The following is a 60,720-nucleotide window of genomic DNA, read 5'->3' on the forward strand; positions in this document are numbered from 1 at the left end:
GATCGCACAGATGAATGCTTGGGAGAAGGAGAGGTTGAAGGCCACCTGGAACCCCATGTTACTGCCACCCTGTAACTTGGTCATCTGGAAATAGACACAAAAGGGGTTAATAGACACAAAAGTAATGCGTTCATTTAGGCGTTATTTTAAAGTTGAAGAGCAGAAAAAAATGAGGAACTAGGTATTTTTTCTTTTCCTTCTACGACTTCTGGGGATAAGATAAGAAAAAGAAAGCCGTTCCGAGAACGAACCCTTCACCTAGCGCTTAGGTGCGCTACATTCTAATCTAGTTTCAAAGCTTATTTATTTCATGTTTCAACACATTGGGTTGTTAAAAAAAAAAAAAAACCTGAGGTACTTAACTAGATTCAGATAAAAATAATTAATATTTTTTTTATCTGAATTTAATTTTTAATTTTTAAATATTCACGATTATTAAAAAAAAAAATTAAGGTAACTAGGTTAGCTAAAAGCGAAGGCCAGCCATTCACTATCAGGTAGACCTGACAGGTACGGCTGAAAAGGTCCGTCTGTCAGGTCTACTTGATACCTGATGAGCACACACACTATCAAGTATATCTGATCACTAAGGCCAGACTCTGAAAATGATGGACGCTCTATCATTTGTAATTTGTAATTTTTATTTGACATTTTAAGTATACATATTTTTCATATAGGTTAAATAAATTTCAAATTGAGTTTCATTTTCAAAGGTTTGATTATTCAGGTGACTACGCGCTACTAAAAGTCGCACGACTACACTTCCAATATGCGACATGACCTCATAATTTATGATTTACCTTTTCACCAGATCGTTAATATAGATGGCATAGTCCTCAGGGTTTGATTTCTTCACGAGAATTTTCTCTAGTTGAACGTCCGAATCTTCTATGAGGAATGGTGTAGTCATGTCGTGGCCAACTGAGAATGAAATAATATCACAGCATTTTTTTTTTTCAAGTTTGATAAAGGAACTGTATCAGTGAAGATCCCGAAATGGAAGAGAGAAGGATAAAGTTCGCCAGCCGTTCGGAAAAACTGTTTAGGATAAACATATATTTATATAAAAAATAGAGGAACATTGGGTACATGTAAATAAACATAAATAAAATAAAAGATAAGACATGTGAACAATAATCGCTCACAAGGTAGGGAGCTATAAAGGACTATCTAGACTCTAGATTTTAGAGGTATCCTAGGATCGAAAAAGTCGGATTCTATCCAGCTTCTATATGTATAGGCCATATGTTAAAACTCCCCTTTTTGGACTTGGGAGATCGGGAAGTTTGGTATAAACTTACAATCATTTGTCTTGTACATATCGTAGAATGCCAGAGTAGATGATGTATTCTCAGAGCCTTTGTTGACCCAGTTAGCACGCAAGCTTACATCCAGGGGCTTGATTTTGACAGGATTTCTAAGTCTGACGTCTTAAACTTAAATCCAGTCCGAATGAGATAGTGATGGAACATGAGTTTGGTAGAGAGATAACTGATGACATATCCCAGTTAGCACGCAAGCTTACATCCAGGGGCTTGATTTTGACAGGATTTCTAAGTCTGACGTCTTAAACTTAAATCCAGTCCGAATCCAACCTCAGAGATCCAACCTGTTCTTTAAAATGAATTATCAACCGCACATCCAACTGGAACCGTTATACCTGGAAAGGGACAATACAATGTTTATTTGTATTGTCCTGTTTCCTCTTTGTCCGACACAGAGCTTTAATTTTTTTTAAATGCTCCATGGACAAAGAGTAAACCATAACATGTATTTTATTTAATGATGTTGAATTATTGTATTTTATTTGGTGTATATCAATAGCAAAACTGTTATACACAGGTCAATTACAATTAAAAAAGGATCCCCGGTGGATCAAAGGATCAGGGAATAAATTATGCCTGATTATTTTATTTTAGAAGTTTGAGATCCATCATAGGATGTAAGGATTTCCCTTTATGTCTTCTGTGTCCCCAACAAGCAGAAATGAAAGCTGACCATCTCTTAGTGTGCTCAGATCTTCTAAATACATATACAAGATATCTACGGAAAATATTGGGATGCAAGAGACATATACAATACAAATACATATACAAGATATCACCGGAAAATATTGGGATGCAAGAAGAAAAATGACCTAACAGGCTAATAGTCAATTTCTAGCATTTGAAGCCGTTGTACCTGGAAAGGGAATAAATTATGACTAATTATTTTATTTTAGAAGTTTGAGATCCATCATAGGATGTGAGGATTTCCCTTTATGTCTTCTGTGTCCCCAACAAGCAGAAATGAAAGCTGACCATCTCAGTGTGCTCAGATCTTCTAAATACATATACAAGATATCACCGGAAAATATTGGGATGCAAGAAGAAAAATGACCTAATAGGCTAATAGTCAATTTCTAGCATTTGAAACCAACTAACCAACCAGCCAACCAACCAACCAACCTGTTTTAGAAGTTTGATAGAGGGAACTATAACCACGGAGGTCTTATCGTCCCGAAAGCGAAGAGAGGATGGGGAGTGATGTCAGCGCATGCGCAGAGCAAAACACGTCACCGGCTTTTTTTCTCTAAGTCAGCCATATTGCGATTAATATTTAATTTTAAAAAAATTCCAAACGTTTTAAGTTTTAAAGAAATTAAGAAATTTCGTGTTTTAATTTTAGGTATTAAAAACTAAAGACAGTTTATTTAAATTATAATATAGTGACATTTTATACTCTTTTTTCATTCTATTTTTATTAGTAAGAACTTCCCTAGAGTTCATTGTCAATGGCCTCTTACATGTACTTATGATGAATGAAAGTTGAAGTTTCAAACACCACAAATATTTTTCATTATTATTGTATTCATGATGAGGATTGAGGAATGATTGGGTAAGTGTTTTATTATGTTTTAATACCTAGGTAAGGTACCTATTGCCTGGGCATATTTTGTAGGTGTAGCCATAGTAAGTACTTCCACAGAGAGAGAGAAACCTCAGTACCTATGAAAGATAGGTACCTATTTGGATAAAATTTCTATCATGGAAACTGAATAGATAAAGGAAGATGATTGCTTTAGAAGTGTTCTAAAAAATGTAGTGACCCTAAAAAGGATATTTCCACATTTTCCAGATTTTGAAAGTTTAGACCGATTCCAATAGATAGGTACTTTCTCATTACAGTGTATAGCTAAACTATGCATAATGCATACAATGGAAAATTAAAGAAGAAATTGTAATTACAATCTTCATTAAGTAATACGTTATTCAAAGAAAAAAGTTTCGTGTTTTAAGTTAGAATGGGATGAGGTAGTAATATAATTAATAATTAAATAAACCACATACTCAGTTGTCCAAACTCCTTGAAGCCCGGTTCATTAAATGACAGCAGGGTAAGTATGACAGTCACAATGATGAACAAATACACACAGAAGTCCCACACCAGAGCTGCGATCCAATAGACGGATGGTTTTGCCCCGGATACAAACTGGAGTGCATAATGTATACAATAGAAAATTAAAGAAGAAATTGTAATTACAATCTTCATTAAGTAATACGTTCTTCAAAGAAAAAAGTTTCGTGTTTTAAGTTAGAATGGGATGAGGTAGTAATATAATTAATACTAATTAAATAAACCACATACTCAGCTGTCCAAACTCCTTGAAGCCCGGTTCATTAAATGACAGCAGGGTAAGTATGACGGTCACAATGATGAACAAATACACACAGAAGTCCCACACCAGAGCTGCGATCCAATAGACGGATGGTTTTGCCCCGGATACAAACTGGAGGTGCTTGAATCCGGACTCTCGCTCTTTGACCGCAAATAGAATCATGATCGCACAGATGAATGCTTGGGAGAAGGAGAGGTTGAAGGCCACCTGGAACCCCATGTTACTGCCACCCTGTAACTTAGTCATCTGGAAATAGAAACAAAAGGGGTTAATAGATCTAATGCGTTCATTTAGGCGATATTTTAAAGTTGAAGAGCAGAAAAAATGAGGAACTAGTTATTTTTTCTTTTCCTTCTACGACTTCTAGATCCCGAGATAAAATCTATTAAAAAAAAATACTGGTAAATCTTATTTACTGACGTCACGGCATACGCTCCCGTACGTGATGACGTCACATCAACTGTCCCGAGCAAAGTTCCCTTGCACGCAACACGGAGTTTCTGTGCATTTCCGATATTATAATCTGACGTCACCACTCTTCGAACTTTTTTTTATTAGAATGGCTCTAATGCGTTCATTTAGGCGTTATTTTAAAGTTGAAGAGCAGAAAAAAATGAGGAACTAGGTATTTTTTCTTTTCCTTCTTCGACTTCTAGATCCCGAGATAAATCTATTAAAAAAAAAAATACTGGTAAATCTTATTTACTGATGTCACTGAATACGCTCCCGTACGTCCCTTGCACGCAACACGGAGTTTCTGTGCATTTCCGATATTATAATCTGACGTCACCACTCTTCGAACTTTTTTTTATTAGAATGGCAAATAAAAATTGATTTTTCGACCTTTTAAGGAACTTTTTTCGGAGTTTTGACCTTATATTTGTATTTTCACAACTTTTTACGTAGGAGTCGACCTTTTATTCATAATTTTTACCCAAATAGGTATGTACTAACTTATCCTCTATTACCTTGACTTCTGCTCCATAGGGCAGGGGATAATTGACCACTGTAATCCTAGCTCCAGGGCCGGTCAGTGTATTGAACATGATGTTGTGAATCATATTGAGTACCAGGGGCGGAACGTGGTAAGGCTGGTTGTTGAAGTTCGGAGTTTTGACCTCATATTTGTATTTTCACAACTTTTTACGTAGGAGTCGACCTTTTATTCATAATTTTTACCCAAATATGTACCTACTTATCCTCTATTACCTTGACTTCTGCTCCATAGGGCAGGGGATAATTGACCACTGTAATCCTGGCTCCAGGGCCGGTCAGTGTATTGAACATGATGTTGTGAATCATATTGAGTACCAGGGGCGGAACGTGGTAAGGCTGGTTGTTGAAGTGAGCTGTAATGACCCGCTCAGAGAATGATATACCGGCCATGTATCTCTGAGTTACTTGAGTGATGGATTCGATACTCTGTAATGATTACCATAGAGAATATTCAAGCTGTGAATGGTTTTGCTGGAAACTGACATTAGAAAATAAATCTCGATCAGTTTTCATCGAGAACTCAAAGGGATTAAAAAAGAAGTATGACAGAGGGAACTGTATCAACGGAAGTTTCATCATCCCGAAATCGAAGTGAAAGAAGAATCAAGGTGAGAGAAGGACAGGACAGGAGAAAGCTAGCCGTTCCGAGAACTATCCTTAAATATATCTGTTTGGGATAAAGGGCATTGCCAGTATGTTTTTCATCCAATTATTTAGACGATTCTTTGTTTCTCCATAACTCTCGAAAGGTTTGTCCAATTTTGATGAAATCTGTCAAAAAGGTTGAATAAAATGGTTGAGCAAAAAGAAAAATTTCGTAGGGGATAATAAATAAAAACTTTACCTTATTCAAAATGTAGTCTTGTATGTAAGGACCAGAGAATCCCAGGTCTGCCACTTCATGCGAGGTTAAATTCTTGAACATGTTGTAGAATGCCACAGCAGCATCTGACTGGTCTAGCAGAGATATTGTGGTCACTGGAGACCCGTATGCCTGTAATAGAATAGAAATTAGAATATACTACAATAGAACCTATTATACAATAAAATAGAATAGAATACACCTTTGAATAGAATAGAACAGAATAGAATATACCTTGGAATTTTGAAAAGAAAATACCCTAAAATAGAATTGACCTTGTTTATATTCCCAGCAGCGATAGCACGTATGAATGCATCAGCTCTGATGGATCACTGAAGTTAAGCAACGTTACGTGTGGTTGTACTACAATAGAACCTATAATAAAATAGAATAGAATAGACCTTTGAATAGAATAGAATATACCTTGGAATTTAGAAAAGAAAATGCCCTAAAATAGAATAGACCTTGTTTATATTCCCAGCAGCGATAGCACGTATGAATGCATCAGCTCTGATGGATCACTGAAGTTAAGCAACGTTACGTGTGGTTGGTATGCGGATCGGTGACCATCTGGGCAATCGCTGGCTTTATCCGGCTCCGGGTGTTTGGCTGTTTGGTAAACAGGAGGGCGTGGGTTCTATCCCAGCAGAGGCATTTTTTGTTTTTGTCTCAAAATCTCACAGAGCAAACTAAACGCTAGTTAAACTTTAAAAATGTGACTGCCTACTTTTTCCAACATTCTGTATTAACGTTCTCATGAGAATGTTGGAAAAAGTAGGCAGGACCTTCGACTTACCCCCAGGTCCATGGTGAACGGAGGCAGATCCTTCTGTCCTTGCCAAGTCCTTACTACCAGGATGGAAACACTTTAAACAGGAGGGCGTGGGTTCTATCCCAGCAGAGGCATTTTTTTTTGTCTTAAAATCTCACAGAGCAAACTAAACGCTAGTTAAATTAAACTTTAATACAATAGTCCGTCCCTTATACCTTTTTATTACTATTGTAATAATAAAGGAAGGACGGACTAAAAATGTGACTGCCTACTTTTTCCAACATTCTGTATTAACGTTCTCATTAAAGTAAGGGTACCGAACCCGGGACCTTCGACTTACCCCCAGGTCCATGGTGAACGGAGGCAGATCCTTCTGTCCTTGCCAAGTCCTTACTACCAGGATGGAAACACTTACCTCGGTGGTGTAGTGGTCAAGGCGCTCGCCTGGTAAACAGGAGGGCGTGGGTTCAATCCCAGCCGAGGTATGGAATTTTATCCTCAATATAATTTGAGAATTTGACCACAATAATAATGGTAGCCTACTGCTGGAGTAAAGGGACTTTTCAGACCTATGCTAGCAGTATAAATAAGCACTATTATTATTATTATTAAGTATCTTACAAAAGATTCGTATAAGCCCAACACAACCTTTAGGGCTGTTTGCTGTTTGTCCCTACACCCAAAAGCCGCAGAGTGGCTTTCTGTGTGCGAATCTTACAAACGAAAAGGAGATAGGGCGAGAGAAAGAGAAATGTTCGATAGAGGGAACTGTAACAATGGAGGGCAAAATCGAAGAAGGAAGGAGGATAGGATAGGAGAAAGTCAACTATACCTTTTATTATTGGTAATAATAAAGGAAGGACGGACTAAAAAACCAAACAGTATTAACCTGTAGTATATCCCACAGACCACGCCTAGCTGCCGGGTCCATGCCTGATGTTGGTTCATCCAGTAACACCACTTTGGATTGAGCAATGAGCGCGATCCCTACTGACAACTTCCTCTTTAGTCCGCCAGAGAGCACGGTGGCTTTGGTGTGTGTGTAGGGCTCCAGGGCAAATGTTTGAAGATAATGCTTGACCTCGTTACGTAGGATATCGCCAGTGAAACCTTTGAGCTGAAAACGGAATCACGAGGGTGTTTTTGATCTGAAACCTACTTAAGTTGCCAGTGAAACCTTTGAGCTGAAAACGGAATCACGAGGGTGTTTTTGATCTGAAACCTACTTGAGTATCTTACAAAAGATTCGTATAAGCCCAACCCAACCCTTAGGGCTGTTTGTCCCTACACCCAAAAGCCGCAGAGTGGCTTTTTGTGTGCGAATCTTACAAACGAAAAGGAGATAGAGCGAGAGAAAGAGAAATGTTCGATAGAGGGAAGTGTAACAATGGAGGGCAAAATCGGAGAAGGAAGGAGGATAGGATAGGAGAAAGCCAGTCGTTCCGAGAACAAACCTTATCCGTTTAGGATAAAGTCAAATGCTCCGGGCAGGAAGTCAAACCACGACCTAAATATGTTTTTTTTTTTTTTAAACATGGAGAAGGAAAATTCTAAAAAATTCAGGAAAAGTAAATCACTGCCGATTTCACAAAGGTTCATCTTACCTTAGCAAAGAACTGTAGGTGATCCTCCACTGTGAGAGTTTAATATTTTCTCACGCTTTTAGTTTTCATTTCTATAAAACTCAGGGACGATATTAGATTTCAAGGGCGAAGCCAAGGGAGCGCGAAGCGCGACCTCATGCTCACCCCGCGAAGCTCCCGGGAGCGCGCAGCGCGATCGTTAACAAGGGACCGCAAAGCGCGACCCCATGCACACCCCGCGAAGCCCCCGGAAGTGCGCAGCGCGACCGTAAACAAGGGAGCGCAAAGCGCGACCCCATGCACAACCCCGCGAAGCTCCGGGAGCGCGCAGCGCGACCGTATACGCAACTCCGCGTAGCGAACACGCGAAGCCCCCGGGGGGTCGAGCACGAAGTGCGAGTTTTATCTATACGCGAATTTCGGGTGTTACCCCATTCTCAAGATGATATTTAATATTTAATTAAGGTTGCAATTAAATATCATCTTGAGAATTAATTCGGGGTAACACCCGAAATACGCGTAAAGATAAAATTTGACCTCTTAAAGTTACTTTTCCGGAGTTTTGACCTCAGATGGATTTTCACAACTTTTTACGTAGGAATCGACCTTTTATTCATAATTTTTACCCAAATATGTGCCTACTATTTATCCTCTATTACCTTGACTTCTGCTCCATAGGGCAGGGGATAATTGACCACTGTAATCCTAGCTCCAGGGCCGGTCAGTGTATTGAACATGATGTTGTGAATCATATTGAGTACCAGGGGCGGAACGTGGTAAGGCTGGTTGTTGAAGTGAGCTGTAATGACCCGCTCAGAGAATGATATACCGGCCATGTATCTCTGAGTTACTTGAGTGATGGATTCGATACTCTGTAACGATTACCATAGAGAATATTCAAGCTATGAATGTTTTTGCTGTAAACTGACATTAGAAAATAAATCTCGATCAGTTTTCGTCGAGAACTCAAAGGGATTAAAAAAGAAGTGTGATAGAAGGAACTGTATCAACGGAAGTTTCATCATCCCGAAATCGAAGTGAAAGAAGAATCGAGGTGAGAGAGAAACTGACATTAGAAAATAAATCTCGATCAGTTTTCGTCGAGAACTCAAAGGAATTAAAAAAGAAGTGTGATAGAAGGAACTGTATCAACGGAAGTTTCATCATCCCGAAATCGAAGTGAAAGAAGAATCGAGGTGAGAGAAAGACAGGACAGGAGAAAGCCAGCCGTTCCGAGAACTATCTTTAAATATATCTCGCCGCTAGAAAGTCAAAGGAGCGTAAGTGATTTTATCAAAATTTTCGTAAGCGCACTTAAGTCTATTTGTGCTGCAATTATTTCCGCAAATATCACATACGCCTCAACATAAAAATCAATATCTTGACAATGGTTTAGAAATCACATACGCCTGTTCGTGCTATCAATAGTATCTCTCAAACGTGGTATGTCTGTGTGTTAATGTCATTTTTTGTTTTTTGTCACTTACGCCCTTTTGACTTTCTAGCGGTGATCTGTTTGGGATAAAGGGCATTGCCAGTAGGTTTTTCATCCAATTATTTAGAGTATTTAGACGATTCTTTGTTTCTCCATAACTCTCGAAATATTTCCGATTTTGATGAAATCTATCAAAAAGGTTGGAAAAAGTGGTTGAGCAAAAAGAAAAATTTCGTACTTAGGGGATAATAAACAAAAAGTTTACCTTATTCAAAATGTAGTCTTGTATGTAAGGACCAGAGAATAAAGGTTTACCTTGTTCAAAATGTAGTCTTGTATGTAAGGACCGGCAGACGCACTACCAACTAAGCTAACTAGGCTGGCGTAATTGATAGGATTGATCATTAGATATTGGTCATTATCATTCAACTTTCGGTTTACACCCACCTCATAAACACATCCTCCATGGTGGTCAGTGATAGCCCGTACTCCTTCACATGTAGTTCTCCCTGTTTGCTCTCCAGGTTCTTGAGTAGGTCCGGGAACAGAGAGGAATCCGTCAGTCTATACCGCACCTCATTGTCAGTCACCCATTCTGCCTGACCTTCTGGACAATACTCACGGATAAACGCAGTCACCTGGCTCTCATTGAATCCTTTGTGATCCTTGATGAGTGTGAGACTGTAGCCTTGCCCTGAGAAGAGAATAGGAGAGGGAAAAATTAGCCTTATTATCCAAATGCCTTTGGCGCCGCCAAAGCCAAGGCCCAAACCCCAAATAATAATAAAAAAAAAGCAATCCAAACGTGGCATGTAAAATACGATCAGCTGGCATAGTTTGCTTGGTTGGTAGCGCGTCTGCCTTGTAAATGCTAGGCCGCGGCGATTCCCGCCCAGGGCGAATTTTGCCCTGAACGGATAAGGTTCGTTCTCGAAACGACTAGCTTTTTCCTATCGTATCTTCCTTTTCTTTTCGATTTCGGGACGATAGACCTTATGGCATGTAAAATACGATACGATCAGCTAGCATAGTTTGCTTGGTTGGTAGCGCGTCTGCCTTGTAAATGCTAGGCCGCGGCGATTCCCGCCCAGGGCGAATTTTACCCTGAACGGATAAGGTTCGTTCTCGAAACGACTAGCTTTTTCCTATCGTATCTTCCTTTTCTTTTCGATTTCGGGACGATAGACCTTCGTTGTTACAGTTCCGTCCATCAAAACTCTCTATTTTTCAGTATTTGGTATAGTTTACTCACCGAATTCTTTCTTCAATGAGAACGGTGTCCCGATGGCTTTGAGTTGTCCTCCATTGATAATAGCGATCCGGTCCCCTAGTAGATCTGCCTCGTCCATAAGATGAGTTGTCATCACGATAGTACGCCCTTGCCGTTCTGACTAACCAAAAACCGAAAATTAGTATGAGATAGGACTAACAAAAAACCAACTAGGTTTGGATAAGTCCTTCTATGGGGACAGACAGACCGACAGACTGACAGACACCGAAGCGAATACAATAGTCCGTCCCTTATACCTTTTAACACAAATAAAATTCCTTTTTTTATATACGAAGCTAGTACTATACGTAGCTCAGGCCAGACCTGACAGTCTCCAGAAGGAGAAGAAAAAAATCCATATACTTACCATGATTGAATAAAACAGACACAAGGAAGCATTGTGTGATAGCGGAGAATGAATACAGAACTAGCACTGTGAGGAAGATGAGAGGGTTGGTGGATTTGATGACACAGCCCTGGGACCAGGGGACTGTTAGTAGTCCTACAATGATTATGGAAGGGATAAGCCATAGGAGTTGGGACTTTATAGTCCACGCAGCTAGCAGTGTGAGGAAGATGAGAGGGTTGGTGGATTTGATCACACAGCCCTGGGACCAGGGGACTGTTAGTAGTCCTACAATGATTATGGAAGGGATAAGCCATAGGAGTTGGGACTTTATAGTCCACGTATATACGAAGCTAGTACTATACGTAGCTCAGGCCAGACCTGACAGTCTCCAGAAGGAGAAGTTATTTCTGGTGTCCTTTTTCTGAGTGAGTTTTACAGTTTACTGAACGAAAAGTGTTAGTATTTGGCATCTTACCTAGCCAGTATGTAGCCTGGATGGGGTAGTACCATGGGAGTGGCAGTCCAGTAGACCCAGGCCATACGGCTTCAATGTACAGAGCTGCCACTAGATGTATCACACCCATTATTGCCATCATACTAAGTATATGACCCAGACATAACTCATCATCAGGAGTAACGCTCTTCCATACGTTATTCCATTGAACTCCTTCCCCTGAGAATATAGGTAAAAATTATTATAGGTACGTTTTATTTTATAGGTAACAATTGAGGAGCTGGGTGCAAAAAGGGAAATATGGATTTTTTGTCCTTTTTGCGTAAAACGGTTTTTTGAATAAAAAAAAAAACAATTTTAAGGTAACTAGGTTAGCTAAAAGCGAACTCTAAGGCCAGCCATTTACTATCAGGTAGACCTGAAAGGTACGGCTGAAAAGGTCCGTCTGTCAGGTCTACTTGATACCTGATGAGCACACACACTATTAAATATACCTAATCACTAAGGCCAGACTCTGAAAATGATGGACTCTCTATCATCTTCATAGCTTTGATTATTCAGGTGGCTACGCGCTACTAAAAGTCGCACGACTACACTTCCAATATGCAACATGACCTGATAATTTATTATTTACCTTTTCACCAGATCGTTGATATAGATGGCATAGTCCTCAGGGTTTGATTTCTTCACGAGAATCTTCTCAAGTTGAACGTCCGAATCTTCTATGAGGAATGGTGTTTAGGGCTGTCCCTACACCCAAAAGCCGCAGAGTGGCTTTTTGTGTGCGAATCTTACAAACGAAAAGGAGATAGAGCGAGAGAAGGAGAAATGTTCGATAGAGGGAACTGTAACAATGGAGGGCAAAATCGAAGAAGGAAGGAGGATAGGATAGGAGAAAGCCAGCCGTTCCGAGAACAAACCTTATCCGTTTAGGTTAAAGTCAAATGCTCCGGGCAGGAAGTCAAACCACGACCTAAATATCGTTTTTTTTTAACATAGAGAAGGAAAATTCTAAAAAAATCAGGAAAAGTAAATCACTGCCGATTTCACAAAGGTTCATCTAACCTTAGCAAAGAACTGTAGGTGATCCTCCACTGTGAGCTCTTCAAATAGCAAATCATATTGTGGACACAGGCCGAGACTTTCCCTGACTTTGCCCATCTCATACCAAATATCATGGCCATCTATGTATGCTGTGCCAGAGGTGGGGATGATTAGACCTGGGAAATAGAGGTAAAAGTACGGTTACTCCGGTCGTAGAAGGTCCCGAGATCGATGCTCACCATCGACAAAAAAAAAAAAAAAAAACACCCGCCGGCATTCGGCGATTTTGGAAACACTTAGGAAGCACACAGTCATTACAATTTGCAACAGGTGTAGATAGATTAGGCTGCGGGCATACAGGTACTTCTTGGTGAAGATACCTTTGAATTGGCCCCACCATAGATCGAATCCTTTGTTTACTGGAAGGGAATAAAGTTATACGTGATAATAGTGGGAAAATCTACATACGTATAATTAAAACTACAATAAAAAATCTGGTGTGAACATCACACGACTTTCTATTACATTTGCAGAATACGTAGGTATTTGAAAAGAAATAGAAAATAAAAAAAGTGTTCTCATGTTGATCCAGCACCTAAATGGGAAGTGTTGTCTCTTCTCGCCCATGAGATGAGAGACATACAACATACAAGGGATCCGTGTGATACAAGTGCCACAAGAATTCACTGTATACCTAGTTACCTACCTAAGATGTAAAAAAAAAACTACTGTGTTAAGTATGTCACATGCTTGGCTAAGGGACGTAGTCTAGAACTAGACAATTGGCAGCTTTTCACGGGAGTAGTATTTTTGTTTTTCCAAGTTTTTTATGTACCCTTATTGTGATATTTACCTGTTAGCATGGACATGGTTGTAGACTTGCCAGCGCCATTATGTCCTAGCAGTACTGTAATTTGATTCTGATACATATCTAGTGTGAGATTATCCACTGCTTTCTTGCCGGTCTTGTAGATCTTGGTCAAACCTCGTAACTGAATACCGCTAGCGTTAACAATATCCTTGGATTTTCTCTTGTAACCTGAACACAGAATATATATAATTGGAAAAGAATAGAATAAAATCTCTCTTGCTAAACGAAGGAGTTATACGTAAATTTCAACTTGACTTCTTTTCCTTTAGTTTGGCCAGCCTAGTTCGCTTGGTTGGTAGCGCGTCTGCCTTGTAAGCGCTAGGCCCCACTAGCGTTAACAATATCCTTGGATTTTCTCTTGTAACCTGAACACAGAATATAATTGGAAAAGAATAGGATAAAATATATCTTGCTAAACGAAGGAGTTATACGTAAATTTCAACTTGACCTCTTTTCCTTTAGTTTGGCCAGCCTAGTTCGCTTGGTTGGTAGCGCGTCTGCCTTGTAAGCGCTGGGCCGCGGGTTCGGATCCCGCCCGGGGCGTATTTTGTCTTGAACGGATAATGTTCGTTTCTCCTATCTTGTCTTCCTTCTCTCTTCGATTTCGGGACGATAGGACCTTAGCAGTTGCAATCCCTCTGTCGAAAATCTCTCCTTCTTCTTCTTCTTCTTCTTCTTATTAAAAAAAAAAAATAAAAAAAAAAGACCCGATCACTTCTCGGAGGAGCTCCGGATCATTTTGAAGAAATTCTTTGTTCGCTCCGAGAAAATCAATTAAAGCATAAATTCTGGGACACCCTGTATACAGGCATAATAACTTCGTAGTCAACATCATTGAAGGAAGAAGAGAAGGAAGACAAGGAAGAGGAAGGCCCCGCATGAGCTTCATGGAGCAGATCATGGAGTATGCTGGCACAGACTCCTACAGTGAGCTGAAGAGATTAACCCAAGACAGAGAAGCATGGAGAAGAGTTGCCAACCAATCCTTGGATTAAGATGATAGATAGATTGTGATATTTACCTGTTAGCATGGACATGGTTGTAGACTTGCCAGCGCCATTATGCCCTAGCAGTACTGTAATTTGATTCTGATACATATCTAGTGTGAGATTATCCACTGCTTTCTTGCCGGTCTTGTAGATCTTGGTCAAACAAAACCCAACCTCTCCCTCTTCCCATTAGGGCCCTGGAACCAGATATATTGGACATTACTTCAGGGACATATGCGGACATTCGTAGATTTCGTAGATTCGTAGAAGCTTAACCCATCCTTTAGGGCTGTTCGCCCCTACACCTAAGCCTCGGAGTGGGTTTTTTGTGTTTGGAGTTAAGCTGCTATCCCCGGGCCTTGATGGAACCTAGAAGCACCCTCACTGGTATATTTCAACCTCTTCAGTTTCATTGGAAAAGAATAGAATAAAATATATCTTGCTAAACGAAGGAGTTAAACGTAAATTTCAACTTGACTTCTTTTCCTTTAGTTTGGCCAGCCTAGTTCGCTTGGTTGGTAGCGCGTCTGCCTTGTAAGCGCTAGGCCGCGGGTTCGGATCCCGCCCGGGGCGGATTTTATCTTGAACGGATAATGTTCGTTTCTCCTATCTTGTCTTCCTTCCCTCTTCGATTTCGGGACGATAAGACCTTAGCAGTTGCAATCCCTCTGTCAAACCTCTCCTTCTTCTTCTTCTTTAAAAAAAAAAGACCCGATCACTTCTCGGAGGAGCTCCGGATCATTTTGAAGAAATTCTTTGTTTTACCGATTTAAGGCATCACAAGAAAGCCGAATAGTTCGTCCGACTTTTGGCAAACATTAACAACTAAAGGACATTTCTCATTTTTGGTGTCCTTTTTCTGAGTGAGTTTTACAGTTTACCGAACGAAAAGTGTTAGTATTTGGCATCTTACCTAGCCAGTATGTAGCCTGGATGGGGTAGTACCATGGGAGTGGCAGTCCAGTAGACCCAGGCCATACGGCTTCAATGTACAGAGCTGCCACTAGATGTATCACACCCATTATTGCCATCATACTAAGTATATGACCCAGACATAACTCATCATCAGGAGTAACGCTCTTCCAAACGTTATTCCATTGAACTCCTTCCCCTGAGAATATAGGTAAAAATTATTATAGGTATGTTTTATTTTATAGGTAACAATTGAGGAGCTGGGTGCAAAAAGGGAAATATGGATTTTTTGTCCTTTTTGCGTAAAACGGTTTTTTGAATAGAACGTGGTGCGCTCTATCTTCCAGCGTTTGAACTGCAGTGATAATACAGCGTTTTTTGTAAACATACTTTTCAAGGATTTTGATGAAAAATTGAAAACTTTAAAGTTAAATATCTCAGTTTGATGATTTTCAATTATTATAGGTATGTTTTATTTTATAGGTAAGCTGGGTGCAAAAAGGGAAATATGGATTTTTTGTCCTTTTTGCGTAAAACGGTTTTTTTTTTAATAGAACGTGGTGCGCTCTATCTTCCAGCGTTTGAACTGCAGTGATAACTTTTTTTTCTAAGCTTAATCTATACTTCTAAGATTGACTCGGTCATAACTTCAAAAAGAAATAGGCCCAGTTAGATTGGTTAGTACCGCGTCTGCCTTGTAAGCGCTAGGCCGCGGGTTCGATTCCCGCCCGGGGCGGATTTTATCCTGATGGGATTCTCGGAACGGCTGGGTTTCTCCTATCCTGTCTTCCTTCTCTCTTCGATTTCGGGACGGCAAGACCTTAGCAGTTACAGTTCCCTATGTCAAACCTCTTTAAAAAAATGGAAATGTAGAAAAAAATCTTGGCCACTCACTAAAATGTTTATCCTCATCATAGCTTCGCTAATCGCTATACGTTAGTAATAGAAAGTAAGAACACCTAGGAGGTATACTCGTAAAAACTTTCATAGAACTAGTAAATATTTTTTTCAATAGAAAAAGTGCATATAAAATGGTCCACTGAAAAATATATCTGACATTGACGCATTAAAAAAAAAAATAATAATAATAATAAAAAACTCGCGTTTTAAACTGGTATTTCGTCTCTACGTCCTTTTTGTTCCGTCCAAGTATTACTATTTTCTTACCTATGGAGAAGGAAATGAGAAGATTCTGTTACTATTTTTAAAATTCAGGACCCAATCTCACCTATTCCCTCATACATGAGAAGATTCTGGAAGGCATATCCCATGGCGGAGTTAGAAAAGAGACAGGTGTAGAGTTTCTGCTGAAATGTCATCAGCGAGTATTTGGGCTGCAGAATGATATAGGGAGAATATGTGCCGAACCACACCAGACCCCCTACTGTGGCTGCCGTGCTACCTGAGAACACAACGAGGAAGCAAGAGCTCTATGAGAAATGTGATGCAATATAATGCAATGGAAAGTAAGGAGAAAAAAAAAAAAAATCTGGTGTGAACGTCACACGACTTTCTTTTACTCTAGGGGACTTTTTTTTCTTCGATATCATGTGGGTATGAATGAATATAGAAGGAACCAGAAAGCAAGGTAGACCACGACTGAGATGGAATGATCAAATCAACAAAGATATCATCAAAAGAAATCAAAATCTCAGTCTCATTGAAAACCAACAAAAATTTAATGATAGAACTTGGTGGAGAGGTTTTGTGAATAGTCGACCTGTTCCACCAAACAGAACGACTTAGGATAGCCGGTGCAGCGGTTGAGAATCTTATTTTCAAAAAAAACTTTTGGTAGAAGTTCCTTTTCTTCCAAGATGGCGCGTGTTTGGAGAAAAACTCCTTGGGTTTAGAGATCAAGACGAATACAAAAAAGTGTTACCTACCTGTGTTAATGTTAAGTAACATTTAGAATGGACAATAGTTGCACGGGTGACTTACCTTGACTTGTCGACTGAGATGTTCTCTACCAGCTATATCATCATCAAATACTTTATTATAGGTATGTTTTATTTTATAGGTAACAATTGAGGAGCTGGGTGCAAAAAGGGAAATATGGATTTTTTTGCCCTTTTTGCCCTTTTTGCCCTTTTTGCGTAAAACGGTTTTTTGAATAGAACGTGGTGCGCTCTATCTTCCAGCGTTTGAACTGCAGTGATAACTTTTTTTCGGTGAGTTACAGCGTTTTTTGTAAACATACTTTTCAAGGATTTTGATGAAAAATTGAAAACTTTAAAGTTAAATATCTCAGTTTGATGATTTTCATTTATTGCCCTTTTTGCACCCAGCTCCTCAATTTTTCACAAGGGATTCTTATCCTTATCCTAAGCTTAATCTATACTTCTAAGATTGACTCAGTCATAACTTCAAAAAGAAATAGGCCCAGTTAGATTGGTTAGTACCGCGTCTGCCTTGTAAGCGCTAGGCCGCGGGTTCGATTCCCGCCAACTTTTATTGAAAAAGAGGTTTGACAGAGGGAACTGTAACGGCCAAGGTCTTATCGTTCCGAAACCGAAGAGAGAAGGAACACAGGATAGGAGAAAGCCAGCCGTTCCAAGAACGAAAATTATCTGTAATCCGCCCCACTCCGGGCGAATTTTATCCCAAACAGATGATTCGGAATTTATAACTAGAGGGACAGCATGGATTTCATCTTTTAGGGATGTTGCCCCTACACCCAAGCTTCAGAGTGGGATGACAATAGTTAAGTGGATAACTCACGTTGGTATCCTATGACAAATGAAGCGCGGGACATAACGTTGAACAATTCTGGATGATAAGGAGACCAGGCTATGGTCCAGTTCCTGAAATACAATCCATAATATAGGTACCTTACACAATCATTAGTAATGTCATTATTTCCAAGTAATGATGATGAAAAAATCAGAAAATCCGGAATCAGAAAGATAGGAAAAAACCTCGAGTCAAACCCGGGACTTTTAGTTTGTAAAACTAGTGTGATAATGGGGCAGGGAGGTTGGTTTATTAACTCTTACAAAAGATTCGTATAAGCCCAACCCAACCCTTAGGGCTGTTTGTCCCTACACCCAAAAGCCGCAGAGTGTTTGTGTGCGAATCTTACAAACGAAAAGGAGATAGAGCGAGAGAAGGAGAAATGTTCGATAGAGGGAACTGTAACAATGGAGGGCAAAATCGAAGAAGGAAGGAGGATAGGATAGGAGAAAGCCAGCCGTTCCGAGAACAAACCTTATACGTTTAGGATAAAGTCAAATGCTCCGTGCAGGAAGTCAAACCACGATCTAAATGTCGTTTTTTTCCCCATGGAGAAGGAAAATTCTAAAAAAATTCAGGAAAAGTAAATCACTGCCGATTTCACAAAGGTTCATCTTACCTTAGCAAAGAACTGTAGGTGATCCTCCACTGTGAGGAGAAAGTCAGCCGTTCCGAGAACAAACCTTATCCGTTTAGGATAAAGTCAAATGCTCCGGGCAGGAAGTCAAACCACGACCTAAATGTCGTTTTTTTTTTCCCATGGAGAAGGAAAATTCCAAAAAAATTCAAGAAAAGTAAATCACTGCCGATTTCACAAAGGTTCATCTTACCTTAGCAAAGAACTGTAGGTGATCCTCCACTGTGAGCTCTTCAAATAGCAAATCATATTGTGGACACAGGCCGAGACTTTCCCTGACTTTGCCCATCTCATACCAAATATCATGGCCATCTATGTATGCTGTGCCAGAGGTGGGGATGATTAGACCTGGGAAATAGAGGTAAAAGTACGGTTACTCCGGTCGTAGAAGGTCCCGAGATCGATGCTCACCATCGACAAAAAAAAAAAAAAAAAAAAACCCGGGGGGAGTTTAGTCTGTCTGGAGGACTTTAAACAGGGAGTATACCTACCAGCCTGAATTCCCCTTGATAAAGAAATAGCAAAGGTTGAGTGCGAAGGAAATCCACTCGTAAAATTTGTAGCCAAAATCAAATGTCAGCCCAAAGCAATCACCCTATTTAAGGCTGATTGAGAGGCTGACGAAAAACGTCGACCCACACGGGAAAAGGTGAAGAAAAGAAGAAAGAGAGTGTGTGCAACTTTAGTATCAAAAGTAGACACTAGGCTGCGAAATGGTGATAACTAGAAGTTCCTTTTCTTCCAAGATGGCGGTGTTTGGAGGAAAACTCCTTGGGTTTAGAGATCAAGACGAATACAAAAAAGTGAGTGTTAATGTAAAGCAACATTTAGAATGGACAATAGTTGCACGGGTGACTTACCTTGACTTGTCGACTGAGATGTTCTCTACCAGCTATATCGTCATCAAATACCACACCGGCAATGTAATCCTTCATAGCACCAGGTTGAGTTAGGGCATCTTGTAGTTCAGATGAATTGGCGAATGCTTGTTCTGCAAAACATACGATTGATAAAGTTACTCTTTAAACTTGAAGACATTTTTTTTTTTTTGAAGAGGTTTGACAGAGGGAACTGTAACTGCTATGGTGGTCTTATCGTCCCGAAATCGAAGAGAGAAGGAAGACAGGATAGAAGAAAGCCAGCCGTTCCGAGAACGAACATTATCCCATCAGGAAAAACGCCTTCGGCGTTAACCTCGCCTAGTGGTTACCTTCCACTCAAGAGTCTATTATTATTATGAAATTTGGTATGCTATCCCGGTATGGTCCAAGGACGCGACTGTAAAAATTTGGTAAAAATCGGACAGTCACTCATCCAGATATCAATCAAAGTCAATGATGCTTTGGACTTCGAAAAAAAAAATCCATTTTTTAGCCCGTCCTTCCTTTATTATTACGATAGTAATAAAAAGGTATAAGGGACGGGCTTATTGCATACCTCGGCTGGGATTGAACCCACGCTCTTCGAACCACCAGGCGACTAGGCGAGCGTGTTTACGACCTAAGTACCTACACCAGCGAGGCAGAGAAACCACGTAAGTACTTTTTGCAGAAGGGCGAAATGGCCAGAGATAACGAAATCCAAATCAATCACGTTCACAAAATTCCGGGAAATTCGATCGACGAAAACGAACAAAAAAAATATTAACGATCAATTCAATTTTAAAACGATTAAACCGATCGAACTCCAAACGTAAAAAACCGTTTCCTGATGGAGTGAGCTGAAAATCGGAATTCCGATTTAAGATTTAACACTTTTAAGATTCTAAGTTAGTAAATCTAAGAATCAAACTGCTCTTTAAACAGACTATATATGTACAGGGTCCGGCACACGAAGCTAGACTGATTTTGAGTTTAAAGTTTAAACCCAGCAAATGAAATGTTCAAAAACTTCGAACCTTATATTTGATTCCGAATTTCCTCATCCTTCAAATCTTGAACTCGTAACATTATTGATTTGCATGTGCGTGAGACTGGTCCTAAACTTTGGAACTCACAAAAAAATATGCAAACAAAATATTAATGCTAGGTGATATGCACTTTGATACTTCGTCTAAACTTAAATCGATTGAATGAAGAGATTTGACTGTTTGATTTTAAACTTCGGATTAAAATTAGACAACGTAATCCAAGTTTAACCATTGGACTGTATGAACAACAAATACTACTTTTTTCAAGAGCTTTGTTACAGGGTAACTAACTGCGAAGGTCTTATCGTCGCGAAAGCGAAAGTTCTTGGAACGGCTGGCTTTTCGCTTTCGGGACGATGAGACCTTACAGCAGTTACAGTCACTCTTAAAAAAAAAAAAAAAAAAAAAAAAAAAAAACTCGTGTAGTCTGTGTTGTAGCATGTCCATCCATCAGATGGGCGATAAGAGACTCAATACTTCCCATTTAGGTGCTGGGTCAATACGAGAATACCAGAAAGAGTAACCCTTTGAATTTTTTTTTTTTATTTTTATTTATTTATATTTATTGCAATCGAATATTTATTCTCAATAAGTTGGTGCTTTTCAACTGATGTATTCGTGGATATTTTTTGCAAAGTTGTTTCAATAGCGGTCAAACCTTTAGCCGATTGGTGACGGAAGAATCAATAAAATAACAAATGAAAGAGAGTTTTTGCAACCAAAATGAGCGTCCCGTAAATTGAACTATCAGCTTCATTGCTTCCTGAAATCAGATTAAAAAAAAAGGTTGAGTGTTCACCGCCGTTTCTATTTCGTAGCAATGAAACAACTGCTACATTAGACTCGTGTAGTCTGTGGTGTAGCATGCCCATCCCGTAGTATGCCTCTCATCACATGGGCGATAAGAGACTCAATACTTCCCATTTAGGTGCTGGGTCAACACGAGAACACCAGAAAGAGTAACCCTTTGAATTTTTTTATTTTTTTATATTTATTGCAATCGAATATTTATTCACAATAAGTTGGTGCTTTTTTAACTGATGTATTCGTGGATATTTTTTCAAAGTTGTTTCAATAGCGGCCGAAACTTTAGCAAAAATTTGACGATTGATCAGCTGTCAACGAACACTTTTCTTTCTACCACGAACTAACCTTCATTTTGGTTTCTTTCTCGACCGCTACACATCGTATCGTATTGAAACTTTAGCCGATTGGTGACGGAAGAATCAATAAAATAACAAATGAAAGAGAGTTTTTGCAACCAAGATGAGCGTCCCGTAAATTGAACTCTTCAACGTTATTTGACAAAAACTTGACGATTGATCAGCTGTCAACGAACACTTTTCTTTCTACAACGAACTAACCTTCATTTTGGTTTCTTTCTCGACCGCTACACATCGTATCGTATTGATAGCTGGATATACAAAGCTCAGTAGTATAATAGTTGATATGAACGCTGTCAGAGCAGGCAGAATAGGATCGTCTAGATAGGGAGGATAGGGAAAACGTTGGAACTGAACAAATGGCAGGACTGAGGTGGTGAAATGTTCGATGTAAGCTTTCGAGATGGCGTCCTGGAGCTCGAGAAATCCTTCCTTGCAATAACCTGACAACAAATAAAAAGATATTTTTTTCTTTTCAATATTTTGCTTAACGCCCTTCAAATAAGTTTAAATCTTTTTCTTTCTTTTTTTTTGGAGAGGGGGAAATCTTCAAAAAGACGCCCATTGCAAAAACCTTTGCATTGGGGAGTGTGGGATTGATATCCGGATACCGGGACATCCAGACCCACTAAAACCCAACCTCTCCCTCTTCCCATTAGGGCCCTGGAACCAGATTTATTGGACGTTACTTCAGGGACATATACGGACATTACTACAAGTTTAAATCTAGATAAATAAAACTGTAGAATATAGATTTGTCTGTAAAACCGGTAAATTGCTTAGAATTCTGAAATTTTTAATTATTCATACTCCTTTAAGCATCAAGGAACCCAAATACATATCAAATTGGAACAATGTCCGTCTGTTACTCCGCTGATAAACCTGTTTTTGTCCTCTTTTAACGAGAAAACGACTGGACCGATTTTAGTGATTTTTTTTTTTTGTGGACACCAGATTTTTCCCCTACCTACATTATAGCATAGTTAGGACATTATTGCTTACCGTTATAAGTTTTTGGATAATAAAACTAAAATAATTATCGAGGAATAATTATTTAATTAAGAATCTTCATTGATTAAAATTTAGTCACCCATCCAGATATCAACCAAAGTCAATGTTTCTTCAATGGAAAAAGGTGGTATACAAAATATCTCAAGAACGGTTTGTCGTAGAGCGACGCTACCTGCCTCGGTAGCGTAGTGGTCAAGACGCTCGCGCCTGGTAAACAGGAGGGCGTGGGTTCGATCCCAGCCGAGGCATGGAATTTTATCATTTATTTGAGATTTTGACCACCCAGCGAGAACAAATGCGGACATTACTACAAGTTTAAATCTAGATAAATAAAACTGTAGAATGTAGATTTCTGTAAAACCGGTAAATTGCTTAGAATTCTGAAATTTTTAGTTATTCATACTGCTTTATGCATCAAGGAACCCAAATACATATCAAATTGGAACAATGTCCGTCTGTTACTCCGCTTATAAACCTGTTTTTGTCCTCTTTTCACGAGAAAACGACTGGACCGATTTTAGTGATTTTTTTTGTAGACACCAGATTTTTCCCCTACCTACATTATAGCACATTATAGCATAGTTAGGACATTATTGCTTACATGCTTACCGTTATAAGTTTTTGGATAATAAAACTAAAATAATTATCGAGGAATAATTATTTAATTAAGAATCTTCATTGATTAAAATTAATTTTTTTAAAAATTTTAATTTGGATAATACTTGTCTTGTCTATGTCCTATGTCAATAGGTTCATGAAATGTCTAATACAAACCTAACCAAGACTGGTTAGGTCAACCACTGGGTGTGGGTGTCACATACCTGGTTCACCTCCCGCGGTGCTGAGCTTCTCCCGAGGTCCAAACTCCTGGTAGAGCGGAAACATGAGGTAGGTGCGCCAATTATCGTCCCCCACACCCTCTATGCTTTCCTCTGGGAAACGGGAGATAATTCGGGACGCACCCGGGAATCGAATGGTGACCTGTGGAGCAGGTAGGACATGATTATTGAGAGAAAGAAAGAGCAAGAGATTATCTGGCTGGGGGACGTTAAACAGGGAGTAGACCTACCAGCCTAAATTCCCCTTGATAGAGAAATAGCAAAGGTTGAGTGCGAAGGGCATCCACTCGTAAAATTTGTAGACAAAACCAAATGTCAGCCCAAAGCAATCATCCTAGTTAGGGCTGATTGAGAGGCTGACGAAAAACGCCGACCCCGTCTGTACACGGGAATCTGGCTGGGGGACTTTAAACAGGGGGTAGATCAGTTTAGTCTGTCTGGAGGACTTTAAACAGGGAGTATACCTACCAGCCTGAATTCCCCTTGATAAAGAAATAGCAAAGGTTGAGTGCGAAGGAAATCCACTCGTAAAATTTGGGAGATTATCTGGCTCGGGGACGTTAAACAGGGAGTAGATCAGTTTAGTCTGTCTGGGGGACTTCAAACAGGGAGTATACCTACCAGCCTGAATTCCCCTTAATAAAGAAATAGCAAAGGTTGAGTGCGAAGGAAATCCACTCGTAAAATTTGTAGCCAAAATCAAATGTCGGCCCAAAGCAATCATCCTAGTTAGGGCTGATTGAGAGGCTGATGAAAAACGTCGACCCCGTTGACACTAGGCTGCGAAATGGTGATAACTAGAAGTTTCTTTTCTTCCAAGATGGCGTGTTTGGAGAAAAACTCCTTGGGTTTAGAGATCAAGACGAATACAAAAAAGTGAGTGTTAATGTTAAGCAACATTTAGAATGGACACTAGTTGGATGGGTGACTTACCTTGACTTGTCGACTGAGATGTTCTCTACCAGCTATATCATCATCAAATACCACACCGGCAATGTAATCTTTCATAGCACCAGGTTAAGCAACGTCTAGCATGGACACTAGTTGGATGGGTGACTTACCTTGACTTGTCAACTGAGATGTTCTCTACCAGCTATATCATCATCAAATACCACACCGGCAATGTAATCCTTCATAGCACCAGGTTAAGCAACGTCTAGCATGGACACTAGTTGGATGGGTGACTTACCTTGACTTGTCGACTGAGATGTTCTCTACCAGCTATATCATCATCAAATACCACACCGGCAATGTAATCCTTCATAGCACCAGGTTGAGTTAGGGCATCTTGTAGTTCAGATGAATTGGCGAATGCTTGTTCTGCAAAACATACGATTGATAAAGTTACCCTTTAAACTTAAAGACATTGATCGACAGCACCAAAAGCAATATGAATGATAAAATAACTTTTATTGAAAAAGAGGTTTGACAGAGGGAACTGTAACTGCTGAGGTCTTATCGTTCCGAAAGCGAAGAGAGAAGGAATACAGGATAGGAGAAAGCCAGCCGTTCCAAGAACGAAAATTATCTGTAATCCGAAGAGGTTTGATAGAGGGAACTGTAAGTGCTTTGGTCATATCGTCCCGAAAGCGAAGAGATTTTGGTAAAAATCGGATAGTCACCCAATAGGCGGGTACTAAGATGATGAGAAGGGATCACATCCCATTAGGAGAGATAAGATATAAGCTATTGGTACGAACATAATTCCCTAATAGAGTTTTGACATTATCAATTTCCTTAGCCGAAATGAAGTGGTCATCATTGGAGGAACTAAGTGAGTTTTTTTTGTTTCAAAGAGGTTTGATAGAGGGAACTGTAAGTGCTTTGGTCATATCGTCCCGAAAGCGAAGAGATTTTGGTAAAAATCGGATAGTCAAACCGGTTTTTGGGGGATTTTTTTTCACATTTTCCACACAAATGAGCTCTGATCTCGAAATTTGTCGCGACGACCTATGAACTCAAAGCGAGAAAGTTTTAGATAACACTTCAGTCGATCATTTAAGACCGGTTTTAGCGTTACCTATATGTTAAGCTACGCCGAGGAAGGCCAATAAATGGATGGGTGACCTGAACATTATATTGGGAATCAAGGGAGAACGGGCTCTAGTCTTGATTTTAAATCATTACAAGAAAGTAAAATCAAATCAAGAGTAGTAATAAACTGAATATTAAATAAAATAGGTATAGGTACATAAGTACTGATTTTCTTTAACCTAGATCGAAAAATTCCCGGAGGGACGGGCCCCGCTTGTTTTCTCTCCTTTGAACCATAGCCCACATAGCTAGCTCTCTTTTGTGCGTGGTTCGTAGCTCCCTATGTAGCTCAAACTGAGAGCATTTGCAGATCCCGCTTGGTAGAGCAAAAAAGTAATATTTTTCAACCTAATAAATCACTTGAAGTACCGTACGTTTTGGAGATCCTGTAGAATTATTAGCTAATCTTTGGGGGGATTAAATGAACCTTTATTCGCACGCTTCTCGTAATGCCTACGTGAATTTGCCATTTGGCGTACATGTACAGTTGACATTGACCTGACTCGGTGGCGCGCCTGGTAGAGGTTGCGGGTTCGAGCCCAGCCGAGGTATGGAATTTTATCCTCATTTATTTGAGAAATCGACCACGTATAATAATGAAGGTCTAAGAGTTAGGTGGTAGAGAACGCCTCCGGCATTAACCTCGCCTAGTGGTTACCTTCCACTCAAAAGTCTATTATTATTGTCGTATACACACAGTCTGGGGTATGGGAAAGTTATGTACTTTAGTGTTTGTTTCTGTACGGTACTCAGGTCCGCGACCACACTAAGTCTAAATCAATGATTATCCTCTGTTCATTAGAGGTAATAATTAAATTTGCCAATTCAATTTGTTTGTTGCCTCGCCTAGTGGTTACCTTCCACTCAAAAGTCTATTATTATTGTCGTATACACACAGTCTGGGGCATGGGAAAGTTATGTACATTAGTGTTTGTTTCTGTACGGTACTGAGGTCCGCGACCACACTAAGTCTAAATCAATGATTATCCTCTGTGAACGCCTCCGGCGTTAACCTCGCCTAGTGGTTACCTTCCACTCAAGAGTCTATTATTATTAAGTGTCTTTCGGAACGGCTGGCTTTCTCGTATCCTGTTCTCTTTCTCTCTTTGATTTCCATTTCGAAGAGAGAAAGAGGACATCTCCGTTCTTACATTTTCCTCTATCAGACCTCTTAGAAAGATGAAATCTTAAAAGACAAAAAAGTATATTACCTGATGTAGTTGCGAAGCGGTATCCGAAATTCCGACACGCACTGACCAATCACAGGTCTCCAAACGACGTCATAACACTTCAACCGAAAACACGACTTGACGAAAAACCGGCAAAGATTCTATCTAGACACGAAATCTTAGAAAAGACTTTTATCGCGGATAAGAAATGATTACGAAGGCGGATAAGAAAAGACTTCTCTGTCACGAGTAAGAAATGAAGAAGAAGGCGGATAAGAAAGGTAGGCGAAGAAAAGACTTCATCCCTATAAAGCACTCCCATGTCCCCCAATCACGCTCTCAGACCGTCGCGTTCGAATATGTGTGGCTGACATATTAAGCCTGATTCCTGATATGTACAAGCTTTGATTTGTCTGCAGACTTACCTTGCAACTTGGTCTCACAACCTTGTCTTTCGACAGGTCGTACGTGTGTTGGGCAAGTTTTAGATATGAAGTCTGCGCTTCCCGTGCACTAATGCCCGCCACACACATTCAAGTATACTTGAACTTGAACACACTCAAGGTATATATACTTGTATACATATATACTTGAACGTGTGTGGCGGGCATAGTAAGATCTGTCACAAGACAAGGGTTGGGGAACAAGTTGGAAGATAAGTCTGCAGACAAGTCGTTGTGTGTTAACAGACTACTCACTGGTACAACTTCATATCTCAAGTATACTTGAACGTGTGTGGCGGGCATAGTAAAATCTGTCAAAAGACAAGGGTTGGGGAACAAGTTGGAAGATAAGTCTGCAGACAAGTCGTTGTGTGTTAACAGACTACTCACTGGTACAACTTCATATACTCTGTAATTTCTGGAGTAATTAAAGGTTACAACAAACAACAGATGTGATATGAGTCGGTGTTAGTATCAATCTTTGATTACGTGAGAGACGAACATCTCGAAATGTATAGAGTAATTAAAGGTTACAACAAACAACAGATGTGATATGAGTCGGTGTTAGTATCAATCTTTGATTACGTGAGAGACGGCAAAAGAAAACATCTCGAAAACGCTAAATGCCGACTCCTCAACAAAGACTTCTCATTATGCATTGATTGGAACTGATCCATTTGATCAAAATATTATTGTATTTTTTGTTCAAAATTGATCTATCAAGACGCTCGCCAGGTAAACAGGAGGGTGTGGGTTCGATCCCAGCCGAGGCATGGAATTTTATCCTCATTTATTTGAGATTTTGACCACTTAATAATGGAGCTCTAAGGGTTAGGTCCTGTCAAACACACGTTGCACGTTGGGTTTGTTTGGGTTTGCCGCGAATTTAAATGGGACCGCTGCCAAATGGAGCCGGACACCAAATTTGCATGCGACCACATTAGAATCGAATTATGGAATGCGAACGACAATGGAATCAATAGAGAGGAATGAATATGGAAACTGAGAAACTGACAAGAGTCTCTCGATGGATCACAATCGAACCTGGATTATAAAGAATAAAAGAAAGAAAAAAAAAAAAAATCTGGGACCTCGGCCTGCCCGCTACGCTGATCGACCTTTTTAGCTCCTCTTTTCACTATCAGGTAGACCTGACAGGTAAGCCTGAACAGGTGAGCCAATCAGGTCTACCTGATAATAAATGACCGGCCTGAGAAAAGTACTGAAAGTGACATATAGGCTGTTTGGAATCGTCATTTTCCACCCCGATTCAAACAGGTAATTTCGACTCGACGGGTACAAATAGGGCATTTCAATGGTGGAGTCATTCTGGACCTCGGCCTGCCTGCTACGCTGATCGACCTTTTTTTGCTCCTCTTTTCACTATCAGGTAGACCTGACAGGTAAGCCTGAACAGGTGAGCCTATCAGGTCTACCTGTTAATGAATGACCGGCCTGAGAAAAGTACTGAAAGTGACATAGGCCGTTTGGAATCGTCATTTTCCACCCCGATTCAAACAGGTAATTTCGACTCGACGGGTACAAATAGGGCATTTCAATGGTGGAGTCATTCGTGTTTACTTGGAACTCAATCAAACCCAAGAAACAAAGCGTTGATTCTAATCATAGAGTTATATGAGTACGTAATTTGTACGGTAGTGGTTTCATATTAAAAAACTATTAACTCTCAAGTACCACACATTAACACGGTTGACTATAATGCCTCATACTTTCTGACTATAATACAGATCGACATTTTATTAAAAATATTTTCCCAATTGCAACTCCTCCATTCAAACCAGCTTAGGATGAATTTGCCAGTCGCTCAAATAGAGGTTTTGTCATGGCAAATAAAAATCAAAAATCGCAATATCTATACATAATATACATACTCATATGTATGTAAATCGGCTCATTAAAATGAAAAGTGACCCAAAACTCTCAAAAGTGAGTCAGAAAATTTGACCCACAAGTTCATAAAATTGATAAAATTAGCCAAAAACAAAACTAACTACGCCAAAAGCGTCACTGAATTTGAGAAGAACACCAGAAAGACTTCAAAGAAAAGCTCTTAATGCTTGTTAATCGGGAAAGTAAAAATATAAGCCTTTTGCTATGAATCACGAAAATTCCAACAAAGACTAGATAGAGTCGACCAAAAACCACCAAGAATTAATCAAGAGAACCACGAACACCAGAAAGACTTCAAAGGAAAGCTCTTAATGCTTGTTAATCGGGAAAGTAAAAATAAGCCTTTTGCTATGAATCACGAAAATTCCAACAAAGACTAGATAGAGTCGACCAAAAACCACCAAGAATTAATCAAGAGAACCACCAAAAAAATTAGTTTTACACCACAATTTTCGTTGGCTTTCAAATTTCGTCGAAAAACACAACAGTATTTCCCTCAAAAACACCAGAAAATTGAACAAAATATCCACAAAATGTTCATGAGAAAAAAAAAAAACAAAGACGAATTTGTTGAAACACCTGAAGGAGAAGTTACACATTTCGTTCGAATGTCAAAAGCACACAATACACAAAATGTTTAAAGAGCCCTCAAATTTGGGTCAACACACGGAGAAAATTCCTGGTTTTATCTCCAGTTCCCCAGATGTGGCTAAAAGCGGGTTTCTGGAAAAAATTCAATTCCCTTACCTGGCGCGGGTCTTTTCCTAATCGAATTGACATCGTAACTCCGAGGTGACATAGCCGGGGATTTTCTGGAAAAAATTCAATTCCCTTACCTGGCGCGGGTCTTTTCCTAATCGAATTGACATCGTAACTCCGAGGTGACATAGCCGGGGAATTTCTGGAAAAAATTTAGCTCCCTTACCTGGCGCAGGTCTTTTCCTAATCGAATTGACATCGTAACTCCGAGGTGACATAGCCGGGGACACTAACAACAGCAATCCCTGGGATCTACCCCTGTATGACTAGGCTACGGGTGCTGAACCAAATAATCAATATGTCAACAGTCTCCTATGTCAAGCGATATCCTTTTGATCCAAGCGTGCCAAGACGACAACCTTAAGGAGGTGAAGAGCCTTTTAAAAAATTTCTGTGGATATCACAGCATCACTACGAGTCGCCTAATTCTACAGGGAATCGAACCCGGGACTCCGATGTGCAAGCCCAACCACTCGGCCACGGAAGTTGCTGATGTTTTTTTTTATTTTTTTTTAATTATTATTATTATTCATTACATAAAATAAAACAAAATGTTGATATAAATTATAAAACACAAAGCAAACATATTTATGTCGACCATTGGTCTTAGCTGGTGTGTTTATCAGCGAGTTGATTATCGGTCCTTGGTAGGGTAAGGGGGGGGGATTAATTACACCGTGCCGTCAACCGAGTGGTCCTTTGCATTCACTACCTTACTTCAATCATCACTGTGCAATATTCTGTTGACGTTGAGATAAAGAGACTACTTTGTCCTAATTCGACAGTTTGAAATTGTCAGAATTGTCTAAATAAAGCACCAATATCCAATTACGTCCCTATATTATGTACCTTTATCTCTAGTAGTACCTACGGTCATTTAATGTCAGCCAACCACGCTCAGACCGTGTGACAGGCAGTCGAAACGTGTGTGACGGAAAAAACTTTGTAGACTATTTATTGAAACCTATTCCTGAATCCGTTCCTGGAACCAAAGCTACCATATCTCCCAAATTCTCACGAGAATTCAAATAACAAGAATAACCTATTTCGATTTAACCTTGTGTTATCACGAGGAACACTCTCTATTGATTGGGATCCCTAAATGAGACCGCCAAACAAATTAAAAAGAAGTATAATCATGTTATGCAGCCCGCCAAATTTAAAAGCTTAGATTTGAACCACCGTCCTCCAGATCCAAGGATGGCCAGCCTAGTTAGCTTAGTTGGTAGTGCGTCTGCCTTGTAAGCGCTAGGCCGCGGGTTCGATCCCCGCCCAGGGCGGATTTTATCCTGATGGGACCCCCACGTCTGCCCGTCAGACGTGGGAGGTTGTATGAAGTTGTTTGCAGGAGAACACAACTTAAATCTGGATGGATGACTCAACTGATGATTCACAATGAAAATGTTTGTTCCAATAATCAAAGGGTATATATAATGCCTCATACTTGAGTAATGTGTTACCAATATGAGTCATCGGTAGTGCATATGAGAAGCAAATGGAGAATTGAATCCCAAAAGCCTAGGTGGTCGATATATATTATGTACCTGGCACTCATACGTACATTGTTGTTAAATAAGTAGGTTTACAGGGTGTCCACAACTATCCAAATCAACCCTTTAATTCCTTAAAGGGTTGATTTATTGACCTAAAATGAGACTTTTCTGTCTGTGAACAGGGGTCTGTAAATTCTCGAGCTATACAGGTTTGATAGAAAGGGCCATAACTTTTTGTCGACCAATATTGTCGAAATCCAACAAGCAAATGTGGAACGTTGGACAACGAGGAAAGAAGGTCCCATGATTTTGTCCTGAAATTGCATTTTATAATCAATTTTTAACAGCAAGTGAGAACCCTAAGCCTTGGTTTTTAGTCCGTCCTTCCTTTATAATTACAATAGTAATAAAAAGGTATAAGGGACGGACTATTGTTTTCGCTTCGGTGTCTGTCAGGACAACCTTATAGTAGAGAATAGAATCTCATCCTTGATCGAACAAAGAGGAGGAAAAGTTCCTTCTCTTGGTTCAATTATTTTTTTCAATTGATTATATATAAGAAGAAGAAGAAGAAGAAGAAGAAGAAGAAGAAAAAAAGAGGTTTGATAGAGAGAACTGTAAAAACGGAGGCCTTATTGTACGAAAATCGAGGAGGACAAGATAAGATAAGAAAACGCCAGCCTTAGGCAATAATATTCCTAAAGTATGTCAAAATTGAGTTGGCGGGGAAAGTATACAACAGATTTAGAACATCCCAAAGTGAAAAATTGGACTTTGAGCCCCGTAGCTGCCAAGCTTTGCCTTCCCTCGACAAAATGAGAAGGCGGTATCTGCCTTTGTAACAAGTAGGTTGTATGTTTTAACGACTCAGCTATGTTGCAAGCCAGGGCGGGGGTTTGACGGTTTCTAGCCAGGTTTAACTGCCTCGTCCTGAACTAAATATGTACCCAGATGTGCCATCAACCATCGCATCGTGAGGACTTTTGGCTTGTTTTAGCTAGCTAGGCTGGTAAGGCGTTTGATGGTCTGCTCCCTCTTATAGTAGAGAATAGAATCTCATCCTTGATCGAACAAAGAGGAGGAAAAGTTCCTTCTCTTTGTTCAATTATTTTTTTCAACTGATTATAAGAAGAAGAAAAAAAGAGGTTTGATAGAGAAAACTGTAAAAACGGAGGCCTTATTGTACGAAAATCGAGGAGGACAAGATAAGATAAGAAAACGCCAGCCTTTGGCAATAATATTCCTAAAGTATGTCAAAATTGACTTGGCGGGGAAAGTATACAAGAGATTTAGAACTCCCAAAGTGAAAAATTGGACTTTGAGCCCCGTAGCTGCCAAGCTTTGCCTTCTCTTGACAAAATGAGAAGGCGGTATCTGCCTTTGTAACAAGTAGGTTGTATGTTTTAACGACTCAGCTCTGCCGCAAGCCAGGGCGGGGGTTTGACGGTTTCTAGCCAGGTTTAGCTGCCTCGTCCTGAGCTATGTACCAGATGTGCCATCAACCATCGCATCGTGAGGACTTTTGGCTTGTTTTAGCTAGCTAGGCTGGTAAGGCGTTTGATGGTCTGCTCCCTGTTTAGCCCGTCAGACGTGGGAGGTTGTATGAGGTTGTTTGCAGGAGAACACAACTTAAATCTGGATGGATGACTCAACTGATGATTCACAATACCCCCGTCTGCCCGTCAGACGTGGGAGGTTGTATGAGGTTGTTTGCAGGAGAACACAACTTAAATCTGGATGGATGACTCAACTGATGATTCACAATGAAAATGTTTGTTCCAATAATCAAAGGGGAAAAAACAATGAAAGTGTCTGTTTCGAGTAATTTTTGGGGGGAATAAATGAACCTTTATTTGCACGCTTCTCGTAATGTCTACGTGAATTTGCCATTTGGCGTACATGTACAGTTGACATTGACCTGACTCGGTGGCGTAGTGGTCAAGACGCTCGCCTGGTAGAGGTTGCGGGTTCGAACCCAGCCGAGGTATGGAATTTTATCGTCATTTATTTGAGAAATTGACCACGTATAATAATGAAGGTCTAAGGGTTAGGTGGTAGAGAACGCCCCCGGCATTAACCTCGCCTAGTGGTTACCTTCCACTCAAAAGTCTATTATTATTGTCGTATACACACAGTCTGGGGTATGGGAAAGTTACTCTCCTTTGAACCATAGCCCACATAGCTATATAGCTCTCTTTTGTGCGTGGTTCGTAGGTAGCCCCCTATGTAGCAGATGTAGCTCAAACTGAGAGCATTTGCAGATCCCGCCTGGTAGAGCAAAAAAGTAATATTTTTCAACCTAATAAATCACTTGAAGTACCGTACGTTTTGGAGATCCTGTAGAATTATTAGCTGAGTATAGGCGGGTACTAAGATGATGAGAAGGGATCACATCCCATTAGGAGAGATAAGATATAAGCTATTGTACGAACATAATTCCCTAATAGAGTTTTGACATTATCAATTTCCTTAGCCGAAATGAAGTGGTCATCATTGGAGGAACTAAGTGAGTTTTTTTTTTTTTCAAAGAGGTTTGATAGTGGGAACTGTAAGTGCTTTGGTCATATCGTCCCGAAAGCGAAGAGATTTTGGTACAAATCGGATAGTCACCCATCCAGATATCAACCAAAGTCAATGTTTCTTTAATGGAAAAAGGTGGTATACAAAATATCTCAAGAACGGTTTGTCGTAGAGCGACGCTACCTGCCTCGGTAGCGTAGTGGTCAAGACGCATTAGTGTTTGTTTCTGTACGGTACTGAGGTCCGCGACCACACTAAGTCTAAATCAATGATTATCCTCTGTTCTTTATAGGTAATAATTAAGTTTGCCAATTCAATTTGTTTGTTCTGTAGTCTTTGTAAAGAGATATGATAACTATACAAAAACACTGGCTAAGCTAATCAATGACTGATTGATTGAAGTGAAAATCAGAAAAAAGGCTTCTCTTGGCAACACGCATGGAAATATGGGAAAGTTATGTACATTAGTGTTTGTTTCTGTACGGTACTCAGGTCCGCGACCACACTAAGTCTAAATCAATGATTATCCTCTGTTCTTTATAGGTAATAATAAGTTTGCCAATTCAATTTGTTTGTTCTGTAGTCTTTGTAAAAAGATATGATAAATTATACAAAAACACTGGCTAAGCTAATCAATGACTGATTGATTGAAGTGAAAATCAGAAAAAAGGCTTCTCTTGGCAACACGCATGGAAGAGATATGATAAATTATACAAAAACGCTGGCTAAGCTAATCAATGACTGATTGATTGAAGTGAAAATCAGAAAAAAGGCTTCTCTTGGCAACACGCATGGAAATACATTGTTGGATTTATTTTCTCTGCGAATTCGACTGTTGAAGTGAAGAAGTGAAACGATTCTAAATGTGAAGTAAACGAAAGTCCTCCTTGTACAGAAGATATGATAAATTATACAAAAACACTCGCTAAGCTAATCAATGACTGATTGATTGAAGGGAAAATCAGAAAAAAGGCTTCTCTTGGCAACACGCATGGAAATACATTGTGGGATTTATTTTCTCTGCGAATTCGACTGTTGAAGTGAAGAAGTGAAACGATTCTAAATGTGAAGTAAACGAAAGTCCTCCTTGTACAGTCTAACATCTAGACTCTAAATAAAGCACTAGGGATGGGCGATATATATCCATATTTTGGTTTCGATATATGATATTATTGATATTACAGTTTCGATATATATCGATATATCGGAAAAAAAATCGATATTTTACTTTCGATATATCGATATCGGAAATATCGATATTTTTATAAATATCGCCTATCCCTATAAAGCACTCCCATGTCCCCCAATCACGCTCTCAGACCGTCGCGTCGGAATATGTGTAGATGGCATAATAAGCCTGATTCCTGATATGTACAAGCTTTGATTTGTCTGCAGACTTACCTTGCAACTTGGTCTCACAACCTTGTCTTTCGACAGGTCCGCCCGTCTCTTGTGTACTTTGGATGACAAGTGACGGTCTGATCAAACTCTCTTATCAGAGCCAGATCAAGTCCGGTGATAACACTCCGAAAGGCTCCATTTTATTTTATTAACCCTTCGATAAGATTTGATTACTTGTTAGTTAATCACTCGGCGCAGTCACTTGGCAAACAAAAAAGTACAAGGGACCGTTTTGCGAGCTTTTTTCAGGAGAAGAAAAAAGTGTTTTTTTTTTTTTTTTTGCGAAAATTTAAAAACATTCTCCTTCTATGTCAATATCGATATTTTACTTTCGATATATCGGTAATATCGATATTTTACTTTCGATATCGGAAATATCGATATTTTTATAAATATCGCCCATCCCTATAAAGCACTCCCATGCCCCCCAATCACGCTCTCAGACCGTTGCGTCGGAATATGTGTGGCTGACATAATAAGCCTGATTTCTGATATGTACAAGCTTTGATTTGTCTGCAGACTTAACTTGCAACTTGGTCTCACAACCTTGTCTTTCGACAGGTCGTACGTGTGTTTGGCAAGTTTTAGATATGAAGTCTGCGCTTCCCGTGCACTAATGCCCGCCACACACATTCAAGTATACTTGAACTTGAACACATTCATTTCAACTTTAACAGTAGGATTTTTTCAGGATTCTAAACCATAAAAAAAAACATAATCAAGAAAAACGGTCGATACGCGCTGTTGTTTTTTAAACGACGACAACGTTTCTGTTCAGATTACCTCAGACAATAACCATCTTTATCAACTTTGAAAGCAAGATGGTTAAGGCCATCTGAGGTTCACTCCCGAAATGGATGTTATTGTTTACACGCTAAACGTGAAGTACACATGGAGAAATTGTACAAAACGTTTAAGAAACGTGACCCATTCTCCCGTGATTTAGCAAAAGAACAACAGGGCTACTTTGTTTTTTCTGACTTCTGAAATCACGGACATTCATTTTGTGTTGAAGTTTTACAGCCAAATCAAAGGTCAGATGTATTAGTATAGAACTTTATTTGGACTGTCGAGATAGGACAGGTAACTTTATTTCAATACTTTCAATAGAAGAAGAAAAAAAAAATGGATAGGTATTTTATTTTTTTATTTTTATTAATATTTATCATAGTGTGCCAACATAGAATTATAATGGTATATACACTTTTAGGGACCTACTTACAGTTTTAGTTTGGATTTTTTGAGGAACTCAAGAACAGAATTTTCATCGTTAGATAGACAGGCGTAAAGGTCGTTAGGGGATCTTATATTCTGGTACTTATTACAATATTTGAGCAGGTGTTCGACTGTCAACCTACAGTTACAGGTGTCACACTCCGGTGGGGGTTCTCTTTTCATCAGATGAACGTGCGTCAGGTTAGTATGACCGATCCTGACTTCTGAAATCACGGACATTCATTTTGTGTTGAAGTTTTACAGCCAAATCAAAGGTCAGATGTATTAGTATAGAACTTTATTTGGACTGTCGAGATAGAACAGGTAACTTTATTTCAACACTTTCAATAGAAGAAGAAGAAAAAAAAAATGGATAGGTAGGTATTTTATTTTTAAATTTATTTTAATGGAAAAAAAAAGATAGATGAAGGGAACATCAGTTAGAGGTTAGAAAATGCTGTGTGACCCTCTGTGACACATATATGTGAACCTAGATGAGTGCATGTTTTTGCATATTTTGGCAGTTTTCTGGCATATTCTTGCATATATTGGCCGTTTTTTTTGTGCATATTGCATACATATTTGGGCAAATTTTTCGTGCATATAATCCGCTCCCTAATAATCACTGTGACGTCAAAACATTACTCATTACTAAAGCTGCTAAAGCACTTTTTCAATATTTTATTTTTAAATTTATTTTAAAAGATAGATGAAGGGAACATCAGTTAGAGGTTGGAAAATGCTGTCTGACCCTCTGTGACACATATGTGAGAACCTAGATGAGTGCATGTTTTTGCATATTTTGGCAGTTTTCTGGCATATTCTTACATATGTTGGCCGTTTTTTTGTGCATATTGCATACATATTTGGGCCAATTTTTCGTGCATATAATCCGCTCCCTAATAATCACTGTGACGTCAAAACATTACTCATTACTAAAGCTGCTAAAGCACTTTTTCAAGTCACCTTTGAATATCAAATCCATACCCGGTGAATTATTCATCGGTATGATACACCCTAGGAATGTATCACACATAGGCCATAACTGACTGTGATAACCCCAGCTTAAGGTCAGGATCAAGCTCTGAATCATCCTATTATTTATTAATTCAATTTTTTATATATTTTACCTGAAATTGCTTGCTGCTCGCAATTTGTTCGATTATGTAGCTTGTCAGATCGAAACGTCTGGATCAATGATTTTATTGGAGTTCTTACTGATTTGATTTTTTTGATCTTTTCTTTTTGTGTCTTGAATCAGCCCTTCCTCGGGTAACACATGGTTATGTGCTCGTCTTGTAAACGAAAAGACGCTAATTAATAATTATAATTATTTTATTTTTATTGTTATCATTATTTTTTAAATAATATTTTTAATCTTGTCGTATGCTCACGTCAAGTAGACGTAACATTCAACTCTCATGAGAAGCAAAGAGGCAGTTCGAACACGCGTTGCAGCGTTTAGAAATTTGTTTTTCTCGAATAATCTTGCGATAAAAACGAGGTGAAGAGCAAATCTTAAATATTTAACTTCTAAGGTTAAGAGTAGGGTATAGGGTACCATACGTAACTGTTACATTATAACGCCAGTACTTGAAGGCTTAAGACTAGGGTACGAGTGGCTGTCTGGACGTATTTTCCTCGGTCGAAAAAAAAATCGTGTCGTGTGTAGCGTGAGCACTCTCAAATTACATTGTCCACAGGAAAAAAGTCGAATGAAACTCACAAGTGTGAACAGGCTCTTACTCGAGAGAAAACCTCAAGGATTGAGACCCGTATGGCACCTTACCTACGGATGACAATGTTTACACAATGATTTCTGTCTAGTTTCTACTGTAGAAGCAAATGTCTTGAACCTACCTCGGTGGTGTAGTACCTACCTCGGTGGTGTAGTGGTCAAGGCGCTCGCCTGGTAAACAGGGGGTGTGGGTTCAATCCTAGCCGAGGTATGGAATTTTATCCTCAATATAATTTGAGAATTTGACCAGAATAATAGTAGTAGCCTACTGCTGGAGTAAATATTTTTTGGTTGTTATTATTATTCGAATTATTATTGTGAAATGTTCACGACAAGAACAAATGTTCCAACACGTTTCACGGTTTGAGATACATCACGGCGCTCTAATCAAAATTTAGTTGACGTGACATTAGTTGACAATTTCCCTGTGATTATTCACTTCCACTAACCGTGTATGGACCACCTTGGAAGTTCTTGTATTGCAAGACTTGAAAAGTACAAAACCTCTATAGGTACTACCTACTTCCGAAAGCTTCAGGCTGGTATCACGTTGGACGCGTAGACACGCAACTTTGAGTAGCTCGTAGTCGGCTGCAAAACCAAACCTATAAAAATGATAGAGACCCTCTATAGACTCTGTACCATTTCCATAGGTTTGGTTTTGCAGCCGACTACGAGCTACTCGAAGTTGCGCGTCCTACCCGTCCAATGTGAGACGGGCGCACAAACAAACAAAGCGGGAGTCATTAATTATGACGTCATCGCCTACGGGAGCGTATGCCGTGACGTCAAACTTCACGATTTACCGGTATTTTTTAAATTGATTTATCTCGGGCTGTAGAAGTCGTAGAAGAAAAAGAAAAAATCCGGTGGTCCTCATTTTTCCTGCCCTATGACTTTGAAACATCACCCAAGTAAGCGCAACTGATCTATTGAAGTACTATCACTACAGATTACCCTCACCAAGCCTGAGTGAGGCCGGGGGTCAGCCGAAAAGAAACAGAGAGGAAGAAAAAGTGATTGTGCAGTTTTACACAGCTCCCAATATTTCCCCCCAGAGTATGGCGCTCTCGAAAATTAACGAGTTTTCCTTTTCGCCATTCCAAACAAACTTGTGTGGGCCTTATCCGTCACGTGAGGTACATTTTGTAAAATTTACCCCCAACTTTGTACCAAATAACATAAGACCTTGTTTAGACTGCGGGAGTAAAGGGACTTTTCAGTCTCATTCTGGATTCTGGCAGTATAAACAGGATCTATTCTATTTGGGGACTTTGTGTTTTTATCTTTTAGTCACCTCAGAGGGACGTACAGGTGATCACACAATGACAAATGAACTTGGCACTTCTATTGTTCTTTTCATTCACTGCCACTTAACTCCCCTTCCTCCGCTCTACCACCTAACCTCTCTCTCCCCTCCCTTCCTCCCCTCCTCGCTCTATCACCTAACCTCTCTCTCCCCTCCCTCTCCTCCTCACTCTACCACCTAACCTCTCCCTACCTCCCTCCTCTTCCTCCCACCCTTCCCCTCCTTTTAGTTTCTCTGTCACCTGTCACCTAACCAGTCTCCCTTACTCCCTTCCCTCCACTTAACTTCTTTGTCGCGATACCACTTAGTGGAAATGCTTTAGTGTTTCAATAATGTGATTAGTGGATCATAAAACAGTTTGTTTAATGGCCGGGGCAACGAGCTGAGGTTAAACTCAGTTTAAGTTAATCTCAGTTTAAGTTAAACTCAGTTTAACTTAAACTCTCGGATTAGATTTTTACTTTCCTTATCCTATAGGAAGGAAAGTAATGTAATCGGGTCAAATTTTCGATAATAATAATAATAATAATAGATTTATTGCTTACTTTCTTATTATAACAATCTTTTCATGTTCCACTAAGTACATACGTAGTACTTTTCGGGAACATTTTTTTTATGGTTCAGTAGACTGTATAACTCGCTGAGAATAAGGGCTGCTTCGTGGTCTCCAGATCGATCGATCTCCAAATTTAATGAGCAAATTTACATTTATGCCGAATGTCAATAATATGTCAAAATTCACTCAAAATATATGAGACCTTGGTTAGACTGCGAGATTAAAGGGACTTTTCAGTCCTATCCCTGCAGGATAAACAAGGTACCTATATTCTAAAATAAATGCAAATAATCATCGGTATAATTATTTAGAAAAGAATCGCCACAAATTAAAATATAAATTTCAAAAGACAATTGAGATTCGACATTCAACTAAAGAAAGTTTGGTGAGCTTTCGGGAATATGTACTCAGATTCAGATTCCCATCGTCAGACCAAGATCGCGAGAGAGGTGTTGACTAATCGAAGAGAAGAGAACAGAATAAGAGAAAGAAAGCCATTCCGAGAGCCTTGTCTCTTTAGAACACAGTCGGCCCCGGGCGAGAAGCACTTACAAAACAGGAGCTACCCTCCAAGGTTACAAGGCTGGCAGGCTGGCTGAGAATGAAGCAAATACTGTTCGCTCTAGGAACCGGGTAGGTGCTTCAGAATTGTGTGAAGAGAACTTGAAGAATTACTATAGTGAACCTTTCTCCTTAGCCAGCCTAGAGCGTCTGTCTTGTAAGCGCAAAGTCACAGGCTCGATTCCCACCCGGGGTAAACTTTAACTCTTACTCAAGGTTGCATTAGGTTTAGGTGATTTATTAAAATTTTGAAATCAACCAATCAGATTGTGTTGTACCAAAGTTAATGCTCTCTTCAGAAAGCTTAATCCGAGTGTTAAATTTAACCGATTTCAAGGTTTAAGCGGAGGTCTTATCGTCCCAAAATCGGGACATGATAGGAGAAAGCCAGCCATTCCGAGAACGAGCCTTATCTGTTTGCGTATAAAGTTCGCCCTGGGGCGGGAACCGAACCCACGTAGCGCTTACAACGCGCTACCTTCCTAGCTAACTAGACTGGCTGGAAGGAGGGAACAGTTAGTCACCTAATGGCTCAATAAAAAAAAAGACATGAAAATGCCTAATCTTGAGCTCATAAAATCCAAGGAACAAAAGGATATAATGAGGCTAATAAAACACGTGAAGCCAGAAAGGACTGTCTGCCGACTCAAGGGTCTGCTGGTTTCTGGAACTGAAGGTGTGCCAAGGTACTGCTAGACGGAGCTGGGACATAGCTCTCCCGTTTCTGCCATAAATCAGAAAGAACCGGATCGCCACAGGCATCCATTCCGCTCCTGATTAGCCGGCTTTCACCTATCCGGTAAAGCCGGAGTTGCCCGAGCAAGCAAAATACATATCATTCTCTATTACTGATTTTACTCCTTGTCTAAACTGTAACTTTAATCGAAGTTTCGTTTCCGGAGCGGCTAGCTTTCTCCTATTTTGTCCTCCTTCTCTCGTCAATTTCGGGACGATAAGACCTCCGTTGATACAGTTCCCTCTATCAAACCTCTTGAGAAACACATACTTAAGTATTTAGGAGGGAATTAGACATTCAGATAATTCAGAAAGAAAAATTGGGCATTTTAGAAATTACACTTCCCAGCCCATGGAAAATATGTTCAAAATTTCAATCAAATGAGAAAATACCAAAAATTCCTTTCCCCCCCCCCGGGCACGTGAAGCCACAAAATTAAATTAACAAAACAATAAAATTGAAATAAAAGCAATAAAATTAAAATAATAAACATATAAAACCAACAACGTGTGATGAATTTATTATTAGAACATGCAAATAATAGAAAGATACAAACAAAGATGATTTGAAATATTTGTTGAATCTATCGACATTTTTACAGTGTGTCTAAAAACGTAAACATGCAAACTTTTCTTTCTAGCTCATCTACATTTATTAACGTGGTCTTTTGCCACTAACAGAACATAGGAGATACATATGTAGTGAAAACAAAGATCATTTGAATACATCGACATTTTTACAGTGTGTCTAAAAACGTAAACATGCAAACTTTTCTTTCTAGCTCATCTACATTTATTAACGTGGTCTTTTGCCAGTACCTATGTGGTCTTTTCAATGTCTCAGTGTTCTGAGTCTGGCAACACTGCCATTCTAGGAGCGACGTGCAACACTGCCTTTGTCAGACTCAAGAAGAACATAAACAAAGTCGGCCATTCGGGTTTTGTCTTTTGTGTCGACAGCTAGGGTTAGGGACCATGACTGTATTGAATGTATTCGTGTAAATGAAATGTTAAATAAAATTGTGTTTTTTAATGTACAAATAAAATTACGCGTGTTATCATTACATGGAGTAGACAACACAACACTCAGTCGCATGAATGAAAGTAGAATCCCACAGCAGGTTGCGTTTGGAGAATTGAGGATTCTCATGAAAAATAGATTATTCAATCTAGTTAATAAAATGAATGAGACAGGCAAATTTGTAGGCAAAAGACACCATGTTACACTCCACCTTTTTTGACTCGCTTTTGGCCGCCCAAAAAGGCCTTTACTCATTTTCTATCTCGGTTCACCCCTCAAAAGTACCATTTCCACACTGAACCCACGTTCGGGTACTTCGTACTTTTTAGTAATATTTCAGTACTTTCCAGTACGTTCTGAGCACTTTCAGTACACTTTTAATCATGGTTGGGATGGTACTTAGTCATTTCCTAGCCCTACCTATCGTTACTATTTATTTCAGAAAGTTTGTGGTTCAAAAGTTCATTACAATGTTATACATAACTTCTCACACTTTAGTTTTCGTCAAGTTCTGTTAAGTACTAAACTTAGCCATTCTCAATATTGTAATTTATCTTCGGATACGATAGCCAAGTTGCCAAGTATCTCTATAGTAGAGCACTAGTAATTGAGTCTTCCACCCGATTATTACTATTAAGGTACGTGACCCAAAGTTCGCCATGTTCCACAAGTTCGCCACCTATACATAAATCATAATACAAATGAGTTTAGATAACGAACCGTACGTTCGGGTACTTCGTACTTTTTAGTAATATTTCAGTACTTTCCAAGCACTTTCAGTACACTTTTAATCATGGTTGGGAAGGTACTTAGTCATTTCCTAGCCCTACCTATCGTTACTATTTATTTTAGAAAGTTTGTGGTTCAAAAGTTCATTATAATGTTATACATAACTTCTCACACTTTAGTTCTCGTCAAGTTCTCTTAAGTACTTAGCCATTCTCAATTGTAATTTGTCTTCGGATACGATAGCCACGTATCCCTATACCACTAGTAGTTGGGTCTTCCACCCGATTAATCCATTAATCCGATTATTAATTATTAGCTATTAGCTATAGCTCTAAAGGTGGCGTTCCGATCCTAGCTGCCGGGTCCCGCGACCATGCGACCGCTGCCTATTGCTTCCTGTGTATTCTTATGAAGTACTTTCCGAACCAAGCTGCCGGGTCGCGCTGCCCAGTCGCTCTGAGAGCAGTGTGGTCGCCTGGTCGTGAGCTTTTCACGTGATTTTAAAATACTATTTGTGTATTTTTTTGTGCTCAATTTTTTCGCTTTTCTTTTTTTTATAATGTCATTTTCTGATAAGGAAGACGAGGAGTTGATCGAGTTGGTGCATAAGAATCCCCCCCTGTATGATACCAGACTGGATTCGTATAAAGATGGAATAGTGAGAGAAAACATTTGGGAAGAAATAGGAAAATCAATAAAAAAATCAAGTAAGTGTATGCATGTATTTTTTTTTTTAATTTGAAAAGTAGGTTTTGAAATTCCGACCACCTATAGAAATTTTGTTGATTGTATGTACCTACATGCTAGTTGGTTATTGGATAGAACATGTATTTTACCTGCACTAAAGTTTGGTTTGGACCCTCAGCTAGGTAATTATTCGAAATTGTCATCATTGTTTTGATTAGAATAGAGTAGAATATACCTTGTTTATCCTGCTCGAATGAGACTTAAAAGTCCCTTTACCCAAAAATTAAATTTTCAAGGTGGTCGGAATTTCATTTGGCTCAGTGTATTCTGAATTTACTTACATACCTACTTAACATACATTATTTTCATACAAAATAAATATTACTAGGTATTTATTATTATTATTATTATTTATTTTTTTTGCTTTACACAAATTCTTCTTTTTTCAAGTTTTATTTTATTTATTTATTTATTTATTTACACGCTAAACAGCAGGGCCATGTGTGTTTAATAGAGGGAACTTGGCGTTTTACGAAGTGGCTTCAATACTAGTATAGTTCAATCCTAGATTTTAGTTTTAGTATCTCAATTCGGATTTGGTAAACCACGCTTTAGGAGGGAACTGTAACAACGGAGGTCTTATCCTACCGAAATCCAAGAGAGAAGGACAGGATAATAGAAAGTCTGCCGTTCCGAGAACGAACCTTATCTGTTTAGGATACAGTTCGCCCCGAGCGGGAATCGAACATTCGACCTATCACTTTTTGCGCCACCTTAAGAAAGGACCTCCTCTTCAAGGAATTCCTTCTGGTTCTTCTTGTCGCCACAGGCGAGATATTCTAAGTCAAATAGACTGATTGGGCGGACCTGAGCCGTCGTGGACAGAGGTGTGCCACATAGTCGTGTGTCGAGGGACGCCACGTATGGTATAGGACCGCGGGGTGCCTCACGAATACCAACGATCAGTGACCATGGAGTCATCTCGGAGGATTGGGACGGTTGTAAGGGGTGGTTGGATACCGTCTGGGGCTTATGCCCTGAAATATGGAGGACGCGGGTCCTATGGAGGACACGAGTCCTGTGGAGGACGCGGGTCCTGTGGTGGACGCAGATCCTGTGGGGAATGGCGGTCCAACGGTAGAGCAGGTTCTACGGAAGACCTGGTTCTGTGGAGAACCCGTATTCTGTGTGGAACGTAGGCGGCGCTAGTCATATTCTTTCTCCTGCCTAGTCGACCTGCCCAGTCGCTCTGAGAGCAGTGTGGTCGCCTGGTCGTGAGCTTTTCACGTGATTTTAAAATACTATTCGTGTATTTTTTTGTGCTCAATTTTTTCGCTTTTCTTTTTTTTTATAATGTCATTTTCTGATAAGGAAGACGAGGAGTTGATCGAGTTGGTGCATAAGAATCCCCCCCCTGTATGATACCAGACTGGATTCGTATAAAGATGGAATAGTGAGAGAAAACATTTGGGAAGAAATAGGGTTGGGACATCGAGACGAAAACATCGATGTTCGATACATCGATGTTTTTAAACTTCGATATATCGAGTATCCGATGTATACGATCAGTGACCATGGAGTCATCTCGGAGGATTGGGACGGTTGTAAGGGGTGGTTCGATACCGTCTGGGGCTTATGCCCTGAAATATGGAGGACACGAGTCCTGTGGAGGTGGCGGGTCCTGTGGTGGACGCAGATCCTGTGGGGAATGGCGGTCCAACGGTAGAGCAGGTTCTACGGAAGACCTGGTTCTGTGGAGAACCCGTATTCTGTGTGGAACGTAGGCGGCGCTAGTCATATTCTTTCTCGGCTATCAAGGACAACTCATTGTTTCACCCTCTGACTATCAAAATCACGATGCACGATCCCATTTCGTCTTGGTATTTGGTAAATGACGGCATTTGCTATATGGTGGAGGTGCGGGGCATATAGGAGATCTCTCACCCTCTGACTATCAAAATCACGATGCACGATCCCATTTCGTCTTGGTATTTGGTAAATGACGGCATTTGCTATATGGTGGAGGTGCGGGGCATATTCGCATTTTTGTAAAATATGAAGCGGGACAAATTTGCTATATGGTGGAGGTGCGGGGCATATTCGCATTTTTTCAAATGGGTTGTCCTGGGTAGTCAACTCTATCGCTTCATTGCTCTATGGAGAGCTTTTGAGCGATCTGTTCTTCTCTTTGTTGCAGGCTATAATTTTCTAACATAAAATTATTCAAATTATTTCAAAGACTATTTTATTAAGAACTTTAAACAAAAGGACAAGATTTGTTCTAAATTATTCAAATTATTTCAAAGACTATTTTATTAAGAACTTTAAACAAAAGGACAAGATTTGTTCAGTGTTTCCTTATATGGAGGGTCTCGCAGTGAGACGTCTTGCTGCGTTGTCAGAACATCTGAAAATGTGTCTTACCTCATCAGGTGAAGTCAATTCTAAATGGAGGGTCTCGCAGTGAGACGTCTTGCTGCGTTGTCAGAACATCTGAAAATGTGTCTTACCTCATCAGGTGAAGTCAATTCTAAATTGGTAGCAGGCGCTGAGGTCTCCCAGCAAGACCGAATTGAATTGGAGAAACTAAGAAAGTCATCAGAAAGACTTGTTGATGAGATCCACAAGCTTCTCAAATGTGAACAAAACATGGCCGTCACAGAAGAGATGGAAAAGGAAATTAGTGAAGCCAACCGTATTCAAATTTTGGCAGAAGATCTTGTTATAGAACTTGACTGCAGAGTGAAGGGTTCACCTGGTAATCCAGTTGCTGTGGAACCACCTTCAACTATTCCATTTTCTAGAGGCCATCTACCTAAACTTCAATTAACTAATTTCAGTGGTGATAGTTGTGTTTATATTACAGCTATATTATGGAAGTGCAATGTGAATGTGTGGGGTTTGCATACACCAGTATGTATGCACATGCTACACATCAACAATAAAATGAAACATGTGTAAGCAATGTAAGCATACACCATCTTTAGAAATTAATCAAGCTCATGTGGTGGAAGCCATTTTGCCTTCAATAGTGAACGCAGAGGGCTGTAGAGGGTGACATTGAAAAAATTAGGACTTCAATTAATTGCATTTTACAGTCAGTAACAACAGTCCAGCAAACAAGTCCGATATTGAAGACTTTATCAAAACTCCAGGGTGAGCTTGAGATTCTACAACATGGTAAACAGCTTGGCCCGGACCAACCAACAAGATTACAAAAAGGGAAGAAAAGGAAAATTACACCCCAAAGGAGACTTATAGCAACAAAGAAAACACACAAAAAAGGAGCTCAAAGCAATGGAGCTAAAAACAATGGAGAGAGGCGGAACAAATAAAAACAGAACTTTTTGTTGTAAGACCTTGTTCTGGTGTTAACGCCACACGAAATTCATTTTTTTTTTTTTTTTTTAACCCTTTTCCTCCCAGGGTAGTTCCTTCATTCGGGCCGGATCCAAAGAAAAGAAGACCGGAGTGTTTGTTCTGCCAAGCTGAGCATTTCCACAGTGATTGTGATAAAGTATCCACTCTGGAAACTCGTAAGCGATTTCTTCTGAAGAAGAAATTATGTTTCCAGTGCCTTCGGAAGGGACATATGGCAAGCAGTTGTCCGAATAAACGTCAATGTTTTCACTGCGGTGTAGTTGGTGATCACCACAGGAGTATTTGTCCTGAGCAAGGAAACAAACAGTCAACTTCAAGCCTTGCAGCGACTGCATGACTAGAAACTATTCTCCCTACCGCTGTTGCTCATGTTGAGACACCAAAGGGAGAGCTATCCATTCGTGTTATTCTGGACACTGGCAGTCAGAAAAGTTATCTTACAAACTCTCTCGCCAAACTATTAATCACTCCGGAAGACAGTTTACCAAATGAAACGGTTTTGCCAGTGTACACTTTTGGATCCATGGCACCAACAACAGTTAAAACAATGCTTGTTCCGTTAAAGATTCGTTTGAGAGATGGTTTAGCTGTTGAAATCACAGCATATGCCGTACCAAGGATAACGGACAGTGTACACTTTTGGATCCATGGCACCAACAACAGTTAAAACAACGCTTGTTCCGTTAAAGATTCGTTTGAGAGATGGTTTAGCTGTTGAAATCACAGCATATGCCGTACCAAGGATAACGGGACCACTTGCTCTCGTCAAGTTCTGTTAAGTACTTAGCCATTCTCAATTGGTGATTCTCATGATTTTTTTTTATTATCTCAGAAAAAACTATAAAAATTAAAAAAAATATTGAGACTAAATACCGGCAGCGACACTTTTTGGATCCTTCTACCTTGCGCTTTTCGAGTTCTTTGGTAGATAGTCCAAGAAGGGCTTTTCTAGTAGCTCAAGTAATCTTGAGCGGACCACCAAACAAGTAGGGTTCCGGAAGGAGCCGATTTGCCTGGCTCAAAGGACTGTCTGCCGACTCAAGGGTCTGCTGGTTTCTGGAAACTAGGTACCGCTAGACGGAGCCGGGCATAGCTTCGAAAGGAACCGAAGGTGTGCCAAGGTACCGCTGGACGGAGCCGGGCATAGCTTCGGAGGGGCAGGTGTGTCCAAGGTACCGCTAGACGGAGCCGGGACATAGCTCTCCCGTTTCTGACATAAATCAGAAAGAACCAGATCGCCACAGGCATCCATTCCGCTCCTGATTAGCCGGCTTTCACCTATCCGGTAAAGCCGGAGTTGCCCGAGCAAGCAAAATACATAGGTAGGGATTGCTAACAGAGTGTTCTTCTTTTTGTTTTCATGTTCTATTATAGTTCTAACTGTTATAATATGTCTACAATGAATTGCTAAAATTGCACCTGCGCTGCGGTCTACCTCTCGCTCTCTCTCCAGCCAGTCACGATCTCTTCATCTCTCAATGGACCACTCCATGTCCCCGACCTTCACCACCAATCCGGCGCTTCCCCCTCGACACCGGACGCTACGTCGGCGCCATCTAGACCACCTCTCAACTGGCGGCTCTCCGCCAAACATAACATGTCCTCTTACTCGAAGCGCTACGCCCACATTCGGTACAATCCTCCTATTCTCAGACCAGGTACCCAGGTCTGGCTGCGAAACCGATTTTTGTCTAACAAGGCAGCGGGCATATCCGCGAGCCTCTTGCCCAAACGGAAGGGCCCTTTTCGAATTACCAGAAACATAGGTCAGGTATATTGGTTAGACCAGCCTCGAGTTGCGGGACCTGAGATAAAGGCCCACCGCGACGACTTACAACTTGCCTAACTTGCCCGATTCCCCCCCCCTTTCTGTTTTTCTTCTTCGTCCACCAGAAACATAAGGCCAAATTGTCCTCCAAGATGGGTCTACTCCAGCCAGTGTCCCTGTTCCCAGAGATCCCCGCGACCTCCGCCCCAGCCTCAATTCCGGCCTCCACCCCAGCCTCAGTTTCGGCCTCCGCTCCGCCCTCGATTTCGGCCCCCGCTCCGGCCCCACCTTTGGCTGCTCCACAGGCACCGTCGCACGCTATCCCGACATCAGTGGGCGCCAGTGAAGAGCTGGCCATCACCAGAGTTCGACCGGGCCTGTGCGGCCGAATGCTATGAGCGCCATCACTGGGCCGCTCCTTGCCGCACCTCGCCCCGGCCCTCCCCAGACCGGTATTGCTGCCTCCTTGGTGTGGAGTGCCAGTTCCAATCTTAGCTAGTATAGGGAGAGTTGAGTATTATGGGAATGTTTACGACCCATTTGTTCCCATATGCCCAGAAGTGGCGGGTCAGTTTTCACCACGACCCGATAGCACCGTCCTGTCCAACCTCCGCAATATTGTTGAAGCGTTATCTAATCCAGCAACCCCACAACAGATAAGAAACGCTTATTGGCAGGGGGAACCCCCCTCCGCAATATTGTTGAAGCGTTATCTAATCCAGCAACCCCACAACAGATAAGAAACGCTTATTGGCAGGCGAACCCCTTGCTACTTGCTGTTACGATGGCGTACTCCAAAACCCCGATATGATCATGCCGGCCAACTATACCGTGGCCGACTTACGAGTTGATATCGCGCCTTTCACATCACTCATCGGTCATATTCAGGACAAGGTGCCCAAATTAGTTTCAACAGTCAAGCCAACTTCTCACACAGATGCACTCCTGGTAACTCGCTTACATGAGCCGGACAATGTTGTGAGAGTGCCAATAGTCGAGGTGCTTCCTCCGGACAACGAGCTTGGAATGTACTACATCACCCACCCACTACTAGGAGAGTCCAATCGTATGCTTTCTCTTTCTGATCCTGTAGGACCATCAGCTCACATTGGATCTTGTTCCATGGTAGGCGAGGTGTTACTAATATTTGGACAAACAAGTAGAAAGTAACGAAAAGAAAAGCTTCAAAAACGTAGAAAAATTAAAAAAAAAAAACTTGTTAACAAATACAAAACTGATCCCCCCAACAGACGACGACAGAATACTACAACAGACAGTCCACAAAGACATCAATGAACTTATATTAAATTCAAGAACAAAAACTGAAGACAAAAACACAAAGCCATGGTTGACGGGGAGTGCTTTCGTGCAAGAATAAAATGCAAAAACCTGAGCGTTGCCAACAGCCCTTTATTTATTTATTTATTTTGACAGAAAATTCGTCTGAAATGCCCACCCCGGTACTACAGTGCATTTCTTCAGGGTTGCCAACAGCCCAGAATACAATAACTGCAAGAAGGCATATAAAGAACTCGGCGTCAGGACCTCCTCCTTGGGTCCTTGAGCCATGAGCTCATTCAGCAGGGCAATGCCCTGGTTGAGGCCATGAATGCGCTGGCGGAGAAGTTTCCAGAAGTTCAAGGCGAGGTGAAGGCCCTGCTCTTCTCAGAAGGCTCTGTGTACAAGAGCACGTCTGATGACATTCTCCAGGTAGTGTGTGGGAAACGTGCGGAATGTTTCGAGGCTAGAAGGAAGCTCTTGGAGCCCAAGGACCCTCATCTGGCAAGACTCGTGAGGGCTATTCCCCCGTTCCCTTCATCCCTATTTGATGAGGTTCAGTTTGGCGAATTCTGTAAGTCCCATCCTGGTGCTTACCGTGTGTCTCGTCCTGCTCCCCGCCCACCTCGTCCGTCCCTCCCAGCCCCTACGGTGCAACATCAGACGTTTCGTGGATTCCCCCCCCAGACAGGTGTCAAAGAGACCCGCCCACCCCGCCCCCTCAAGAGGTGCAGATCGGAAGAGCGGGTAATAATAATAATTCAATCCTTTTTAAAAAATAGCCAACAACTGAGTTCGAACCATAGATGTACCTAGGTAGGTTCGAACCCCGGAAGAAGGTAATGAATCTACGTACCTATTAACTTTTTTATTCAATAAACATTTTTATATCTCAAAGGACGCGAACGTTTCATTGGTGAGTGTAAACGCGGCTTTTAACGCGCACGATACACGTTCGTACTCGTTGGCGTTTTTCATTTTCCTGGTTCAAATTGGATCTGGCACAGGGGCCTAATGTGAGGGCGAGATTTTTACTAAAAAATCCCACAAAAATCTGGAGGAAGGGGATTTTTTTTTCTCCCATATTTTCTCCTAACCTTCTACTTCTAATCTCGACAACTTTCAAACTTTTGTTAACTTTGTTTTTTGTCTGGACTCTGGATTAGTGGATAGTGATTTTTTATTTCTTTCACATTTTTTCAAAGCAAAGTACAGAATTACTGAATTACAAACTTTTATTAACATTTTTCCATTCAAGCAACCGATTATGGACAAAGAAATTCATTCTCCAGGTTCTGATGAGGGTGAGGAACAGAACATTTCAAGGAAGAAGAAGCCATGCCCATTCTGTGGCAAAGCCATAGAAAACTCAGGTATGAGTCGCCATACCAAGCACTGCAAGAAGAAGCCCTCTGATGAAAGTGCAAGTAGTGTTACTACATTCAAGTGTGATGCATGTGGTAAGTCTTTTGGAAGAAAAGACAATTTCAAAAGACATGCAAATTCTTGCCAAACAGCTTCATCAATGAAGTCTAAACTTCCATGCAGTTTCCCTGGCTGCTCTGTGGTTCTGCCTTCAAGAATTCAGTTGATAGACCACATAATCGCTAAACATCAAACTGATGCTATTCAGCCTGTTCAAGTCAAGGAATTTGATTGCAAGGGTGATTTCTTGAAGTGGAAAGAGACTCAGGAACTTGTGACCTATTCTTATTTCACCCAAAACAGTTTCTTGGAGGACAAGAATATGACATATTATTATTGTCAGAAGAATGGTTCTACTAAAGCACATCGTAAGACAGGAGATGTGGACCGCTTGAGTGACCGAAAACAATCTAAAGGACAAGTAAGTAATAAATATAGTAAAATTGGTAATACATACATAGTAGGTACAGTATAACTGTCTCATTATTGTTGGAGTGTTTCATATCCTTTGTGACTTTTTTGCCCTCATCAGTTAGGTACGTAGCCCGATGGCTCTGAAGTAGACAACCCAAGTGTTTAGCATAATATCTACATGCCAATCATTCTGAGCTTGACTACCAATGTGGAATGGAATGACCTTTACCAATTTTTAGTCCGTCCTTCCTTTATTATTACTAATAATAAAAGGTATAATGGACGGACTATTGTATTCACTTCGGTGTCGTCTGTCGGTCGGTCTGTCCCCATAGAAGGAGTTATCCAAACCTGGTCGACCTATATATCAAATTAAAGGTCTTTTTACCAGGATCACGAAAATGGTGGTGCAAATTTTGTCCAGAAAACCATAAAGCCAAAAAACCAAAAAAAACTGGTTTTTGCAGGATCACGAAAATGGTGGTGCAAATTTCGTCCATAAAGCCAAAAAAACAAAAAAACTGGTTTTTGGGGGATTTTTTTCACATTTTATCACACAAATGAGTAAGGATTGTCATAATAAAGTGACCTCTCTTTTAAATGAACAACCCCCCCCCGTCCCAGTGAATGAACATGAATAATTAAATGTTAATTTGTGTATTTTGGATTTACCCAATAGGATGTTAACACTTTTTTTTCTACTTAGCACAAATATTTTTAAAGTTTATATTTATGTTTTCTTTCTTTCTCAGGTCAAACTGGGGAAATGCTGTATCTCTTCAATGAAAGTTTGGAATTGTCCATCTACTGGAACCCCCTGTACTCTGATCGAGACGGAGTTGCTGCTGACTCAGCTACCTCAACAATCAGTGAAGTCTGTGTTGCACCCATTAGTTCCTGCCAATGCATCGAGTCATCGGGTTTCTGTAAGTGTGCATACCGATCTTAACATAAGACTTCACAAGGTGTTTGTATTTGCACTTTGCAAAATTGCTTATTTCTTGAAAAAGAGTTCACCTCAATTGAAGAGTTCAATTTATGGAAAGAGGAGGAACAACAGAAGACCTTTTCTCTATTTACAAAAAAAAAGGTCAAACCAGTAGTAAGACGAAACATTATTATTGTCAGCATGATGGTGATGGTACTTCCCACAATGTTAGGAAAACTAATCGATCCAACAAGAAAGGGCAAATCAAGGTTGGACATGTTTGCATTTCAAAAATGAAAGTGTGGGAAGAGGAAGAAAAGGTGCAATGTGTCTATTATGCAACACATAGTCACAAACTAAACAGCAATAATTTTGTCCATCACCCACTTCCTGAAAGTTCATCGGCATTCATTAATAATCGTCTTTCTTGGGGTGTATCCTCAACCAAAGTTTTTCAGACTGTCAGAAAAAACCTTGTTGACTCTGACAGTAGAAAAAACATAGCCCAATACTTGACAGCTAAAACTGTTAATCACTTCCTGAAAGTTCATCGGCATTCATTAATAATCGTCTTTCTTGGGGTGTATCCTCAACCAAAGTTTTTCAGACTGTCAGAAAAAATCTTGTTGACTCTGACAGTAGAAAAAACATAGCCCAATACTTGACAGCTAAAACTGTTAATAAATTCAGACTGTCAGAAAAAACCTTGTTGACTCTGACAGTAGAAAAAACATAGCCCAATACTTGACAGCTAAAACTGTTAATAAAAAAAAACTCATTAGAGAGAGATCTCGCAAAATGAGAGTAAATCTTAGGGCTCATAAAGATGACGCCCAATCTCTCTTCTGTAAAGTAAAAGAAATCTCAGAAAAACACGATGAGGTATTGGTTTTTAAACCATATCAAGCAGATGTTGAAATTGGCCCATCAGCAATCAATGATCTTCCAGACAGTAAAAACTTATTTATGTTGGGAATACAAATCAAAACACAAGCTTCCTTATTGGCACAACATTGCCACAAAATAGTTGTGGTGGACGAAACCCACTGCACAAATGCATATGGATAATAATGGATATCAACCCCCCCCAGTGGTGTTTTTTGGTGAAAACCGGGGGGGTTTTTTTTTTTTTTTTTTTTTTTTTTTTTTTACCGTGTTTTATTCCAACTTTTTCTCAATGCTTTTTAAGTTGTGTTTATATTACAGCTATATCATGGAAGTGCAATGTGAAAGTGTGGGGTTTGCATACACCAGTATGTATGCACATGCTACACATCAACAATAAAATGAAACATGTGTAAGCATACACCATCTTTAGAAATTAATCAAGCTCATGTGGTGGAAGCCATTTTGCCTTCAATAGTGAACGCAGAGAGGGCTGTAGAGGGTGACATTGGAAAAATTAGGACTTCAATTAATTGCATTTTACAGTCAGTAACAACGGTCCAGCAAACAAGTCTGATATTGAAGACTTTATCAAAACTCCAGGGTGAGCTTGAGATTCTACAACATGGTAAACAGCTTGGTTCAGACCAACCAACAAGAATATAAAAAGAGAAGAAAAGGAAAATTACACCCCAAAGGAGACTTATAGCAACAAAGAAAACACACAAAAAAGGGGACGTCACCGAGTTCTCTCCCGACCCAATTTTTGTTCAGGTAGAGTACAACGAGTTCTCTCCAAATCTGTGTTTTGTAAACTACGTATTCTCTTCCAAGCATGACATAGCTACCTGAGCCCAATTCACGGATACAACGAGTTCTCTCCAAATCTGTGTTTTGTAAACTACGTATTCTCTTCCAAGCATGACATAGCTACCTGAGCCCAATTCACGGCAGACTTATGTGGCGTATGGTACAGGTGGGCCAATAAATGGTACGTTTTTTAGGTGGGCGAATAAATGGTACACTTACCCTATGTGTTTGAAAACTTGTTTCCCCAGATAGCAAATTTCCACCAAACCTATGGGCCGCTTACTCCTCAACTACTACACGTACCAATGCTTGTGAATCATACCATTTCCGACTAAATAGCTTGATTCCTAGCTCACATCCCAATATTTTCAAGCTCATTGATATATTGCTCGGATTTCAAGCTGAAACCAGAGCAAAAATGAACAACCACTTTTTCTTTAATAAATAAACAACCACTGATTGGTGAAACAACCACTGATTGACTTGGTGTGTCTTTTTTCTTGTTTTAGCCATCAATGAGCCTAACCCCTGAAGAAATTGAGTCCTTTTTGGACCAGTCATTTGTTGACAGTGACGTAGTTCCAGATAATGATGAAGAACTAGACCCAGCAGAAGTTTTGATTCAGAGAGCACAATCAGTCCTTGAATCTTTGGATGAAGATGGAATTCCCATCAATCATGATTTTGCAGAGGAAATTATTCTACAAAATGAACACCAGTCAGATGCCATTGATGACTTGATCAACATGAAGTGCAGTACTGAAAAGCCAATAAAAAGGATATAAATCAAAGAAAAGTAAGTATTTCTGTAAGATTTATCAAGAATAAGGTCTAAATTACCTTGTAGAAGTATTGATTTATTGAATTTTATTCCTTTTACACCTGGGAACTTGCATTGAAATATTGGTAGTTCAGGAACTACCTTGGGAAACTAATTTAGGAAAAAAACATTAATTTTACCATGATACTAAATTGAGACTTGGTGTGTCTTTTTTCTTGTTTTAGCCATCAATGAGCCTAACCCCTGAAGAAATTGAGTCCTTTTTGGACCAGTCATTTGTTGACAGTGACGTAGATCCAGATAGTGATGAAGAACTAGACCCAGCAGAAGTTTTGATTCAGAGAGCACAATCAGTCCTTGAATCTTTGGATGAAGATGGAATTCCAATCAATCATGATTTTGCAGAGGAAATTATTCTACAAAATGAACACCAGTCAGATGCCATTGATGACTTGATCAGGGAAGAGGAGTTAGAAGTAGCAGAGGAGGTAGAAGAAGCACAGGTGGAAGTGCCAACAACAACTAGGCGATTTAGTCCAAGATCAATTAGGAGGCCAGTACACAACAAAGCAAAGAGAAAAACAAAGAAACAGAAGAAAATTGATGTAGAAGTTGATTGGTGCAAACCTCCAACTTTTATCTTCAATAAGCCCCAATGGATTCCTGGTGAGTAGAATGAAACTAAGAGCATCAAGACGAGATTGTCTATTTCTGTGGGGACTTTAACGTGAGAATGGATAAAGAAAGCGACAGAAAAACCGAACTTTTAGATTTTTTCCATGCGCTTGGTTTTGAAATGCTTAACGAAAGCACAAAACACACCTACAATGGCCCCACAGGAAAGAGCACCATCGACTTGGTCTTTAGTAATAATAGTAGACGAACAAAGTCACTAAGTATCACCCCATCAATGGTAAGAAAGCATAGTTGGGTAAATCTTGAATACTACTACGACAACCACACGGACAAACAAGTAGAAAGTAACGAAAAGAAAAGCTTCAAACGTCAGCTAAACGTAGAAAAATTAAAAAACTTGTTAACAAATACAAAACTGAACCCCCCAACAACAGACGACGACAGAATACTACTACAGACAGTCCACAAAGACATCAATGAACTTATATTAAATTCAAAAACTAAAGACAAAAACACAAAGCCATGGTTTGACGGGGAGTGCTTTCGTGCAAGAATAAAATGCAAAAACCTGAGCGTTGCCAACAGCCCAGAATACAATAACTGCAAGAAGGCATATAAAGAACTCGGCGTCAGGACCTCCTCCTTGGGTCCTTGAGCCATGGGCTCATTCAGCAGGGCAATGCCCTGGTTGAGGCCATGAATGCGCTGGCGGAGAAGTTTCCAGAAGTTCAAGGCGAGGTGAAGGCCCTGCTCTTCTCAGAAGGCTCTGTGTACAAGAACACGTCTGATGACATTCTCCAGGTAGTGTGTGGGAAACGTGCGGAATGTTTCGAGGCTAGAAGGAAGCTCTTGGAGCCCAAGGACCCTCATCTGGCAAGACTCGTGAGGGCTATTCCCCCGTTCCCTTCATCCCTATTTGATGAGGTTCAGTTTGGCGAATTCTGTAAGTCCCATCCTGGTGCTTACCGTGTGTCTCGTCCTGCTCCCCGCCCACCTCGTCCGTCCCTCCCAGCCCCTACGGTGCAACATCAGACGTTTCGTGGATTCCCCCCCCAGACGAGTGTCAAAGAGACCGACCCTCTTCCCTCAAAACCCGGAAGTCTACAAGATGATGGGAGCCCGGTTGTCGGGGGCCGCCTTGGTTCATACGTGAAAGCTTGGGAAAATTTGGGTGCTCCCCCCCCCCACGCTTATAAGAATAATTTCAGGGTACTCTAACCCATTTTTTCGCAAACCCCCCTTGGCCCCTCTCGGTTATTCGGATCTGGCACAGGGGCCTAATGTGAGGGCGAGATTTTTACTAAATTACGAAGGGAAAACCCTGTTGATGACCTTCCTCCCATTTGTTCTGGCCTCAGCTCCTCTGGCGTTTTATTCCCTGTCCAACTGGGTGGCCAGCCTTCTTCGGGAGCGGGGCATGAGGGTTGTGGTGTATCTAGACGATTTTTGCCTGGTACACCAGAGTCCTCTTGCCCTCAAGGTTCAGGGGGAGCAAGCAGTCTCTCTTTTACAGGAGCTGGGTTGGCTAGTGAACTTGTCAAAGTCACGGCTGACGAGGACGGTAACGAACACATGCCCAGCTCTGACCTTCACAAGATTCACGTCCAATGAGATTGCAGACAATGAATGAAGATTTCAATTGTATATCAGCGCGAATGAGCTGGATCAAAAGCCAAAGGCAACCAAAGTTGCACACTTGAGGCTATCACTGGAGGACAAAGTCAATGATCTAATTGACACTTTCAACTTGGCAGAAGTCACAGTAAGAAACATCTCCAAGAAACTCAAAGAAGAGTTGACTCCAAAGGCAAATGTAAGTCATGAAAAGTACAATTTTTTGGCCGAAGCCAAAAAGAAGGCGAATCCTTCAATGATTTCTACATTGACCTCTTGAACAATGCAAAGAATTGTGAATTTGGTGGACAGCAGGAATCGAACTTGAGAGCCAGAATCGTGTATGGCGTAAAATGTCCGGCATTACAAGAGAGGCTCATGAGGAATCCTGATCTCTCTCTCAAAGAAGTGATCAATTATTGTCGATCAGAAGATGCCAAAAACAAAAGTAAAGAAATCAATGGTAATAGTGGACAGCGGCATTACAAGAGAGGCTCATGAGGAATCCTGATCTCTCTCTCAAAGAAGTGATCAATTATTGTCGATCAGAAGATGCCAAAAACAAAACTAAAGAAATCAATGGTAATAGTGGACAGCACACTGAAATTCAACTGTTGAACTCCAAATTTAAATCTAAGTTTCAGAAAAATGTTCACCAAGGATCAAACTTCCGGAAACAACCCAATGAACAACAACAGTATCATTGTAAAAAGTGTACTTTTCCCTCACACTCTCCCAATCCTGATGTGGATTCTCTGCTCCAGAGAAATCTGGACATCGAAATCCGGCATTTTAAGGATTCGAATGGAATCCAACTTAAGACAACAGAGCCTGTTCTTACCCAATCTATATTTGATTTGACGTTGTACCATACTTAGCATAGTATTTATGTACAATAAAATATACGTATAATAATAATTATTATACACCTATTCTGATGAAGAAGATGAACTTCTCTGCTCCAGAGAAATCTGGACATCGAAATCCGGCATTTTAAGGATTCGAATGGAATCCAACTTAAGACAACAGAGCCTGTTCTTCCCTAATCTGTATTTGAATTGACGTTGTACCATACTTAGCATAATATTTATGTACAATAAAATATACGTATAATAATAATTATTATACACCTATTCTGATGAAGAAGATGAAACTCCAAGTAAGTAATTATTTCTTTGCTAGATATGACCTTGTAAAGACACAACCTATAATACTTTTTGTCACCTTTAGTGTTTTAATTTTGATATGAATGTACAATTTTAATCAGTATAACACATTTGAAAACAATTCAACTATCTTCTCTACCAATTGAAGAAAAAGTAAAAATTAAGAATTTGGGACGACCAACACCTAATATAAATCTGATTCAGAAAAGTTTAAGTATTCAAAGGAAAGGAAATAACTAGACGTTTCAATGTGAGCATATACAACAGAAATTCTTGGATTTGTGGATGTGAGGTAACCAATTTATTGTACTGCTTTCCCTGTTCATTTTTGAACAGACATGATACTTCAACTAGAGCTTGGACTGAGAATAATGTGGGAGATTTAACTCAACTGTCCCAAAAGATCAAGAAACATGAAGATTCACAGTCACACAAAAATGCATGGACAATGTCATAAGTAATTATCCCTTCATCAACAGACAATGTTTGAAAACTGAGTTAACCGTGATTTATGGAACCAAAACTGTTTGGATTTCTCCTGGAAAAAAAATCTTGTAGAATGCTTCCCTAGACTTTCCAAATGCTTAAAAATTACAATCACAATCCCCATGACATCCAGTGAGGGAGAAAGGAGTTTTTCCTGTTTAAAAAGAATCAAGAACTTCCTAGGGAGTACCATGTGTGAGGAAAGACTTACAGCCTTTGCCATATTGTCAATGGAGAAAAGCCTACAATGTCATAAGTAATTATCCCTTCATCAACAGACAATGTTTGAAAACTGAGTTAACCGTGATTTATGGAAGGGATGATTTTCAAACCAAAACTGTTGATCTCCTAGGATTTCTCCTGGAAAATAATCTTGTAGAATGCTTCCCTGAACTTTCCAAATGCTTAAAAATTACAATCACAATCCTCATGACATCCAGTGAGGCAGAAAGGAATTTTTCCTGTTTAAAAAAGAATCAAGAACTTCCTAAGGAGTACCATGTGTGAGGAAAGACTTACAGCCCTTGCCATGTTGTCAATGGAGAAAAGCCCGATTCATGACATGGCTGATTTTAACGACAAGGTCATAGACAAATTCAGTACAAGGAAACATAGAAGAATGGAATTCCAATTCAAAGGAACCACATCTCAATAGGTAAGATTGACAAACAAAATATTATTTGCTTTGTGCATGCTTTTCATATGTTAGTGTTTTGGGAATCTAAGGAGGGTATCAAATTTACATATGTATTTTAGGTATGTATCTACAAAGTATTTAGGTATGTATCTACAAAATGAGATGTTTGAACCCCCAGTTGGAAGGGCCAGGAACCGCCACTGTTTCATTGTGACGCACTTTAATTAATACATTACAATCTTTCAATTGTGGAATCGTTGGAACCTGCATCGACACCAGATTCTGCTGCATTATTCTGGACACTGGCAGTCAGAAAAGTTATCTTACAAACTCTCTCGCCAAGCTATTAATCAGTCCGGAAGACAGTTTACCAAATGAAACAGTTTTGACAGTGTACACTTTTGGATCCATGGCACCAACAACGGTTAAAACAATGCTTGTTCCGTTAAAGATTCGTTTGAGAGATGGTTTAGCTGTTGAAATCACAGCATATGCCGTACCAAGGATAACGGGACCACTTGCTTCTAATTTGAGATTTAAACAACAGATTCAGGAGCAGTTTCCTGACGTCGACTTTGCAGTTGATACCGGCAGTGACAAACCTGCAGATCTCCTGATTGGAAGCGACTTCTATTATTCTTTTGTCACGGGACAAATAAGACATATACAGGATAACTTGTGTCTCGTGCAATCTAAACTTGGATGGATCGTTTCCGGTCAACCGTCTGATCATTGTCCCAATC

The 60,720-nt window shown here is 40.1% G+C and overlaps 1 protein-coding gene across 1 annotated transcript; it reads right to left on the reverse strand.

Moving 5' to 3' along the window:
* Positions 1-796: 796 nt before the first annotated feature.
* Positions 797-30,021, reverse strand: LOC103517414 (ATP-binding cassette sub-family A member 3-like). The gene is made up of 25 exons (XM_026829521.1): positions 29,970-30,021; positions 24,677-24,807; positions 23,470-23,629; positions 21,839-22,080; positions 21,204-21,237; positions 19,404-19,556; positions 18,759-18,913; positions 16,424-16,625; positions 15,197-15,394; positions 13,277-13,462; positions 12,445-12,599; positions 12,014-12,075; positions 11,401-11,522; positions 10,966-11,210; positions 10,559-10,697; positions 9,750-10,000; positions 8,531-8,743; positions 7,178-7,405; positions 6,629-6,703; positions 5,499-5,648; positions 4,868-5,080; positions 4,627-4,776; positions 3,628-3,904; positions 3,330-3,431; positions 797-921 (listed from the first exon to the last, which is right to left on the reverse strand). The coding sequence occupies exons 1-25, from the start codon at positions 30,019-30,021 to the stop codon at positions 797-799; spliced, it is 4,020 nt and encodes a 1,339-aa protein (XP_026685322.1).
* Positions 30,022-60,720: the final 30,699 nt, after the last annotated feature.

Source organism: Diaphorina citri, unplaced genomic scaffold (assembly GCF_000475195.1).
Source record: "Diaphorina citri unplaced genomic scaffold, Diaci psyllid genome assembly version 1.1 scaffold1840, whole genome shotgun sequence".
Classification (NCBI taxonomy): Eukaryota; Metazoa; Arthropoda; class Insecta; order Hemiptera; family Psyllidae; genus Diaphorina; species Diaphorina citri.

Coding starts and splice junctions, on each gene's coding strand:
- LOC103517414 (XM_026829521.1), bottom strand. CDS start 30,021: ATGTCACCTCGGAGTTACGATGTCAATTCGATTAGGAAAAGACCTGCG. Junction 10,698..10,965: donor CTATCACACAATGCTTCCTT/GTGTCTGTTTTA, acceptor GTTTTTGGTTAG/TCAGAACGGCAAGGGCGTAC. Junction 8,744..9,749: donor AGGATGTGTTTATGAGGTGG/GTGTAAACCGAA, acceptor TAATCGTTACAG/AGTATCGAATCCATCACTCA.